Here is a 72,089-nt window from a genome sequence, read left to right as displayed (position 1 = left end):
GTGATAAGATAATATTGAGCAACATTGCCAAACTGTTGCATACATCACCACAGTACATGAGTCGGTTATTCAACTGAATTATACATTGTAAATCCAAATCTATCAAATTTCAATCGTAAAGAAAAACTAGAGTAGTCAATACAAGTTGATAGGGCATATCGTTTAGAAAATTTGCTGAAGCAAGAATTCCATCAGCAAACAACATTATAATTTGTCCCCGAAAAAGCTGATGAAAGCATTGTCTACAATGGTTATGACAACCCCTTTTCACAGTACATTGGTTTAATCTATGTGCAATATTTTCATTTCCATACAACTGCATCTTCTATTAGCATACTTTTTTCCAGAGAAAGATTATACAGGACAAGAATAGGCAGTATTGATAGATGGAGCTTATCAGACTCTATAATAGTTTCCATCTAGCACAGCAATAGTTGGTTGCTATAGTTACACGCCCACTCTACTTCTACAATTACTGACCTAATTTGGTTAACAATTACAATAAATTTACAGTACTATATTTATTTGTTGCACAATGCTATTTAGTAAGCTGTCATAAGGTTATGTGATTTAGAAAACAGAATTGTAAATACACTCGCACCCATTTTTTAATTAATTCAATTTCTATTTATTTTTTGTAAGACATTTTTTTGAAAATGCTGTCATATTATGAGTAAAGAATAATGTTGCAGACATAGTGCTGTTTCAAGTATAAGTAAACGCAATTAAGGTGTCTATACAATAATGAATGCAATGACTTAATCGTCAAGATTGATTACTGTATTATGAATTAATATAAACTGCTTAGAAAAATAGAAACCACAGAATTTAGTCTAATATGTTGCTGTTTTTTGTACTTATTCAAAAGAATATGAAATTTTGTTTGTAAATTCTTATATTTTTTGTCTAAGTGTATCTGTATTCTTATATAAAATTGTGTAAAAATAGGTACGGCCATTTTATTTTTATTCAAGGACTTATCAAAACGCAAACAAGAGATTCGAAGTAACAAAAATGAGTGGAAAATAAAAAAGTCTACGGACTATAGCAGCTTTTTATAATTTAAGATTTCTGTCAATATTTTTTTTTAACTTAACCATTATACTTTATTATCTACGAAAGATATTTGCTCAAATATAAAACGACATTCATGTCATCAATGTAGAAATGACGCATTTTCGTTTGCTTCCATGTTTACCAGATACTTCATCAAAAACAGCTTTGCTCTCAGCCGGTCAGAGTAGCGACTCGTTACTTGCAGAAGTTTTATTTTTAGAATACACTTGTTAAATATGCAAAGATCGAAAGTACAAAGAGTGTTACCTGTATTTCGTTGTTTATTGGGCTAAATAGAGTATAGAAAATACTTTTTAATTTGGTATTAAGTTAATTTGAAGTAGACTTCTCATTCCATTGCAAACTTTGAAGCTAGTTTTCGTGCCTAGTTCATGTCTGACGACGAAATTTTGTTTCTATCATTTTAGGATTAATTTCATAATTTCTGATTTGTTGTTTGGTTATATAACAAGGATACGAGTTATTATTTATGATTTGATCCTTTTATTTGGTCAATCGAGGTTTTAAATGAGAGAAATAACAAGAAACAAATCGTAAACAAAACACGACCGCTACAGTGCACCGGACAGAACCAACAATAACACTGGCATTAGCTCTTCCATAAGGAGGAGAAATCTACTAAGGGAGTAATGTTTTACCTATGATTTAATTCATTTGCTTCTCAACATCTGACATAATGTCGGTAACATCAGTTTATTTTTACTTTTGTTTCCGCCGAGTTGAAAATTATGCCACCTTTATAGAATATTGGTCTTTGATATAATGAATCACTCCCCTAACATGTAAAAAGAATAAAGCAACAATTATGTCCGTTACAGCTGTTGACAAGAAACCATGTGCGGCATATTTTTGACGCTTAGCTCACGAATATGGTTTATGAAATAAATTAGCACGCAAAGCTGTGAATTTAATTATAACTATAACCCGGTCAGCTGATGAGCTAATAGAGATGTGAAGTGCAACACGTTGGTGGTCCACAGCTGAGCAAGACGTGACGTAGCTGAATGTTTACTTGCCGTGTCAATAGGGAGTCTCAAGTGTTGACTTGCATGGGATTGCCTTCACTGACTCAAGTGGCCGATTGACTGTTCCAACAATACCAAGAAGCAAACGTCATTGTTGCAAGTCCATTTTTCACGTAAATTATCGATTCACTCACTGCCTTTAAATAGTAAACTAAAGCTATACAGTAAAACATGGCCTAATAAATACTACTAAGTAAATTACACGTACAATTTTAATATAAAATCCATTTAGTAGTATTTTACAAACTGGATACTAAAGAAGATATCCAATCAGTGTTAATAAACTGTGCATGTGTTACAGTTGAAGTTATATTTTTTCTTTGTGGTTTTCATACAATGCAAGCCTTGGTACTGCACAGACTGAGGAAATGAGAGCACCCCGATTTATAAATATTACAAATTGTTATACTATTTACAATATAAACATAAATTGCACATCAAAACCGAGTTTATTTTATATAATTTTATTTTGATTGAGTCACTTTGTAGGTTTTTTTTTAACAACGTCCTTCAAGTGACGTTCTTTTCTTAACGACATTCCTTTAGCCGCTTAAAAATTCCGTCAAACACTCGTCTCACCATTTCTTCAAGAATTGCTTAAACTTTCTGGGTAGTTCTTAGCTTCAGTTCAACAAAGTAACTGGGAAGACTTTTGAAAACCTTGAGCTATAAGTAGCTTATATGCAGAACCCTCAAAGAAAGAAAAGAGCCAACGGAATGCTTCCTAAAACGAAGGCCTTCTGGCAAACCTCTTTGGATTTCGAGTTACTGCAACTAGCACTTTTTCCACATTTTCTAGTGTACGATGAGTTTTGCACCGATTATTATTGGGGTTTAAACTGTTATTCTAAATAATTTTATCCAGTCCCCTGTGGTTTTTTTAAAATCTGGATCAGCGTCCTGACGACCAACGATAAAATGTGGTCCAAACATTCTCTGCACGTTTGCAAAAGCATCGCTGTTCTGAAAATATGTTTCTACAGTAAAGGCACAGTGTTAAAAACCGCATAGAGCCATATTAGTCAAATGGCTTCATTTAATTTATGCCACGATCACAGCTGTTCATACATTATTGCATCACTTACATGTAGCAGTAAGAAAATTGGTGTGCTCTCATTGCCTCACTCTGTATGAAACTAAAAGAACATAACAGTTGGTTTTATGGATTACAGGATGACCATAGTGTAAATCAAATAGTCGTATTGTAAAAACGGAAACTATACGGTCAAAAAGATATACACCCTTTCAGTTTAGTACGAAAAAGATGACGAAGCCTATGAGAAAAAAAATAAAAGCAGCATCCTATCTCGATGAAGATTTTTTCTAATTCTTCAACTGCTTCTACATGGGATAACTACTACACAGTTGCGCATAAAATTAATATCTAGTATAACAATTATACCTGACTATACATCATCCCTGACAGGGTATTCATTCCAACCATGGCAAATTAAAAGTAACGCCAATTTAACAAGTTAATTACCAGGGATGACGTAATCGCATCGCCTATTGGCTATTGGTCCGTGGTACGAGGGTCAGCCAATCCGCTTAGCATCAGCGATCCAATCATTACGGTTGGATTGTGTCTCCAATGATAAAGCCTGATTACAATTAACTATTCTGAACGAAAGCCTAGCAATACATGTATTTACTAGTTGATAGATTTGAAAAAGTCACTAGGTATTTTACTAAAAATGTGTGGCAAAAGTCCATAAGAAAAATAACTTATCAAACATCAATCCAATGTCCAGCGTATCATAATATCAGGGAAAATGAGTTTTTAAAACTTTTTGTGAAAAAGAAATATCTTGGATTACTTTCATGGACTTCATAGCTTAAAACCTATGAACTGGCTGATGAAATCATACAATAAAATACTTTCAGTTTTGCTAATAAAATGAACTAATTGCATTTAAATATAAAAACTAGCTGTTTGTAGGATATATATTTTTTAATACCATTAGTTTCGCGTAGCGAAGATAATGCAAATAAGGATATTAAAGTAAAAGGTCGGCAAACAATATCAGCGCTTCTAGTGTATTCTGCTCACGATCGGTGGATTTGTTTGTGTTTGCACGACTCATAATAAGTTCCAGAGCAAATGTATCTCTTTCTTTGAAAATAGATAAACGTATACTTTATATTGAATACAAAACGTATCCAATCATCTGTAGTGTATAATACATAACCGTATAGTTTTACTACAAATTTACCTCTTCATCGTCATTTTGATAATTTCAGATATAAACAAAATAATTTATTATTGTATTGGCGAAGTAATTGCTTTGATTATGATTACGATTAGTGAGATAGTAACAATAGTTATTGACTTTAATGATGTTATATAGATGAATATTAATGCCTACAACAATATCAAAAGTACAATCCAAAACAGGAACACAGCAACCAAACACTACAGCAAACCATACACAACAACTGCAAAATAATCGGATGAGCAATGGAGCAATAGTGGACGATATAGATCCACTGAAATACCCAGCCTCCTATGGTCTACATTTAAGCTAAAATGTAGTGATGGAGGGAGCTATGAAAAGAAGAATGCCGCCTTCCTAGTTGTTGCTCTATTCAGACTATCACCAACTATTACGCTTCCAACTTCACTGACAATGGAATTCTAGCTTGACAGTGCAGTACCAACTATTTGTGGTTTGATTTTATTCTGCAAAAGCAGCAGGCATATATTGATCCACTATTTCAAGTCTTTTTTAAGACTTCAAGGACACTTAATAACCTTATTGATGAAACGTAACCACAGCAGCACACAATCAACTTGGCGGGATGTACGGTTTTCATTGATATTGTTATCAGCTAGTGTGAAGAGACTGAGGAGCAAGCTGGTCTAGTGGTTAGAGCGCGGGACTTCGGTCTAAGAGGTCCCGGGTTCAAATCCTTCCAAATCACCAATGGATTTTATGTAAGTGATAATGCAGCAACCCCTAGGGCTAGCCTGAAGAAAAACGCACAAACGTATAAAACAATCCCATGCTCGTGCCTAGCGTCATAGGACCAAAAAAGTATGATGACCCTAGTTACTCAGGGGTAGGAACCAGTAGAGGTTGAATTGACGAACACAACGTTTGTATCATATTCGAACCAGGTCACGAAGGAGATCTTAATTTACGGACAGACCTCATATAACAGCCTTAGTAACTCAACGGGTTGAATATAAAGTAATCTAGTGAACCTAATATACGATGAAGCTAGTAAACCTCATATAAGATATTCAGTGATGTCTTGTGAGGTGACGACGAGTGATGGATCACTATTTGAAGCAGAGTCAATTAATCAAAGACAACTCGCTGACACTGCCTCGGCATTGGTGTCAAACAGTTTGAACCTAGTCATCTGTCAATGTCTTGGAATTCTCCGAGCGCGATATGTGTAAATAGGACGGAGTGAGTGAATTTGTTCGGTTTTATGTTTGATGGGACGTGGGTGGTCGCATCCAACTTATTAATCGTATATTAACTGTAACCATTTATGTTGGCTCTGTTGTAGCACTGTAGTTAGTAATATGCTGACTTGTTGATCTATCAATTTATGATTTCAATGTCTCGATGCGATGTTTATTTTTTCAGTAAACGAGCATTATAAAAAGGTTTTTTATATTTTTGTGGTACAGTTTCAGTGTTTGAAGCTGTTAAGACATATCAAATACTTCGGGTTACGAACGAAAACACAGATAGGATTACTTGCTAAGATATACATGGTGTTAATCCACGGTATGATCCAAATACTGTTAATCTACGGTATGATCCAAATACTGTTAATCCGCGGTATGATCCAAATACTGTTAATCTACGGTATGATCCAAATACTGTTAATCTACGGTATGATCCAAATACTGTTAATCCGCGGTATGATCCAAATACTGTTAATCCACGGTATGATCCAAATACTGTTAATCCGCGGTATGATCCAAATAATGTTAATCCACGGTATGATCCAAATAGGGTTAAGCCACGCCAAACACGGTATGACTATGAACGCTTGATGAAATGCTGCAACTAGGAAGCCTGAACGAGTTGAAACTTAATGGTGGAGTTAACATTGATTACCTAAAATGTAAAATATCTAGATGCACATGTGACAGACACTTGCGCTGTTAGAGTAGATGTAATGGCTGTTTAAAAGGATGTTAATAGTCCTTGAATGCATAATAACAACTGAAAGTTGTATACCAAATCATACCAAGTTTACTCGGCACTATTACAGCTAGAACACAGAATTGGATGGCTTGTGTAGATTTTTGTTTCTGGAACTTAAAATTCAACTATAGCTTAGCTTTGTTCCAACCGGAAGACAACAATTTGATAATAGATACACTATCCATAAAAATCACTTTTCTATGTTACAAACAATAGAAAAATAAACTCAATAAACTGTATATTCCGTTTGAGAGTCTCTTGATAACAGTTCAGTAACCTTCAGTAACCGAAAAACATCTCAGTTCAGTAACAAGTATTATTATCGGTTTTTAGCGAATTTCCCTATAGGGAAGTAGCTATTACCGTAGGTCTCATGGTAAGACCTGGGCGCGGGACCGATTTACTTTTTCATTTTGATGTCCCCAGAGGCCAAAAACACTAATCGTTCAAATTCATATATATATATATATATATATATATATATTTATATATATATTTATATATGTGTCCGTTAGCGCGATAACTCAAACAAAAATGATCCGATTTCGATTAAATTTGGTATAAACGTGTAAACCTACGTTTATTCGAACGAGTTCGCGAACCAGCATGATCGGACTATGGGAACGGGGGTTTATGGGGGGTTTTATGGGGTAAAAATGGGTTTTTCCCATTTTTGACCTTAAAAATAAAAAATTTTGCAATTTATTTTTAGACCGTTTTGTAGAGCTTAAAAAAAGAAATAATTTAGTATATTGAAGCGCTGTTGTATGCCTAACAGTCACAGAGAAAATTAAAAAATAGTGTAATTTAAAATTCCCATGTTATTCTTATGGAGAAAATGAAAATTGTTGTAGTTTACTTGTTTATGAATATATATTGATAAAATTTGGCAAATTTATTTATTTCATCCTATACTATTGACGTATACTCAAAAAACACTTTTTACCTTCCCCGTAGCAGCAAACCTAAGCACTCGTTAAATCTAATGTTATTTAAATAGGGAATAAAAATATGTCTTATTTATGGAAATATTTGAGCAAAAATGTAATAAGACGAGTTGAAATTCGCTTAGTCTGCAGGTTTGCTGCGACGGGGGTATTTCTTACTTGCCCCAATGCGCATGGATACAACCATAATATCAATATCTATAAATGCAATAAATCGTGTGTCATTGTCATAGAAGTAAGTTAATGTAACGAAGCTCTAGTTTAATAACATGAAATAAATAAAAAAGCTCTGTAAAAAAATGTGAACAGATTCAAAATAATTTCAAAACTGCATTAACTCACTTGTCATCTCTACAATGCAGATTTGCTTAAGGGCAGACTTTTGACAGTCTCTATCTCCTAACATAATTAATTTCACAGTGCTTTCAGCGTTTTGACGTCACGTTTATAAACCTTGTGTGTTAAAAGCTGTTGACGTTCTGTTACACAGAAGTATGACTATTCTTTGCGTTAGGACAGGAACGTGTCACTTGATTCTGAATATGAAACTAGTGTATCATATCATGTACTTATAAGATTTTTGCAAATGTGTTATACTTTTTGATTTTTTACTAAATTTATAACGATCATCTCTTGGAATATTTCCTATGGGTTTTGAGGCCCAATAACAACAGTAATGCAGCAACTCGAAACCTTATTATAAATGAAAATTTGTGTCCATTGGTAGTCTATGAAGTTTAAGTTTAAATTATGATAACTTAACAGTAATTAAAATTATGAATCACTGATACTCCACTCTCAAAGTAAAGTAATGCCAAATTATGAATTCTAACTAACGAACATAAATGCACCAATTAATGGAATTTTATAAGAGAACTAGATGCTGTACCCGTGCTTCGCAAAGGGAAGATGCACTATACTGTCTAATCTAAACACTTTTAAAGTAGTCCGAATTAATAAACAAAACGCCAACAAATTTATACAAAAAACTATGATGGTAGTAGTCCCACTGTTTACATTAAAATATATCGATGACATAACTTTCATACTTACGGTTATAGAACCTTTCTTTATTTTCATAATCAATGACATAGTGGAATAAATAATCTATGACAATAATAATTTTGTCTGTGATTTTATACTCGCCTACACAAAAACCCACCTGCAACCATCACAACCCACACACGCTTTTTAAAGTGCTTAAAAATGATTATATTAACAGTTTTGAAAACTAGTTAAATTTTGAAAATTAATATAATTTTAGAAAGGTTTTAACTACCTAGGTTTGAATCCGAGATTTCAATACAAAATATAAAATTAGTTTAAATCTTTTTCCGTTCATAAATAATACTTTTTTACTGAAAAACACTAACATGTTAAGCACATTACATGTATAATATCGCTTTGGAGGAAAATAAGCAACACATCCTTTCCAAGTGTTATTTAACTTGGTGAATGTTCGAAGGTGCACACATAACTTTCCTTATTTACACTACAATATTAATTTAAGCTTATTAGTACTATTAAATAAAATAGTTCCAAAGCACACGAGGGTACAATTATAAACAAGTATTAACATCGTCTTTATTTATTTATTTTTGTTTCCTCTTAGTGGTTGAAAGGGGTGAGGGTTGGAGTAAGGTTTTCCCCACCCCATCATGTCACGTTACGCAAACTACAATTTCAACCAGAGCAACATAGGCAAAACAATTCAGTAACGCAAAACCTCCTGTTCGCGTCACGTAATTTATGGATGGATTCAACAGATTATCGGGAGAGTATTAGGAAACTTGCTGAGAGATTGATAAGCGATTATCCTGGCTTCTGAATATGCAATAGTTTGATGCACATCTGCTTCATAACACAATCACCATGCTTTAGACTCCGTGTAAAAAGCTAATATGTATAACATTAAGCCCCCGTTGAAGCAAACCTACTGAACGGGTTCTACGTTAAATAAATAGCACTACGTTTTACAAATGAAACGTACTTTTAGTCTACGCATAGCGTTAAAAATATGCTCGACGGTTCAATGAATATTTGGGTTTGCTTTTGCAACAAAGGCATTTGTTTTTTGCCCAATTTTAAAACCTGTCATGAGACAAAAATTGCAAAACGTTATGAAGACTTGTCCCTAAGCTAACAACGGGCATTCATTGGTTTATTCTTGAATAAGGACAATGTAATCATATTTCACCATGAAAGGTAAAAAAAGTTAAGAAATAAAGGGATTTAGTATTATTTAATGAGTAATTATTTCAACTAAAGTAGTAAAATAAGTAGTAAAAGTCATAAACTGTCTAGAATGGACAGTTATTGTACTAAACCTTGTTTTGCGCCAAATTCCACCATAGAATAAAGAGTATACCAATTTGAGGAGTTTTTTCACTTTAACTAACCAATTTGTAACCGTAAAGAGCGTTATTTACAAACAGCTTAAGTTTTGGGTTTCATCATTATGCGGAGTAGTCATTACGGTAATCATTTCAACTATATCGCCCTAGATTTAAACCAAATTCAATTTATTTAACCAATCATCAATGGTATGTTTGAAAACATCTATAGTCCAATCAGTTCATTTGATATGTTCGAGTCCGAGGAATAGTTAAAACTATACGAGGTCAACAATTAATACATTTCATGTATCAATATAGGCCACAAATACTATTGCATGACAACGAAGAGGTGAATTTTCAAACACGATTTCTCTAACTACAGAATGAATTGTGGTGACATTTCAACATTGACTAGACAAACATGTTTGTAAATACGTACTAGCATTCTTTTGGAATAATTCAGTCAGGACCCCATCCATATCTCATTAAAGTTTCCTTGTTTTTTTTCCGATACAGTAGGAAAAATCTCTAGTATGGCGTTTAGTGGAGTGGGTTCTTAGATGAACTAAAAGGTCTCCTTGCCTAAGGGGTAGCACTATTTTATTTAGAATTATAAGGACCATAACAGACAAATTTCTTCAGAATCGTTTTTTTCTTTATTTTTCCGTTTTTTATGGGTTTATGGGAAAATAACATAAGCTACAATAACTTTTTAAAATATATTTAATGTACAAAATTTTAAATAACCGCCATTTTGGATTGGTAAAATAAATAAATCTGATACTTTGTGCAAAGATTGAACTTACTTTTTACTACTTACGTATTATGTTTCAAGTCAATCACTTAAGCAGTTCAAAAGTTATGTATTCATTACATTTGTGAAAATCACATACATACACACAGACAGAAAACCAGACATCTTAGACCCATGTTTATATGGTGTGTTGAATTGTTTAGACCTAAGGAACGAATATACAAAAGGGTTTAGAGAGTTCCGGGATAACCTGTAGAATAATAATTGTATTTAGGTTATTAATTTTTTTGTATTTGTCCACCCTAGCTCCACACCTCGTACTTTAAAATCGTGGATAAGGGTAGAAATATTGATCAATATCGAAACATGAATAAGCCTCTAGTAATCCTGTGTAAGTAGATTATTCGTGTGCAACATTTCAGCAAATGTTTTCCGGTAGAATTTTCTGGAGGAAAAACAGATACCCCGTTTTTATAACTGTGGTAAAAAGAGATACCCCAGCTTAAACCCCCCAAGCATTGATAAGTTATGCTTGATAAAGAGTGGATTACATATCATAAACAAGCATTAAGTTTCAAATGTTTAGGTGCTGTTGAAAACATATTCAATCTCTGGAAAGACACTTCTCTAGCAAAACAGTCGAGTGATTCAATTAAGTGAATATTAAAAATGTAATAACACTGTTTAAAAATTAAAATAGATTATATTTTTGCGTGTGATACCTTCTTCACATCTTGATAATTAGTTACAATAGTTATTCAGCATGACTCGATATACAAATTAGGTAAACTATTATTATTTCCATGCCATTCATCGGATGACAGTTACACACACTGCGTTATTACATTATTGCTTACTGCAGGGTATCTACAGCTCAAATTATGTCGCAAGTATGTGTTAACTAAACGCTGTTGTCAACTTTAAAATAGTTATTTTTTTAACTTTTCTTAACCCATAGTTTTATTTTAAATCGCTAAAAGGTGCCTGCCCTTAATTCATCTTTACAGTTTGTATATGAATTTCTATTTTTATACCAACCGTATTCGACAAACATTTACCTGACCTGGTATTGTGATTAATACAGCTGCACCTTCCATAAAACATATACCATTATTGCCGCGTAAAAATATTACTAAATTATTTTCTTCTAACAAAGTTATAACCTGTCTCACTTGCATCTTGCGTTTGCGTTATCAGACAAGATTGTATAAGTAAAAAAATTATCTTATACATTAAAATGCACGAATTAATTAAATACTGAATACCTGCAAGGGAAATACACCGTCCTCGTTTCAATACACTTGAAATTAAATATACTGGGTTTAATTCGACCCAATTATTCTTGTTAAATCATCCGTATTAGCAGTCGTCTGTCTCCCGGTCAGATTCATTAGGAAGGTATTCGCTAAATCCTTCAGCGCGAGCTATTGCAGCAGAATACGAAATATCGCCCCTAAGAAATCCCATTAAACTATTTTTGTTCATTTATAAAGACAGTTTATATGGATTTTTAATTGTTTTACTTCCAGTTGAGCTGGAAATTCAATAATAAATTTTCCAGCTAATTTATATTTTCAATAATGTTTAAATATATTAAATGTGATGATAAATATTACTAATGCCATAGAAATTCTACGTATAACAAATAATCAAATTATATGTATATTTTAAACTCTTGTGAATGCATATTTAAATACTACAATTCCTAAATAAAATCTAAATGTTTGTTAAATAGAATTCAAAAGTGAATTTTGCTACCAATTGTGTGTTTAATTAGTTCTAACCTAAACTCAGAATAATACTGTACTTGAAGACAAACAGTTTTTTGATGTCGTAATGCATTGGCTACATAATACTGCTTCGAGAAAAACTAAGTTGCAAACCATCTTAAGCTATGAGCTCAGCTATCTAGAAAAATAAAAGATTATTATGCTCATAGGCATGGAAAAACTGCCAATCTAGTGTATTTTTCTCCATACACTAAAATTATTATTGAAAACCAATCATGTAAATGGAAATCAAATCAAAGGTGGTAATTATACTGTAAATAGTCAGTTAAGGATTCGGTTTTCCTATTTATATCGCTCTGTTCTTTACACGATATTCAATATTACAACATCCCCATTTCATGCGAGTGAAAACATTTCACAATAGGTCTTATCAATTAAGAGCACCCAATCAACCAACCGTTTTAAGACATTTAGCTTGAAACCCGCTATAGTCATTGATTTCAGAATTTAAAAGGTTCTCAAAGAAAGTCATCCTCGCCAGAAATTTCAACTGCGATTGGCGGGATTCGGACCCGTTGCATGTTGGAAATAGGCCAAGACCTTTCATGTCCAGATTTCTAATCTAGATCATAGATAAGTAAGATACAGCGGAAACATTCAATGGTAAACCTAAATGGTGACCAGCAGTAGTCGCTGGTGTCTAGGACAAAGTCCAACACCGCCTTGCCCTTATGTAGTACAGTGGTCAAAGTGGAGGATGACCCTGAGCACTGTGTAGGGACTTTCAAACAGTGATTCATGCTCAGTTCTTCTTTGGTATATTTCCGCCACAACATACTAGAGCTGAAAGCTCGGTCGTCCCATATGCAAGTTTTCTCTGTACTAACTTCTCTGAATCTAGATGGAATATTACTAACCACAAGAATAATTGTTGGTATTGAAAACTATATCAAACGTACCATACTATGCCACAATTCAAATGTGAATTGGTTGTGTTGCTAGCCAAGTAATAAGCTTCTTGAAATTCAGTTCAGGAGAGACGGAATCGACTCCTGTGATATGCACGAACATTTAAGTGGCCTGAACTCTTTCCCTTACAATAAGCGTTTGTTATTCTACCATAAAAAATTTCCCTGGCGTAGACGATATTTGAAAAACTCGGGAACTACAAAGCTTTAAATCTTTAGACAACCAATTTGCACAATACTCAAATCCTTTCCAAAAGCATACATCACCGTCTTCACAGTGTTTTTAACAATCTGAACTACAAACTTACAATAACTCAAGAGTAACTAGTCATAAGTTTCAACGCGTCTAAAGAACACTCAGCTGTAGTCAACGAACCGTAAACTGAGCGGGCTCAAAGTCGAGAAGCAGAGATTCAATTGTAAGAAGCTTCCAAGCTGTTCCGAGCTGTTAACTGTTAGACTTGACTTATGAAAAGTTACTCGACGTTTCATACTTGCTACTTGGACGTTTGGAGGAGGGTTATAAAATATCACAATATTCTTTTCTCAGAGTTTGAAAGTGTGAATGAGGCACGGCTGGTGTTGACTTTGTTCTGATGGCACAGGTTCAAATCTGACTGATCGAAAATGATTTTTAGCAAATGTGATAATGCAGTCACCCTGTGAATAGAAGTCTACGGCTGTGGGTGTACCAATCCAGTAAAAGGATATGTCTCTTAGGCTTAAAGAGCATGTTATGTATTTAATATCCCATCCCAATATAACCCGTACTATAGCATACATCGAGGTTGTATTAGAGATTGGATGGAACATTATAATGTAGGAAACAGAACACATACACACGTATTATCTGTAGCGACTGATTATTTCCACCTATGAATCTTCCCAAAGGGTTAAATGTTCAAAAATTTGTGGCTTCGTTAATCAACAGCCATATTACATTCCATGGGAATAAAAGTTCTTCAATCGCTACCTCGAATGGAAGAGCACACACAATCATTGTTTACAGAAAACTCCCAATCTAAAAACTCAAATTTCCCCTAACGAAATAATTTATAAGAATGAGTATGTAATGAGTAAAACTGCAAGAATAAATATTGACATGATCTACACTCAAAACTGCTTTTGGCAGGGGTATTGCACAAAACAATTTGTCAAACGTTTCCGCGAAAATATGATGGAATTGACAACTTTATCTTTCCAGCTGATTGCTCCTGTATCAGGTTTGCATTCGGTTCACTTAGCACGCATTGCCAAAATTACAACAATAATTATTGATACAGCGGTGATACTAAAGAGAGATTGCAATGCTAACAATTATTACTATACAATTATTACCATTCTATACATTATAACTAAACTATACTATTGTACCAGATTTGACAAAATGCCCATGATCGACAAAAAATTACGAACATATTTAATTACGATCAATAAAATTGTTTCAATAATATAGGAGCATTTTTATTAATTTACAAATGCTAACTGTACCTATAACTATAAGTGCGGCGATCGTAAAACACGAAAGTACCATTGGCCTAAAAATTTCAGAAGGTGGTATTTTGTTAGAAAAACTTAAGTCATGAACTAATGTTTGTGTTGCCAAAGAACACGGGGTGAAAGCCTATAAACGTATTTACGAGCGGATATTTCTTGAGACGATATAAATAATTACCAATAGGCTACTAAGAAATTTTTAGTAACTGATTTGGACTTTCCAAAGCAAAATCCTTGGTTTTAAAGCAATATCTTACTCAAATCAATTTTTTAAACTGACAATAGCAAACAAATTCAGTAGCATAATAGCCACTGGTGTAATTTGTAGTTGGCATCGCAGGCTGGGCATTATTCGTAATAGTAACTAATTAACTGGGCAAAAGCCAAGTTTATAACTGAGCAGTCAGAACTACACTTTATGGACCATAATATTCTAATAGTCTCTAATTCGCTCATCCTTTAATATGCACTAGTATTATTATTTGGTAGTAAATGTATGAAGTTTCGAATTAAAATGTCTAGGCTACACAATTTTTCAATTAACAAATAGGTTAGCTTAGTTGCTTGGAAACCTAAAATAATTAAGACCCGAACCCTTGGCCAAAATGGGAATGAAACAAAATAATTTTCCGTGCATATACTATATGATTAACAAAAGTCTAACGGCGACAGTATGGTTTACGAATGTATAAAGCATATACACAGACAGTTAGACATGCATTGTATTTTACAACAGACTTTAAACAAAGAAATTATACCTCCATTATATTGTTTAATTTGAAGACCATTTTGATGAGTTTCATGTTGGTGACGATCGAAAATGCTAGGGACGGGACACGTAATATTTTGCAAATATAAACTATTCAGTTTACTTACCTTAAACACTGATTAAATACCAATAGTAGACACAAACTGACTAAAAACCATACGGAAAAATTTACTATAAACCCAACGAAAAATTGACTCCAACTGATCCTTAAATATCATAAATCCATAGAAGATGTTCAATATATTAATGTATACACAAACAGACAACAATGAAATCAATGTACGCTTTAAAAATTCACCACAAATACCGATTTATACCAAGTTAGCTGTTAACTCAAATCAAATAAAAACCTCAGTCCATATACGAGTTTTCAGCTTTATGTTTAATGCAAATCATACGCATGCAGCCTAACTCGCGGCAAGCCTCAGCTGGGGTGAAAGCAAGGTAAAGTTTGGTCCGGCACTTGAAGGGATTCTACATCAAACGACCCCGAATACACCTGTAAACTTATACAAGGGTAGCGAGTTGTGTTCAGATCCACAAGTGCAGACATTACCTCTGTTAATATCCCTTCATTTACACAACGATTCAGAAGCGTTGTGCTTCAAAGTGTGTCTACAGTTGAAACTGTTTGAAGCGATGCAAAGGTTGAAGTTTGGATGAAAGAGAAGTGAAAATGTTGTAATGTGATAGGGATATACAAATTTAAATAACTAGTATTAGTCCAGTGGTCGAAAACTCGACCAAAAATATTTAATGTACACGCATTGACTAAGAAGTAGATATCCCATCTATATGGACCAGCTGTCGCCATTTTTTATTTTTAAAAAAACATGTAGTTGTGTGAGCTAGTCACAGAATGCGTGGCTAAAATTATGTTTTCTACCTAATTTTTTGTTGCTGACAAAGTTGATGGGTCATAACAGTTGCTAATAGCTCATATTAAGTCATTGCATAAGTTTGACTTGGTAAAAAATATCGTGTATTGACAGACATTTGTCATTTAGGATTTAGATCAGCGCAATCTGTTAGTGGCTCATAACGACTACGACGAATTTAATTAAAACTGGTGACAACTTTAAGAACTGGTAACATAGGGATGGAATGTTTAGTTGCAATTCAAAGGTACAGGCCTCACTATTTTCACGCCACGCTGTAAATAAAAAATGTGATTGGAATTTCTTCAATTTGTTTAGATTTTCTGTTTATATTTTGTTATTATTTCGTCACCAGCATGGCAACCTATAAGCCAGTGTTAATTTTTTGTAAACTTCAAATTCATTTTTTGTATTTATATTTGAGCCTAATTTAATTTTTAAAGGGATTCTGCACATCTACAGGAAAATATCTTTCTAACAGTATGCGTATATTTTCCTGCGATGCACACGAACTGAGAAAAAATATATAAATAACATGCTTGCCTATTAATATAATAAATATGAATATGGTGTCATAGTAAAAAGTTTGTATACAGTGTAAGTTGTTATGCGTTGCAAAAGTTTAAGCTTGGGTGAGGGAAGATAGGGATTCCACTAACTTTCATTCGAAACATACTATTTTGATTTGTGATCGCATTGCAACAAGTAGTGCAAGATAAGATGAGATGCAATATTCGTGACTTAGATGTCAGATTTAATAACAACTATTGGTCGTCCAGTGGTCGAAAATTCTACCAGAAACATGAAATGCACATGTATTGACTATTGGACACTGAAGTAGACTTCCCATCTATATAGACAAGCTGTCGCCATTTTTTTTATTTAAAAAAACCCTAGTAGTGTGAGCCAGTTGCGAATGGCGTGTCTTAAATACTATTTTCTACATTATTTTTTGTTGCTGAGTTGCAAAGTTGATGGGTCATAACGGTTGCTATAGCTCATAATAAGTCATTCCATAAAATTGACTTAGTAGATCAGCGCAATATGTTGGTAGCTCACATCGACTACGGCGAATTTAAATAAAAAAAAGCTGGTGACGACTTTAACATGAGGATGGAATTTAAAGGTACAGGCTCCTCTATTTCACCTCACGCTGTAAATAAAACATGTGATTGTAATTCCTTCCATTTGTTTTAATTTTCTGTTTTTATTTTGTTGTTATTTCGTTACCAGCATAGCAACCCATAAAGCCTATGTTTATTTTTTTTAATTTCAAATCCATTTTTTGTTCATATATTTGAGTCTATTTCAATTTTTAAAGGGATTCTGCACTTCTACAGGAAAATATCTTTATAGTATGCGTAGATTTTCCCTGCGATGCACACGAGCTGAGAAAAACAGTTATCAAAGAAAATGCTTGACTATTAATATAAATAGTTAATATAAATAATATTAATATAAATTCATACAACTCTCGGCACGGCTGGGGATTCAGGGTGTACGTCTAGAACTACGAAGGATTACATTGGCAACAACGTCCTTAACCTCTAGATTAGTAATTGTTGTAAGTAATCTGGAAGGCCACATATCAGAAATGAAGGATGGTATTATTTAAGTAGTTGCACTTCCAGTGTTTTCCGACATGGTATTAAAGTGCTATCCCAAAGAATAAGAAAATGTACAACTCAATTTTACCGTCGTTATTATTATGTTTATGAGCCCCACCTACAAAGCCCGTGGGGACGATCTCTAAGAGAATCTCAATAGTTATCGGCAAGGTGAGTTAAGATATGGATGATAACATGGCATAAAATAGTTCCCACGACATGAATATTGCGACAACTCTTTTATAGCACATAAATAAATTTTCAAATATTTTTTTCAGTTTACTGTAATTATTTTTCCTTATTTTCTGACGCTATAAATAAATAGGGAAAACATTTCATAAATAAACAATATTATGAGACAGATACAAATAAAATCTAGCAATTTTTTTTCTTTTGAGTTTTAACCAGAATTGTTTATTCAGAATGTTGTTTCAGTTCTAAAATCAAACAATTTTCACAACATGGTTTTCAAGTTATACAAACAATTAATTATTAGAGAAAAACTTCAACGAAATAATACTTCTATTCAATGATAGAGAAAAGTAACATGCGAAATGTATATGTTTATTCACTTGAATTTGCAATACAAATATGTGTTTTAATACTCCGAAGATATTTATTAAAAATTTACATTATGAAAACCTGAAAATATCAACTTGTTTGCTTTAGAGAACATTGCACATTTGTAAATCAGCCATTGAGTTATTTGAGGGACATTTTACATCGCGATTAGTAACAATCAAGTTTACCCAAATTTAGGGATCTGAAACTTGATGCTGTTGCCAAGAAAGAAGACACCTAAAACATAACCAGAATAAAGCACTAACCTATCCAAAGCTGGAAAATCGTCTAACCTATCTTTTCATCGTTTAGACACCGGTACTTCTTACTTGAGGAAGGAAATTCAGAAACATCGTGAAACTAGATTTTTTACTCGTCTTGATGGAAAGTGTCCACAATAATATGCAAATTTAAATATTGTTTCAATCAGTTATCTTTGTTAGCAACTCTTCTAAAATCTATTTATCCACCCAATCAGAACTTAAAAGATTAACAAAAGACTCAAAGAACCACGGTTAAAAGCATCTAAAATAATATAACTGCAAAACTTCAGGGATCACCAGGGAAGTTTTAAATGACTGCCGGCCATTAGATATGCAAACACGTCTTGCTCACCACAAACACAGTAATGGGTGAGTAAACAACGCTGCCATTACCTGGTCCATTGGTGTGCGAACTTGGTATATCAACAAACACGCTTACTGTAAACAGACATTGTCATTTGTTGTATGTGTTCATAAAAAAACATTTTCTAAACTTTTTTTTTCAAAGTTTGCAAAATTACATACATCATGGTGAGACCAAACATTTTAAGTTCTTGGCCTTCACAAAATCCCAACAAACACTATTCACATTTCCACAAGCCTTGTGGTTATTTCAAAATAGAAAAGACCGGTATCCACAGTGCGAGGCTGCACGCTGCGAATGCCTCGTGCCATCTGCCTCAGTGTGAGCTCTCAGCTGGCAGCTAGTTTGTAACCACGAATGCTCACTGCGAGCACGCGAACATGGCGCGAGCCACCCGCATTCGTAGTATTTTGATTTGCAGTGAAGAATTGTGTACGGTGCGAGGCAGACAGCGCAAGTATCCACTTGACGCACAGCTCGGAGCGAGGCAGAGGCACCTTTGAGCACTGCTCTGAGACCGACAAGCATACGGCTCGCCTCACAGGTGCTCACAGCGAGCAACCACGGTATCCACAGTGCGAGGCAAAGCCGAGCATTCGAAACGAGGCATTCGCAGCGAGCTGCCTCGCACTGTGGATACCGGCCTAAATACGAATGAGAATTATGAGTATTTTACAGTGGTTTTTAATGTAACAATGATCATCCGATTATTGGTAAACCAACCTGTGGAACTCACTGTGCGATTGTTTTTTGCACCTAACTATTACATCTTTGTCGTTGACGCAAATTGCTGTCCGTAGAAGTGGTCCAAACTTACATTTACGTTGGAAACCACAAGGCAACCCCTAACCCTCCTGCTTTCCTTCACAAATTATCTGCAAAGATTGGACAAAGTTTAACAAGTTTCGTCCGCAATCAAAGGTAAGGACTTATGAAATATTCAAAGTCTCCAAGTTTTGAAAACAAATTTACCCGCTTACAAGATCATGGAACCGAAATCAGAGATGATTCTTAGTGAAATAAGTCATCTTCAGAAATGGATCGTATTTATTGCAAAACCATTTGATATTTATTGAACATAATATTGAATTAATTCCCACTGTTTATACATTCATCACTAATATTCTTTCACAAAACATTCATGTGATAAATAATATTATTCCTTTAAAATTTCAAATTTGACAGCTGGATAAGATAATAGATTGGTCCTTTTCCGTTGTGTCACTACCATTTGTTTAGAGAGCAATAGATTATTAGCAATAGAAGTGGTAGTGAATTAAACTAAGGTTAGGTTAGATTATAAAGTTTAGTATGATAGAGTCAGAAAACCCTAACCTAACCTAAGCCTAACCACATTTCACTAGTGGTACTGAATTAACGGAAAATGTTCAAAAGATTGTGTATGTCGTTCTTTATACAGTTCTTTATACATATCCATCCTATCACCATGAAATTTCACGACTCTGTACCCTCCCTCTTCGATAGTTATTTTAAGTCTGTTATTAATTGTTTTCCATAAAAGCAGTAAGGGAGTGGTATAAGTGTAAGTATTGTGGTATTACAAAAATTTTAATTCTAATAACTAAACGCATGAATATTTGTATTTTAAAGTTAAATTTTTTATTTTTTATTAATGGCGGTTATGTAATTATTTTTACTGAAGGAGACTTAAATAACTGTGTTGTCTTTCACCCTTTTGCAAAGCACGGGTACAGGGATTAGTACAATACAGGTACTTGTGTCTCGCCATTATTTTATGAATATCTTTCAATAAAAATCTGGGCAGTAATAGAGCCATTCAATTAAAATATAGCGCCGCGTTAAGTTGAAAACAAACTCCCCTGATCCGATGAGTAGCTCGTTGAATAAAACATGATAAACTAAGAAACACAAAGTCACAAGTTTCACTCTGATGCGATGTTTTATTAATGAGCAAATCCGCTCATGACTGAAAAATGTCAAAACGTCCAAGTAACAGCATATGCATGTATAATTAAACTCTGTTGCTAACAATCTGCCAATCGAGCATTTTAATTTTCAAGTAGTGTGCCTGTTGCTCGAATTCGAGCAATTGCGAAGTATTACAGGCGTTATTATAAAACGAATAACAGTCATAATTTCCGATGACTTTAAAAGAGTCGACTCAAAGATTTTGGAAATACTCAAGATGTACATAACAGTTCGATATAATCAACATTTCTTGTAAATATCTTATCATTTTTCAAATGCTGATCTTGTTTTTTAGTGTTTTCTACAAATATTTCCCACTCATAGCTGCATTAGGTTGTCCATAATAACGATTGTAAATTTTTTTACCATTATTTCTTTTTCTTCTATTTGGTGGTGTTCTATGACTTCCCTACGTTTCCATAGTTTGAAAATCGGCTCTTTCAATGATTACTCGAGTAGACTTCCGTATCTGTTGGCACAAACAACCAAATGAAATTTTCAATTATTCGATTAATTCATTCGATATATCGTTTGCTTAGTTTTGTTAGGTTAACCCTTACTAACCAAACTATATATCGAATAATCCCAATTTAATTGCTCAGGAAATGCAGCACAGAGTTGATTCGGGTTTCTTTTTAGTATATCAAATTGTCCAGTCTTTCTCGCTTTTTACATTGTAATATTTACGCCAACCCCCAAAAATCACATCACAAAAATAAACATGAACATAATCTTCAGTTTTTGTGATGTGTCTGATTCTGATTAGCATAGCTGGCGAAAGGCTCATGAAAATTTAAATTCAAAAATATTGGTGAAGTTTTTATTTTAAATTAATGTTATGGTGTTTTTAATTTTGTATAACTCTATAAACCTCTGACATCAATCTTATAATCTTATCCAAGACGAAACAGTGATGTTGCGATAGTTATTTTTTTCACCACAAGATTAATTATTCTTTGTACCGGAATCATAGATTCACCCACGATCATTTTTGTCCAAATTACATAAAGCCTTTTTGATTTGTCTAAAAAATTTCAGAGAAAACTATTTGAAAGAAGGAAGTTTAAAAATTATATAATGTGTACTATCAAGAAAATTGTGTGTCTGTCTGTCTGTCTACCAAACAAAAAGACAATAGCCAAATAAACCGAAGCCGTGTACACGGATTATCTGCGTATCCAGGATTATTACAGGTCTGTTTTACTTTCCATATCGACATAAAGCTCTCTTCAACCCTCTAGGCTTTCAAAGCTATGAGTTGGGACTTTGGAAAGTAAATATTGGCTAGTCTCTTCGGTAAAAAAGAAAATGATACAATACATTTATTTTGTTTCTCAAACATTATTAAATTTTTCACTTTTCAATACAAGATTAAAATAAATTAAATTTGTTATTTTCCTACAGTAAGTTAAGAATATTTATATATATTCTATTCAAATATATGAGAATATTCTTATAATATTTATAAGAATATTTCAAATGAATATTTATAAGAATATTTAGAGAGGAGAATTCATTAATAACAGAAACTACATTACCTTCCTAAAAATGATGGTGACACAATTATTTTCTTAAGTTCTATTTCAATTTATGGCTGAACAAGTTGGACTTTGACAAAATCTGTTACAATATATTATATTATAGGAAATAGTAAATAAAAAAATCTATATCACGTGTTGGTTAAAAATGCGAGAAAATTAAAGTTTAAAGAAGACATCAACTAGGATTGCTCTCGGTATTTTAAAAATGCCAACGCCTTAGTGAAAGTGTTTACAATGCTATTGAAAACGTGCTTGGAAATGTAAATGAAAAAGGTGTCAAGTCCAATACAAACACTGCAAGACTCGAGAATAAAACGTTTCTGCTGTCTGTTGAAGCTATTGGAAACTTGATTTAACTGTGAATTGGCTGGTCAATTACGGAGGCTTCACTGAAAACTGAACATCATTAATTAACATATAGGGAGAGAAATTAGACTTTTAACTTATTCATGTAAACATAATTTTGCTGTTAGTTATTTGTTTTAAATCAATCAAAATTATATAAGATGTGTCTAGAGCAGTTATAAATATGTTGTTAGGTAGCTGAGTGATAGTCCTGGTACATCTGCAGGAGGCCGATTTTGGAGGAAATCGTAAATTTTTAATGATTCAACACTGAAGCGGTTTTTTTTTAAACGTTCTGGCCAAATATATAGCTAATCTTAGTCAGGAATGTTAGGAAAAGTAAGAAAAGTACGGATCAAAATAGTAGTTTACGCAACGATCAGGTAAAGTTAACGACACAAGTAGAAAATTTAAGGTAGGAGCCTTGGCGAGTGCCTTAAAAACTGCTACGAGTGTCGTTAACACTATTTACGCGAGTTGCGTACACTACTGTACCCAGGACCAGTTTTTAAATAGGTACTAAAAACAACTACTCATAGCGTCTAAGGAAGGTTATGTTTTCGTTTATAACCTCTTATTTCCATTGTACCAAACACTGCACTGCTCACCAATTAAATTGGCCTGAACAGCTGATTAGTTGAAGTTCGAATACAACTTTACTTCTTTTCTCTCAATCCTTGAACCTCATTGGTCCGATACCCGTGTTGAGAAAAACTATGCTCTTATGAAGAAATTAAACAATGCTGTTGTGAGAAACTTTTCAATTCTACGAACTGAACTGAAACGGCTACTTTAAAATGTCGTAGGTAAAATATATAAATTAACGGATAATGAAATACAACCTAACAAACACATAATTAAACCAACGAGTCCCAAATGAACGTCAAACATAATCCGTACATGACAAAAGTAATCAAACACAGCCAACAACCAGCAACCAATCACCTTTGATCAGACTGTGTAAATAACATGTTATTACGTCAACACAAACGATAAGTAGCAAGTGAACTGAACGTAATATCCAGCCGCATGTAATTCACAGGGAGTGATTGGATGCTATGGAATTTCACTATAGATTTCATTGTACGAAATAGTTACTTGAAACATTGTTTAGAGTCAAAGTAAGCAATCAGTGATGTTTTTGTGTATTTACGCTATAATGATTTTAACTTTTTATTTCAACTCACGCTGGGTAGCAGAGTATTAAGTGCTCACATGACAATCAAAAGGTCACCGGTTCGATCCTGAGAAAAGTCAGTAGCTTTTTGATGGTTTAAAACCGGACCAAGTTGTTCCTGATCATTTGGCTTTAAAATGATCATGACTAATGAACCAGCTGATTTAAGTCAAGTAACAAAGCTACACAGATCATTTCACACAATTCTACACTCATCCTTCACTCATATTTGGATTAAACGTCCACATCTCAAATCATTATTAATTGATTTTTGAAGGGACCGTCCGAATCCTAGTACGGTATTGTTAATGTGAAATCAATCTTTTGTTTAGTTAGCCCTTTCACACATTGTTTTTACTTTGAATTTAGAAAGTCGTTCAAAAATCCAACTGCCATCATTTAAATTTATCATCAAATATGCGTTTTGATACTCCGAAGATGTTTCTTTAAAATTTACATGATGAAAACCTGAAAATATCAACTTGTTTGCTTGAGACAACACTGCAGATTGGCAAATCAGCCATTGAGTTATTTGAGGGACATTTTACATCGTGATTAGAAACAATCAAGTTTACACAAAATTTTGGGATCTGGAACTTGATGCTGTTGCCAAGAAAGAAGGCACCTAAAACATAACCAGAATAAAGCAGAAACCTATCCAAAGCTGGAAAATCGTCAAACTTATCCTTTAATAGTTTAGGTACCGGTACTTCTTACTTGAGGAAGGGCTCAGACCTGGAATTCAGAAATATCGTGAAACTGATTTTTTACTGGTCTTTATGGGAAGTGTCCACAACAATATGCCAAATAACATTAAATATTGTTTCAATCAGTTATCTTTAATAGCAACTCTTCTAAAATGAGCCATACTCTTTAAAAACTATTTATCCACCCAAGCAGAACTATAAAATATTAGCGAAAGACTCAAATAACTACGATTAAAAGTGTCTAGTAAAATAATATAACTGCAAAACTTCAGGGTTCAAGGGAAGTTATAAATGGCTGCCGGCCATTAGATATGCAAACACGTCTTGCTCACCACAAACACAGTAATGGGTGAGTAAACATCGCAACCATTACCTGGTCCAGTGGAACCTCTAGTGTGCGAACTTGGTATATCAACAAACACACTTACTGTAAACAAACATTGTCATTTGTATGTATCCATATAAAAATGATTCTAAACATTTTTTTTCAAAGGTCGCAAAATTACAAACATAATGGTGAGACCAAACATTTTAAGATCTTGGCCTTCACAAAATCCCAACAAACACTATACACATTTCCACAAGCCTTGTGGTTATTTCAAAATAGAAAAGGCCGGTATCCACAGTGCGAGGCTGCACGCTGCGGATGCCTCGTGCCATTTGCCTCAGGGTGAGCTCTCTAGCTGGCAGCTAGTTTGTAACCACGAATGCTCACTGCGAGCACGCGAACCACCCGCATTCGTAGTACTTTGATTTGCAGTGAAGAATTGTGTACGGTGCGAGGCAGACAGCGCAAGTATCCACTTGACGCACAGCTCGGAACGAGGCAGAGGCACCTTTGAGCACTGCTCTGAGACCGACAAGCACACTGCTCGCCTCACAGGTGCTCAAAGCGAGCAACCCCGGTATCCACAGTCCGAGGCAAAGCCGAGCATTCAAAACGAGGCATTCGCAGCGAGCTGCCTCGCACTGTGGATACCGGCCTAAATACGAATGAGAATTATGAGTATTTTACAGTGGTTTTTAATGTAACAATGATCATCCAATTATTGGTAAACCAACCTGTGGAACTCACTGTGCGATTATTTTTTGCACCTAACTATTACATCTTTGTCGTGAACGCAAATTGCTATCTGTAGAAGTGGTCCAAACTTTCATACACGTTGGAAACCACAAGGCAAACCCTAACCCTCCTATTTTCCTTCACAAATTATCTGCAAAGATTGGATAAAGTTTAACAAGTTTCGTCCGCAATCAAAGGTAAGGGCTTATGAAATATTCAAAGTCTCCAAGTTTTGAAAACAAATTTACCCGCTCCGAAATCAGAGATTATTCTTAGTGAAACAAGTCATCATCAGAAATGGATTGTATTTATTGTAAAACCATTTATAATTATTTATATTTAATATTGAACATTATATTGAATTAATTTTTACTGTTTATACATTCATCACTACTATTCAATTTATTACACTTTCACAAAAGATTCATGTACCAAATAATAGTATTCCTTTAAAATTTCAAATTTGACAGCTGGATAAGATAAAAGATTGAACCTTTTCCGTTATTTCACTACCACTTGTTTTGAGAGCAATAGACTATTAGCAATAGAAGTGGTAGTGACTTTAACTTTGGTTAGGTTAGGTTGGTATAAAGTTTAGTATAGTATAGAGTTAGAAAACCCTAACCTAACTTTACCTAACTACATTTCACTAGTGGTACTGAATTAACGGAAAAGGTCCAAAAGATTGTGTATGTCGTTAAGTTATTTATACATATCCATCCTATCACCATGAAATTTCACGACTCTGTACCCTCCCTCTTTGATAGTTATTTTAATTTTGTTATTAATTAGTTTCCATAAAAACAGTAATAAAGTGGAATAAGTGTAAGTTACGGTATTAACAATCATTTTAATTCTAACAACTAAACGCATGAATATTTGCATTCTAAAGTTAAATTTTATATTTTATTAATGGCGGTTATGTAATTATTTTTACTGAAAGAGACTTAAATAACTGTGTTGTCTTTCATCCTTTTGCAAAGCACGGGTACGGCGATTAGTACAATAAAGGTACTTGAGTCTCGCCACTATATTATGGACTAGCAGAGTACCCGTCCTTCGTAAGGGGTTGGCATATAAGTATAAATGCTTTTAGTTATGGGAGAGGACACGGTTTATTAAAATTTGGTCTTTATATAATTTATAATAAATTTATACGGTATTATATAGTATCATATAGTGTCCTATAGTATCTACCATAGCCCTAATATTCTACCACTGCACCTAAACCATGAAAAAAAGTTAAGTTCTCATTGTGTACCACAACTTTTTGTTGCTAGTTGGTTAAAATTAGCTGTGGTCATAAATGCAAAAAACATAATAGTGCTGCACCCTGTTTGTAAGCCTTATACCTTTTTAATGCTATTTAATATCATAGAACCAACTTGTAAAGTTGAAACGGCTGACAAAATTCTTTAATTTCTTTAAATATGAATACTCATAAGGTTTACATGAGAAACTCCAGAGCCAGAGCCACTGGGGCGGAGCCTGAAAGGATTTTTGAGGTAATCATTTGACAGTTTGTTAGTTCTGCTGTTTACATTTTTAAACTGTGTAGGTTTGTTCTTTGTTACCATGGATACCATCAATCAATATTTACTTTTAAATCTCTCACCTCAAATTTTTGAAAGCCCACGGGGCAGAGCCCTAGGACAATATCGAAGAGGGGATAGTTCTATATGAATCCTCGGAGCTGTAGCTTCATTTGTGTGCAATTTGAGCCCAGTCGGTACAGTAGTTTTTGAGATTACCTCATACAAACACACACACACACACAGACACCACCTCTTCTTTATAATAGTAAATAAAATATAGATAGATAGATAGATAGATAGATATCCTGCATTTATCATAGGCTTATTCTTCCACTAAAAATCTGGGCAATAATAGAGCCATTCAATTAAAATATAGCGCCGCGTTAAGTTGAAAACAAACTCCTCTGGTCCGATGAGTAGCTCGTTGAATAAAACATGATGAACTAAGAAACACAAAGTCACAAGTTTCACTCTGATGCGATGTTTTATTAATGAGCGAATCCGCTCATGACTGAAAAATGTCAAAACGTCCAAGTAACAGCATATGCATGTATAATTAAACTCTGTTGCTAACAATCTGCCAATTGAGCATTTTAATTTTCAACTAGTGTATTTTAAAACGAATAACAGTCAAAATTTCCGATGACTTTAAAATAGTCGACTCAAAGATTATGGAAATACTCACGATGTACGTAACACTTCGATTTAATCAACATTTCTTTTAAATATTTTATCATTTTTCAAAAGCTGATCTTTTTTGTTATTTCTACAAATGTTTCCCACTTATAGCCGAATTAGGTTGTCCATAATGATTGTAAATTTAAAAAAAACCCATTATTTATATTTCTTCTATTTGGTGGAGTTCTATGACTTTCCTACGTTTCCATGGTTTGTAAATCGGTTCTTTCAATGATTGCTCAAGAAATACAGCACAGTGTTAATTCAGATTTCTTTTTAGTATATCAAATTGTCCAGGCTTTCTCGCTTTTTCCATTGTAATATTTACGCCAACCCAAATTCAAAAAGTAGTAAATATTTCATTACAACCAAGTCAGTAAATGTTTGTGTAGCACTTGTAAATGTTGTAAATGTTTGTCCTTAAATTGCAAATAAAATGTTAACAACAATTAAATTATCCAGCTGATCATACTGTAAACAATAATATGTTTGTCATAAGCATAATATGGGAACTTAAAAAGCAAATTTTCAAAAATGTAGTGTCAGTTTGCAAATCTACACACCTAGACAAACATTTTGGTACATATGGTATATAATAATATGTAGGGTAGAATCTTAAACAAAATATACCCCCGCCGCAGAAAACCTGCCGTCTAAGCGAATTTCCATTTGGCCGAATTGATTTTCAATTGATCTATTTAAATAACATTAGGTTTAACGAGTACCTAGGTTTGCTGCTACAAGGAAACTAATAAAGTAGTGTGTTTTTAGTAAAATATTGATAGCTTACTATAAAATAAATAAATTTGCCAAGTTTGATCAAAATATATCCATAAACAAGCAAACTACAACATTTTACAATATTCTCAATAAGAATAACATGGGAATTTTAAATTTACCATTTTTTATAGTTTTCTCCGTAACCAATAACCGTACAAAAACACTTTGATATACTGAATTGTTTGTTTTTTTAAACTCTTTAAGAAGGTTTAGAGAAAAATTAAGAAATTTTGTGTTTTGAGGGTAAAAAGTGAGAAAAACCAATTTTTACCCCATAAAACCCCCCATAAAACCCTGTTCCCATGGTCCGATCATGCTGGATCACGAACTCATTCAAGTTTATCCCGCCTTACACCTTCAAACCAAATTTCATCAAAATCAGATAAAAATTACTCAAGTTATCGTGTTCACGGACACACATATATATATAAATCTATATATATCTATATATATATATACATATATAAAAATTTGAACGAATGGTGTTTTTGGCCTCTGGGGACATTAAAATGAAAAAGTAAATCGGTCCCGGGCCTAAGTCTTACCATGAGACCTACGGTAATAGCTACTTCCCTATAGGGAAATTCGCTAAAACCCTTTTGTTCACAAAGTTTCCTGTAGCGTATTAATAATATAGATAGATAGATGGATTAGTTTTATGCTATCTTCACCAAGAACTGGCAATATTGGGTTTTATCCAAATTTATAGATTTTTTATTTTCATGAGGCCTTTTACAAGCTATGCAGCATCATCAGACACATAACAAAAATAAACATAAACATAACCTTCAGTTTTTGTGATGTGTCTGATTAGCATAGCTGGCGAAAGGCCTCATAAACAAAATTCAAAAATATTGGTGAAGATTTTATTTTAAATTAGTTTTATGCTGTTCAAAAAAGGTTTATTGCAGACATTTTCCATCACGATGGTAAGAAACAATACACAACGTTTCGGGATCTGGAATCTGATCCCGGATCTGGAATCTGATCCCGTCCTCAGATGAAAAACTTAACTAACACATTACAACTAACAATACAAAAACGCCCAACCTAAGCTGGAATACACTAACAATCGGTAGCAAACAAATAAAAACAAAAAAGTAGTTTTATGCTGTTTTTAATTTTCATAATTCTATTAACTTCTTACATCAATCTGATAATCTTGTCCAAGACGAAACAGTGATGTTGCAAAAGTTATTTTTTCCACCCCTAAAATATCAGTTATTCTTTGTACCGGAATCATAGATTCGCCCACGACCATTCTTGTCCAAACTACATAACAAAAGCCTTTTTGATTTGTCTGAAAAATTTAAGTGAAAACTATTTGAAAGAAGGAAGTTTAAAAATGATATAATGTGTACTATCATGAAAATGGTGCGTCTGTCTGTCTTTCTACCAAACAAAAGGAAATAGCCAAATAAACCGAAGCCGTGTACACAGTACACAAATTATCTGCGAAACCAGGATTATTATAGGTCTGTTTTACTTTCCATATCGACATAAAGCTCTCTTCAACCCTCTAGGCTTTCAAAGCTATGAGGTGGGACTTTGGAAAGTAAATATTGGTCAGTCTCTTTGGCAACAAAAGAAAACGATACAATACATTTATTTTGTTTCTCAAACACTATTGAATTTTTCACTTTTCAATACAAGATTAAAATAAATTAAATTCGTTATATTTTCCTACAGTAAGTTAAGAATATTTATAAGAATATTTATATATATTCTATTCAAATATATGAGAATATTCTTATAATATTTATAAGAATGTTGATAATTAATATTTATAAGAATATTTATAATATATTCTATTCAAATATATGAGAATATTCTTATAATATTTATAAGAATGTTGATAATTAATATTTATAAGAATATTTAAAGAAGAGAATTCATTAATAACAAAAACTGCATTATTATCTTCCTAAAAATGATGGTGACACAATTATTTTCTTAAGTTCTATTACAATTTATGGCTGAACAAGTTGGACTTTGTCAAAGTCTATAACAGTAATATTGTAGCTTTGATTGTAATTGTAGGTATTAGTAAATTATCTATATAAATAAAATTAGAGTTTTGTCTGTACATTGCTCAGAATCATACATTTTTAGGTTATTTTTACGTTTTATACATTAAAGAAGCCGAAACAAGTCTCATCTAAATTTCTGTCTGTCTGTCTGTCTGTCTGTCTGTCTGACACACTCAAGATGGCATTTTACGCAATCTTCTCCAGGAAAACGAGAGTACCTATCAAGACCCAAGTCATTTTAATGTATTCACTGGATTGGCGAGAGTGTCTTTAGCCATTAAAATATGGTCTCACTACTTTGTAATTAAAATTACGGCCGTTCAAAAATGCAGTTTTGTGCGATTTTTGTCAAGTTTTCTTCCAATTTGTATCACATAATCATCTATGAAACAACGAACAGCTGTTCGGATCAAGATTTTTCTAGCTGTCACTGAAATGTTTACAAATGTTGTTTACAAACACCACAACCATTTCCGATCACGTTTTGAAGACAAATCCCATCCAAGTGAGATTAAAAACGTTTTTATTACATAAAGGATTTAATTAATCGCAAGTGGAATAATATAGTGTAACCGTAAATTAAATAACTAGGCATCATCCAGGTCAGGAACCAGAAATATGTGTATAAAATTGTTTTGGAGTTTTGATAACCAGAAAGAAGACATTGAATCAAGATTGAATCAGTGTTGTATACGGCTGGGAAACTTAAATTTACTAATGACCGTCGCCAATAGCTTAGAAACAATGTTCCACTCATTGACGGCTCTTCAATGGCGGTTGTGTAAAGTGTAAAGCAAAAAATTACAACTGCAGTGGGTGATTGTAACAGAGGTTTACGGATGATGCTGAACTCGATTTTCCAATGTGTCACTTTCTGTTCCTACCATTGACTATATAAAGTCAATAGTTCCTACTCACCGTGTGATGCAATCGCTGGACCATACAGCCAATAGGCCCATAGCCCTTCTCTTCGGTACGTGTGATACGTATGCTTACCCAATTATTTATAACAACCCTTTCGACAACGATCCTTGATACCGGTACTTTTCCATAGAATACACGGCCTACCTAGGTACTTAAGAAATAAAATTAAAAACGTCCAAAAACCCAACGTTGTGTGATTTTTGTCACATTTCCTTATAATGTTAATATATATACCAGCAACCATTGTTTAGAGAATACGTAATCTATTAAATAACAGAAAGTTATGTTGTATAAGGTTTTTTTTTTAAACTGACTCCGATAAGTTTACATTAAGAGTTGTGTACAAATAAAGCAATTAATGGGAAATAACTTTGATTGCCGATAACTTTTTACGAGAAAATCCAAAACCAAGAGATCAATAACCTTGATTAACGCATATAATTGGTCGGCTGTACTACAGTTCTTAACTGTAAACGTTGGTTTTTGGTACGGTACGGCTCTTTTCCTTTTAACCTTTAGTAGCAGCAAGAATCATTTTTACGTACCAACACATCACAGTAATTTACAAATTAGTTATCGTTGGTGTTGCACCTTATTTATTACAGGCGTAGGCCTATTCAATTTAATTGATGTCTTAACTGTATAATTTTTGCTTTTTCTGTCTGGATTCCAAAATGTTATGCTAAGAAAACTATAACGCATTTTAGTAAAACATTTATTCAGCAAACCATCATGAATTGTTCAAACACTTACTTTGAACGTTGTTTATGTATCAATAGTTCGTGGCCTATTTTGGTAATTTTTATTACAAATTACCAATCTAAATCGTCTATAGTAGGCCTACTGTACTTCATTTCATATAGCAAACCGATTCAGATAGCATTTCGACAGAATTTCGAGTCATCTCCGGTCCAAGCAAATATAAATTGTTATGATCAAATTTTATGGCATTAACAAAGATTTCAAGTACTAATTTTATATGTACCTTTTTATGCTTAAAGCGTAGCAGATTCCCTAATTAAGTTCGGTATTTTTGTGAGTATGTATGATGGTAACGCATTAATGTCCTTGTTTCTCAATGTTTCACGGAAAGGACAAGAACGCCTTGATAATGAAAATGTCAACCCGAATAAAGTGTTAAATTAAGAGGTTGAGGTAGTACCTTAAATACTTTTAACCATTATGTTATAGTCCTTTAAATTCTGAACAAAATTGTACAAATCCCATTTCCGTATATTTACTCTCACCGCTTACACATGATAAAGGTTGTTGACAAACTTATGGGAGAAAGTATGTGTCAGAATGCTGATACCGTTTATTTAGTTTAATCATTGGATATAACATATGGACCAACAAGATCCGGGTGACATTTAATTGCGAAGCATTAGTTTTGGCTTGAAACTGTCAGATACTGTATTTGCGAAGGAATAGTTTTGTCAGCATATCTGAAAGTATGCAAACCAACTGCTGTGCTTTATATAAGAAGGTTTTAACTGACTATGATAAGATCCCGTGCGTAGAACGGGCACACAGCTAGTCCAAACTAATTGTTAACTAGTACTGATTAATTTGTTTAAGTAAACAATTGTGTACGCAGTTTAATTCTTAAGCTGTCCCTTTTATGATCAGTTAAGTTATATTAGTTTATTATATCTACCTATGTAGTTTTCATTATAGATCTTTCTGGTACCGATGTGTAATTACTGTTACATACTATAAGGTGTCGAATTGGAATTCTTTTTTTGAAGACAGGTAAGCCAGGATTGTCTGATAATAATTTGATAGTAATCCTAAACCGTCGTGCTTCCCTAAACCACCTGAGCAGAAACCTTGCCAGATAATTAATTCATTCCCAATAATGTAAACAAATTAAATTTTAGGAGCCAATTGAGAACGATTGCTAATTTCTTTACCGCAAATGTTATGAAAAGAGGTCAATTGTTAGACAAAACTTGCAACTTTGCCTCTTAAATAACAAAAGGTTTCATTTAGTTCCATTTCAAATGTAAAATAACACTTACGTTGGCTTTATCGGAATGGTAAATTATAAAAATAATACAATCCACAATTACTGTATTAAAATTGGACAACTAGCCACTGAAATTTAGATTGGCATTGTCATCAACTTAATTTTGTTGTTTCTCATTCTAACTCTAATGTTAGGACTGACTAACTCAGCACTACAGGATTTACTGTATCTTTTTAATTTAATGTCTGCCACTAAATTGAATAAATTACTCAAATTATAAATAAACGTTCAACAAACAGCTTGCAAATAACCAGACAGAGACAGCCAATGAACAAAAGAGTTAAATAAACAGTTTACTTGCTGTAATGCGTTATATTCACTTGCATAGTTTCGACTAAAAGGACAACATTAAAACAAAGAGGTAAATCTCATATGTTAAACCACTCCTTTTTGCTTTGGGATACTCACTCACTAATATACCTTCAAAGATATTTCTAATATTATTCTTATTTGCATACAACTAAATTAAAAATACCTTGGTATGGTTTTTTAAATTTCTTCTCAAAAATAACTTTAACGTGTATTTTGCTCAAAATCACATTGCAAAATATTGATTTTTTTTCATTAGAGATATACAAGTAATTAAGTCTCATTAACACATTGTTTATACTACCGGCATTTCCCATATAAGGAATAAGCTGTTACCGTAGGTCTCATGGTAAGACAAAGATCCGGGACGGATTTACTTTTCCCATTTTAAGTCCCGAGAGGCCAAAAGCGCCACTTGGTTCAAACGTGTACGTTTATTCGAACAAGTTCACGGACCATCATGATCGTACTACCATAGGAACGGGGTTTTACAGGGTATAAGGTTTCCATTTTGCTCCCTAAAACGTAAAACTTTCAAATGCTTCTAAATTATTTTGTAAAACGTAAACAAACAGATGTATTACATTTTATGAAACCTCGTTGGACTGTTATGGTGACTGAGAAGATAAAAAAAAACTGTAAATCTTAAATTCCCATCTTATTTAGATAATACCTATGTAGATTGTTATGGTTTGGTTGTTTGCAGTCAGGTTTTGATCGAATTTATTCATTTCACATCAATTAATCAATATTTCACTAAACATTTTCTTCTTGAGTTTTCTATAGCAGTAAACCTAAATATTCACTAAATCTTATGTTGATTAGGCAAAAAAAATAGAATCAGGTAAATGTAAATTTTCTTAGACTGCAGGCTTCCTGCAAGACATAATTTACATTTTTCGTGAGTAAAATTAAACAAATTTTGCTTTCATAAATCAACAGTTTCTATTTATATTTATCATGACAAACATTGTTGGGAAATAGAACAATACTTAATTACGAGCTATGTAAAAACAGTCTTATTTAAGATGTTCACTTCAACATTTTTGCAACTAGTCCGTTGATGTATATATCATTCGTATACTTAAGATGATTAACAATTATATATTTAGACACTGATCAAGAGGAATGGTCTTTCTGTCATTGTAAATCACCAAAATCCTCTTTCATTGTTTAAAGTAATCTTATATAAACTTTGCCCAAACAACTCAAGTGTGTTTTTCTAGTGATTTTTGGCACACGCTTAGGAAAACTTTAACTGAACAAAAATACATATTCATGGGATAAATACAAATTTTATAAAATATACAAAAATAAATTAACCAATTTGAGTACTGTATTATAATTGGGTTGAATCAGGAAAGTTATTAAAAGCTGTTATATTATTGATTATCAGAAGAAAATTCCTAATTACCTAAAACATTTAAATGTTTAGCTAAAATAGTTAGTCTAAATGGATAAAGATTAACTAGTGCAAACTCTATCACAAGTTTACAAGTAAACTGAAATCTCAGATTTCACGTATCAAGAACAGATGCTTCGTTGTTGTTGATAACTTTTTGACATGTAACAACAGGTCCGTGAAGTTGGCGTACCCATATTAGCGTATCCACTTTTGATCATACCAATCGTTAGTTCATCGTTAGTTCTCGATAGTTCCCAAATTTTTTCGTTAGTTCTCAAAAAATAAAAAAGTTATAGCCGATTATAAGTGGGTACGCTAACTTCACACTTCCGGGTTCTAGCACGCGCCGTTTTCTGAGGAGAAATGTTTACATCTATATACCAATCGTTAGTTCTTCGTTAGTCCTCGATAGTTCCCAAATTTTTTCGTTAGTTCTCAAAAATAAAAAAGTTATGAGGCATACAAAGTGGGTACGCTAACTTCACAATTGTACAATTTCCAGCGGGAACAGTTTTTGTACTATAAATGCCTATATCTATATACCAATCGTTAGTTCTTCGTTAGTTCTCGATAGTTCTCCAAAATTAACGTTAGTTCTCAAAAATAAAAAAGTTACGAAGCATAAAAAGTGGGTACGCCAACTTCACAGTTATAGAATTTCCAGCGGGCACAGTTTTTTTTACTATAAATGACTATATCTATATACCAATCGTTAGTTCTTCGTTAGTTCTCGATAGTTCTCCAATATTTACGTTAGTTCTCAAAAAATAAAAAAGTTAAGAGGCATACAAAGTGGGTACGCCAACTTCACAATTATAGAATTTCCAGCGGGCACAGTTTTTTTACTATAAATACCTATATCTATATACCAATCGTTAGTTCTTCGTTAGTTCTCGATAGTTCTCCAATATTAACGTTAGTTCTCAAAAAATAAAAAGTGAAGAGGCATACAAAGTGGGTACGCTAACTTCACAATTGTACAATTTCCAGCGGGAACAGTTTTTTTTACTATAAATGCCTATATCTATATACCAATCGTTAGTTCTTCGTTAGTTCTCGATAGTTCTCCAAAATTAACGTTAGTTCTCAAAAAATAAAAAAGTTACGAAGCATAAAAAGTGGGTACGCCAACTTCACAGTTATAGAATTTCCAGCGGGCACAGTTTTTTTTACTATAAATGACTATATCTATATACCAATCGTTAGTTCTTCGTTAGTTCTCGATAGTTCTCCAAAATTAACGTTAGTTCTCAAAAAAATAAAAAAGTTACGAAGCATAAAAAGTGGGTACGCCAACTTCACAGTTATAGAATTTCCAGCGGGCACAGTTTTTTTACTATAAATGACTATATCTATATACCAATCGTTAGTTCTTCGTTAGTTCTCGATAGTTCTCCAATATTTACGTTAGTTCTCAAAAAATAAAAAAGTTAAGAGGCATACAAAGTGGGTACGCCAACTTCACAATTATAGAATTTCCAGCGGGCACAGTTTTTTTTACTATAAATACCTATATCTATATACCAATCGTTAGTTCTTCGTTAGTTCTCGATAGTTCTGTAATATTTACGTTAGTTCTCAAAAAAATAAAAAAGTTACGAGGCGTACAAAGTGAGTACGCTGACTTCAAATTTATAAAATTTCCTGCGGGCACCGTTTTCTGACTAAAAACGCTTATATCTATTTACCAATCTTTAGTTCTTCGTTATGTCGTGTTAGTTCCCCAATATTATTACTAGTTCTTAAAAAATAAAAAGGCAATAAGGTCTTAAACGTGGTTATGCCAACCTCAAACCAAATCATTCCTAGCGTGCACCCTTGTCTGACTAAAAGTGCCTATATCTTAATATTAATCGTAAGATGGGCTCACTCATTTATTTTGTTAGTTCTAAAAAAATTAAATAAATATACGTATAGCCAATAATCAATAGATTAACTTATTTAATGCTTCTGATTTCCAGCGCGCACCTTCATTCAACGAAAAATGCTTACAGTATACTACTATACAACTAAATAAATATTGTCTCGACCCCGCCATACCCAATACGCCATGCTAGTAATGTGTTGTACACATTTATTCCATCCACTACTCCAGTCTCCAGTTTGTTCAAGTCCGTATGACCTTCCAGTCTCGATCCGTGCAACTGTCACTCGTAACGTGTTACGTTTAATGATGTAATTTTATAATACTAATACCGAACACAAACAAATACAAACAATACAAACGATTAGTTTAATTAACCAAACAGAAGTTCTTTGATCGTACATATTTTATCTGCTTAATCCAATTCAAATAATCACTGCTTATAAATTACTTTATACCATTTTACTTAGCAGACTCTGGTTTTCATTTTGATGGATAGTTTATTTTGTTTCCATGATGGACTTTTTATAAAATGCACTTTTTCACACAACTAAGTAGGTATAAATATGATTTCATTGCTTATCTAAAACCAATTTTTGGAAGCGTTGTCTTTTTTGGATGTTCTAATTAACTGAACATATTCAACTGTTAATCATTTTGATAACGTAATCAAAATTATCACTCCTAAAAAATAATCTAACCGAGTGACACCTGCAACTACTATTGCGAATATCACAGATAAGCGCTATCCTGGAACTGATAAGCAATCCTTTCTCTTCGAGAGAATCATAATGTGATAGTTATTCTAATGTCAGTGTTACTTTGATTTTCATTGTGTGAAGATGAATCAAATTACAATGCATGGAACTAAAAATTGGTATATAGATTTAAGCGTTTTTAGTCGGAAAACGGTGCCCGCTGGAAATTTTATAATTTTGAAGTCAGCGTACTCACTTTGTATGCCTCGTAACTTTTTTATTTTTTTTTTAGAACTAACGTAAATATTGGAGAAATATCGAGAACTAACAACGAACTAACGATTGGTATATAGATGTAAGCATTTTTATTTAAAAAAACTGTGCCCGCTGGAAATTCTATAATTGTGAAGTTGGCGTACCCAATTTTTATGCTTCGTAACTTTTTCATTTTTTGAGAACTAACGCAAATATTGGAGAACTATCGAGAGCTAACGAAGAACTAACGATTGGTATATAAATATAAGCATTTTTATTTAGAAAACTGTGCCCGGGGGAAATTCTATAATTGTGAAGTTGGCGTACCCACTTTTTATGCTTCGTAACTTTTTTATTTTTTGAGAACTAACGTAAATATTGGAGAACTATCGAGAACTAACGATTGGTATATAGATATAGGCATTTATAGTAAAAAAAACTGTTCCCGCTGGAAATTGTACAATTGTGAAGTTAGCGTACCCACTTTGTATGCCTCATAACTTTTTTATTTTTTGAGAACTAACGAAAAAATTGGAGAACTATCGAGAACTAACGACAAACTAACGATTGGTATATAGATATAGGTATTTATAGTAAAGAAACTGTGCCCGCTGGAAATTCTATAATTGTGAAGTGTGCGTACCCACTTTGTATGCTTCGTAACTTTTTTATTTTTTGAGAACTAACGTTAATTTTGGAGAACTATCGAGAACTAACGAAGAACTAACGATTGGTATATAGATATAGGCATTTATAGTAAAAAAACTGTTCCCGCTGGAAATTGTACAATTGTGAAGTTAGCGTACCCACTTTGTATGCCTCTTAACTTTTTTATTTTTTGAGAACTAACGTAAATATTAGAGAACTATCGAGAACTAACGAAGAACTAACGATTGGTATATAGATATAGGTATTTATAGTAAAAAAACTGTGCCCGCTGGAAATTCTATAATTGTGAAGTTGGCGTACCCACTTTGTATGCCTCTTAACTTTTTTATTTTTTGAGAACTAACGTAAATATTGGAGAACTATCGAGAACTAACGAAGAACTAACGATTGGTATATAGACATAGGCATTTATAGTAAAAAAACTGTGCCCGCTGGAAATTCTATAACTGTGAAGTTGGCGTACCCACTTTTTATGCTTCGTAACTTTTTTATTTTTTGAGAACTAACGTTAATTTTGGAGAACTATCGAGAACTAACGAAGAACTAACGATTGGTATATAGATATAGGCATTTATAGTAAAAAAACTGTTCCCGCTGGAAATTGTACAATTGTGAAGTTAGCGTACCCACTTTGTATGCCTCATAACTTTTTTATTTTTTGAGAACTAACGAAAAAATTTGGGAACTATCGAGGACTAACGAAGAACTAACGATTGGTATATAGATGTAAACATTTCTCCTCAGAAAACGGCGCGTGCTAGAACCCGGAAGTGTGAAGTTAGCGTACCCACTTATAATCGGCTATAACTTTTTTATTTTTTGAGAACTAACGAAAAAATTTGGGAACTATCGAGAACTAACGATGAACTAACGATTGGTATGATCAAAAGTGGATACGCTAATATGGGTACGCCAACTTCACGGACCTTGTAACAACTTGCACGAAGCAAACAGACTAGTTGAATATAGAAGTTGAGACCATAAGAGTGATTTACCTCAAATAGTAAAAATAATATGAACACAAATTTCATCAACTCTATTATTTTAGAACTACACTTTGACTTTAATATACCGTATACAAATGTCATCATACAGTTTTTACACTAGCATTTAGCTTACATTATTACAACTACCTTACTCTAATGCTGTATTCATCTTGGATCAATTATATATTTTGTTCTAAATTTATTCACATTTTATTTTCTATAAATTTAATTTCACGAAAGTTAGAACAAAACTAGTGATCTGCGTGAATACAATTGTCAATAAAAGTGATGTACGGTAGTATATCATACCAAATGAAAGGTATATTGATAAATATATAAAATTCCGGCTATTTTTATTAATCGAATGCACAAGCATGAATAGTTTTAGCAAGAAATCAAAAATGTATCTCACTTTCAAAAAGCTAACGTATATGTGTTATTTAGGAATTTATTTAAATCTCGGAATGGTACGTTAAAGTAAATGCTACTCAACTATTTCATTTCTCGTCCATATACAAATAACGTGTATAATTTTGTATATTTTTAATATTCTCACCATGGACACAGTCAGATTCAACTCTGTTGGATGTAAAGAGCTTAAAGACCACGACGCAGCCAACCTCATGTTAGGGATAATCTTATTTCAAGAATCTCCTCTGGCCTCGACTCAAACGCCCCGTTTAGTTGGAACCTCTTTGATTCAAAGATATACAGTAAAACAATGTGCAAGTGAGTTGATTTGCAGTTATTTTATGTATGAAAAACATGATTTACTAAACCATTATACAAGTATATCATGGGTTTTACCACAAAAGGAGAACGCTTCATTGATAGTATAATTGATAGTCCGGTACCTGAAAGTACAATAGACATGCTAGACTAATCAATATATGAGTGTGTAAGTGCAATGAAATGTTATAAGGGAAAGTTATCTATTTAGAAATCATCATACCCTTTTAACTAAGAATGAGGTTAAATAGTAGTTGTTCTGTGTTTGAGTGGCTGTTTATTAGTATGATTCCCAAAAGAACAAAGTTAAGACTTGACTTACAAGCTAACAACAAGCGTAACGTCTTACAATTCAAAGACTTTACCAAACATAAATTTATGAAATATGTATTCCTTGGCTGAAAATGCGTATTTACTTTATTTCCTTGAGATCCAGTCGTTGTTAAGGTTTGAGTCAACGAAAACACCTCAAGGGAGACTCTTTTTGGATTGGAAGTTATTTGAATCTCAAAGTGAGATTATGTTTTTGCATCAAAACATTCTTATTTCGTATTTTTATAATGGATCTTTCAACAACGTAAATTTCTATGTTATCCTTTATTGCTATAATACAATATTACATTTTTTTATATCTTTTTAAATTATTTCTTTCTCAAAGAATGTAATTCAGAATTTTATACTACATTGCTTTTATACTACAAACGATATAATTTATGACAAAATTGGCCAGATCAAAAAAATAATCTGTATAAACTAAACTAACTAAATATTAAAATAGTTTCTAATAAATGAAAAAAATATAAATTATTTTGTGTGAACGTGATTTAAAGCAAACCTTTTACACACATATCAATTTCAACGTAACATTGTATGGCTCTGGAAGCATACCATATGCTGATAAAACTTTCTAAACTGCCGTTATTGGAAATACATCAGCGTACTTGAAATATTATCGAAATCTGCTTGTAGCCTTCATAGTAATAACAAATTTTAGTACTTTGCATTGCAAAAAATTACTAACATCATATTCAACGTATCTTCAACGTATTTCAACGTAGGGGCGTTAATCAGATTTTAAGTCAATGGCTTATTACATGGCCTCCTCTAATACAAGGCCGTGGCAACGGTGTAGACCCGGCCTACCAAAACAGCTGTTTCTTAATGGAACGTCTGGGCAATGTTTATGTTTTCACACGTTTGTTTTTATTGCTATTGCCTTTGACTATTATATCGTCAATGCTATTATCGAATGACTTACTTAACTTAATCCCGTTGACTCCTCCTGGAGCATAGGGCCTCGACTGTTTCTCTCCACCGGACCCTGTTGGTTGCTTCCCTCTTGATCCCTTCCCAGGGTTTTCCTCTCTCCTTCAACTCCTCAACCAACGTCCTTTTCCAAGTGTTTCTGGGTCTGCCCACTCTCCTGCTTCCAGGGGGGTTTTCACTCCAAAGCCTCCTTAGCCACGTCTTTATTTCCCTTCCGCAAGGTGTGCCCTACCCATCAACATTTTCTTCTTTTTATCTGTACTTCAATTGGCTTTTGGTTTGAGCGACGTTACAGCTCTTCATCAGCTATTGTTTCGGGACTTCTTATTCTCAAAAGTCTTCTCAGGCACTTGTTTACACGTGTTTGTAGCTTATTAGTTATTGCTTTGCTAAACTTCAAGTTTCGCAACCATACAGCAGCACACTTTTTACATTTAAATTGATGATTCGTAGTATGTTTTTAAGTGAAAACTGTTTGTTATCCAATAGTCAAGCCAACAGGCTGGACGGTTCGATGTTACCATACAACGCTGCAGTTCTGTATTAAGAGGAGTCTATGCTTATTAACCTAGGAATTTTAAATACACCATCGACGTCATTCATACAGAAAAAAGTAGTTTCTCGTAGACAGGCAGAGATCACAGTACTGAATTACATTCCATTGTTTATACGTTTTTCGTCGGTAAGTACCGTACTTCAAAAATACTGTATTTCAAGAATATACCCATATAGACACAATGTGCTATACGAGTAAGACATTAGTTAATATTTATTCCGGCTTAAGAAAATCAGACAGCACAAATAGACGGTTCAGAAATTGGATATTTTGTAATTTAATAGCAAAGTACGTAACAATCAAGCTCAGGACGACGCGTCATTACATAAGTGTTGAATGACAACAAATTTCATTAAGTTCGTAAATTGTTTTGCAAAAAGCAATTCCGTTGTAGCTACGATGCCACGTGTAGTATATGTTGTATAACCCAGGGATTTCTTTAAGAGGATTTGACATGCAACAGCGGACATAAATAGCCAACATTGTTTCAAAATACTCGCATTTCTACTAATTGTAAAAGTGTCAATTTCATTACTTAATCTAATTTATAGCTTAGAGGTATTTTCAACAGTACATTAAGGTGTTTTTATAAGTGAAGACAGAATACAAAATACATTGACCATTGTATTACAAGAACAATAGCAAAGTAATATTAAAGTATTAGTATGGTAAGGTTTACCTTATGCCTTGGTGTGCTTTGACAACTTCCTTTCAATCCTTTCTTTAAATTGTTATTTAAACAAAATTTCATTGGATATATAATAGAGCGGAGGCTGGCGTTTACCCCCCTCCCCCCCCCGTTGGGAATTTTCGACATATACATTTTTTGGTTTGTATTGACATGTACTTTAAGGTTTTAGGTGTTTGCCACTTGTAAATTACAGCATGTTCCGGAAAACACGAAAATATCATGAATATATATATTTAAAAAAATGGTTTTTCTTTAGCGAGTTCGTTTGGCTCTACAACCCGACCGATTTTCATGATTGAGGTCTCAAATTGAAGGTATTAACGCACAGATTTCACATCAAGCATCGGCATATAGTTGCCTACAGTCCCACTCAGCTTATACGTAAACAACCTTTTTTCCCATGTATTTCTTATGGGAGTTAAATTTGGTTTTTCTTTTCCGAGTTAGTTTGGCGCTTCTACCACCCGATTTTCATTATTGAGGTCTCAAATTGAAGGTATGCACGCACAGATTTCACATCAAGCATCAGTATATATTTATCGACAGTCCCACTCGGCTTATACGTAAATTAAATTTACCCCCCATGTATTTCTAAAGGGAGTTAAATTCGTTTTTTTTTCTTTTCCGAGTTTCTTTGGCTCTTCTACACGTCCGATCTTCATGATTGAAGTCTTAAATTGGTAGTATGCACATATATATTTCACATCAAGCATCATCGTATATTTATCTACTTTATTACTCGACCGAAAAACATAGGTTTGATATATTTTTTAATTCGTATTTAAATTTAAATTGTACAGTATTTTACCATTTGTAATTATATAACCCTATATATTTTGGTCTAAGAACCTTCAGTGAAATACCGGCTTGCATTTAAGATATTAGCTATTCAAATCGGACGGTTTTCAAGCAAACGCAAGGTGAACATCCAACATAAAAAAAAAATTATAAGGTTTTTCTATGATTGAATATCAATAGCTCCAGTATTGTTTACGTTTTTTTTTATATGTTTTAGACTCAAAATAACCAGTCAATTATAGGCTTGCATTTAAGATATTAGTTATTCAAATCGGACGGTTTTCAAGCAAACGCAAGGTGAACATCCAACATAAAAAAAAATTAAAAGGTTTTTATATGATTGAATATCAATAGCTCCAGTATTGTTTACGTTTTTTTATATGTTTTAGACTCAAAATAATCAGTCAATTATAGGCTTTAATTTGAGCTATTGATCGTTTGAATCAGTTAAGTTTAAGATACTGTATTACACAATCAAAAATAATCAATTTGATTATTTCTCAGATATGATATTTATTTTAACGCTGCAGCGCAGCATGGGCTCTTTAGTATAGATTTTTTAGTTTGATTTGATTTGATTAGTTGATTCCTGAAGTAGGACGGGCCCACAGCTAGTTAGAATTTGAAAATGCAAGTATGGTGAAGTCATCAGATTGTTCTCACAGTGACATGCAAGCAAATAAAATGAATGAAGTGAGCAAAGTATTTTGCAAGTACTGTACTTGATGCTTTTGAACAATGCATTATTCTGCTTGAAGTTGAAAACCGTGATCAGAATTCCTAGATGGTCTGTTTATCAGCTGGAAGACCTGTACCCGAATCGGTGGAAGACAATTTATTTAATGTAGATAATCTAGGGAAAGCTGCATGCAAACAGATTAGTTGAGATATGAGCTAAAAGAAATATTTTTCTGGAGTTTTACTGCTGTCCCAGGAACGTGATATTAACCTTGAGAAGCTGATGACATACCCATTAGATCCAGGACCATGGGCATTAGCCACTACCAATGGATGCCCAACAAAAACAGAAAAGGCCAAACTGATCCATGCTTTGGAGAACAAGGGTATATAGTAGACGAACCTTCCAAGATTGAAGAATGTATGTATGTAATTGACGGTATGGCTTACTTTTAGGTTCTTACTATTATTCCAGAAACCTCTGGTGAACTAGCACACATTGCCTTCAGCCGTTTTCCGAAATTCAGAAGGATATACTTTATTACGGATACCTATTTAGGTGTATCTATTAAAAACATTGAAAGGGAGAAGGGGATTTGGAGACACGTTTTTAATGAGAGGTCCAAAATCAAGATCCCACGGGATTGGAAAAAAATCCTAGCTAATGGTAAAAATAAGGAACAACGGGTTAACCTGCTAAATAATGAATGGTCTCAGCACAAATAAGCTGAATAAATTCAGGTTTATTGTTGAATAAATTCAAACAAGCTTCAATACACGTTTCTAGGGTAATGTAAGGTTCTTTTTGGTGATATTTTGAAATTCACCCCCCACCTACAAACAGGGTTGCTAAGAGTAACTTAAATGTTTGTAAAGGCAACCCATATCAATCAGCACATTATTTTAAAGAAATTTAAAAAGAAAATTACTGTCGCAAATCCGATTTTGATACGAGGAAAACGAAGTTTTATACGTTAATTTTACTGGAACCTTACATTCCAGTAAAATTTACGTAAACAATTTCTCAATAAAATTTATTTAATTTAAATAGAATCTCTTAAAATCTCTTTCCTAGAGGTACTCGTTAAATCTAATGTTATTTAAATAGATTTAATTGAAAATCAATTCAGGCCAATTTGAAATCCGCATTGCTTGCAGGTTTGCTGCAGCGGGGGTATTTTATTAACTTTTTTTATTTTCATTTGAAGCCTTTGAATACATACTGAAGAAGTCAATAAAAAAATATTTCACCAGTAATTAACGCAGGCTACCCTTATGTAATTTAAATAAAACAGATTTTAAATTTGAAAGTTTTTCTTTATTTTCCGGAATACGCTGTAATTTAAAAGAGGCAAACAACTGAATTCTTAATCTGGTAGGTAATACCAACAAAAAAAAGTATAAGTCATAAATTCCCACGGGGGGGGGGAGGGTTTCATATTGGTGGCTCATGGTCTATAAAGTCTGCTTCCAACTTCTGCCCACGACAATGTAAATGCGTGAAATTGATAGATAGTTTTGTAATCGTTTTATCTATCTTACCTACTAATCTTATACAACCTTACCCCTTATATAGTATGTAACTTATATTATTTTATGCTTAACTTGTTATTGTTACTACAATTAAAAGGTCCCACTGCTACCTTCCTAAACAAGAACATCCTTTAAACATGATTTACACTTTAAATTGATCATTCTAGGCTACAATGTATATACTATACCAATTACTAAATTAACTTATTTTTTACCTCTCGGTTATAAACACACAAACCACCGGATTTACGGAATGGAGAGCAGCTCCAAGTACCATAACTTCGTCGCAAGAAGTACTTCTAAAGTTATTGTCTCCATAAAGATTTCAATTTACCTCTATCACCTTTCTGCCTGTATTTCCATATTCAAGAGAGCGCTGTCTCTATTATTATAAATATTCTTGACGTTATAGATTAACCATAAATGTAGATTATAGACCTATGTTATGCATTTCACCACCGTAAAGCCTGTTAAATGTATAATTTCAATAAAGCTTCAATCGTTATGGCCACTGTATCACTGATTATACTTACTGTAGGAAACCCTACTCAGACGAATTGTTTACCGAGTTCTCAATGGAATACCATTGAGAACTCAGTAAACAATTCGTTATAACAATAATAACAATTATAACAATAACAATTCGTTAGTGTAATAACAGTACTTTCGTGTTTCGTTGTATGTATGTATTGATATTTAAAATTTTTAAGCCAACAAATTGATCTGTGACGTTTTTGAGTTTAAAATAAAAATAATCATAGATACATTAGATCTTCATCCGGTGAGTCAAATACTCGAGAGACATACACTTTACAAATACGAGACGAAAACATGTTGACAGAACAGGCACGCGCCTTAATTCAACATAAATTATTTCTAAACGTATTGTTTATGATGTACAGATTTCTTTCTTATATCTATATAATTACTACATGTTGTTAGGTTCACTTTAAATTAATTGGTAAGATTGCTAATTCTCTAATATTGTTTTTAATTATTACCTTTGCGTACATATTTGTTTTAGTTAATGTTAACTGAGCGCGGAGCTTCTTTCACTCTCTATGACATTATTATTAGGATATGTTTCACACATTTACTTGCCATATAGTGTAACTTTGCGCTATGTAACCTAACCACTTATTTTCAGAGCAAAATTATAAAACCTAATGCAACTTTATAAAATATACATTACAACAGTATAAAAATGCAAATGTACATATTATAAAAAATAAGTACCACAGATCAAAAAGGCACTGTGCACAGAATTCCTTGAAACATCGTGACAAAATTTCGGGCTTGTAGGAAAATAGTAACACAGACTGTTGGGTTGAGTGGGTCATAACTTTTTGTTACGTCAGGTGAAATCATTTTCTTCAAACCTCACAGTTTATTTTATATGTTGGTGGGATAATTTAGTCTAAAATTATAACAAATTTAATCAAAAAACTGTTGATTTTAACACACTTTTATTATGATTTTGTAATCTGCAAAATGGTATGGAATGTATCCATAAGCAGATATTAAGTTTTATCACGTTTGTAACACACCTTTTAGTCGACGCTCCGTCAGACGGTGAGGCTTTTAACGGTCGCAAAGAATATTCGTTCCAATTACAATTGTTAACCTATACGGTAGCTCTGAGTTTGGTTGTAGATGATCCTCAATTAAATTGAGAAGTAACTCTTAGAGGATTCAAACACCTACCCATCCATCGACAAGTCTGTCTGAAACGTCATGTTGTAAATAGCACGTTACACTCAATAACAATGTAAATACCTTCAACCTAGTCAGCCTATCCAGTACCGTAAATACTGTAAGAAAAGGCACCGCACATTGTGGAGATAAGTTTCTGTCTGTTCTAACATCCTCACTTTGTACTTACCCATAGCCTTCTCTGGTACACAGGTAAGTACGAGTAGATATGTGTATTGGAGGTGGCTATGACTTACCACAACAATGATTTAATGTTCTTTTAACAATGAGGACAATAACGTATGGTTTTGGATTGTAAATACATGAAGCAACCGTTGCTATGCTAAAGTTCGGCCGCTTAGAAAACGACCTGCGCGCTAATGCTAAACCAATGCTGGAGGAGGTCGCTTTCTAAGCGGCCGCACTATAGCGTAATATGTGCAGTATTTACTGATTATTAAACACAAAAACCTGCAATTAATATTTTATGAATATAATAATGGGTTTAAATTCATGATAGATTTTATGAGTCTAATATTGTCTACGAAAAAGAAAGAAAACAGTGCCTAAATAAATATTCCAGCTACAATACTGACACTAGACCATACTCTTTAACAATTCATTTTTCCAACAAATATTCCCATTATGGCCTTAAAACACGTGTCAACAGTAACACAATAACAAATATTATTTGCTTGACTAAAAGCAATGCGTAAAAATGACGTTAGTATTCAAAACAATTTATTTTGCTCAAATACAATGTAAATAAATATTTTTTAGAAAACTAGTCCAGTTCATTAAACATTGTATGAGAGGTATACACAGCACATTAAAAAGCTTAATAGCTTAAGTGTAACATGGTTCAGCAATGATAACGAATGTGTGATAAGCTTTACGCTACTTGGTGATTGTGAAACGTTTGAATTCAGCACAAGTCCGTTGAATAGTCGGGACTTATTTACTATTCCATTGTTTTTAAGAGTTGGATCAATTTATACTAATACACGATGTTTTTTTTTTTATAAAACTCAACTTAAATTACCAAATTACCAAGACAAGCCACTGATAAGAATATACACCATCAAGTGGCCACCCTGTTTTCTTTACTGGTCAGTTGATATGAATTTTTGCATTGCTGTCTACGAGATCTACTATTATTGTAATTTGTTGTAAATAAGGTGTACTACAACACGATTGTTCCCTTTTTCCTATAGCAACCCATTGTTAAGATTAATTATTATTGCTTTGATTATGATATAACAGTTGTTGCATTATTCATCTTTACATTTAATTTCTTAAGGATTGTTGATTTATTACGAGCGGAAATCTTACCAGGAAACTTAACTGCAAACCTTTCTTGACAACAAACGATTGATTTTCTTATAACGTATTCTTCTACAGTACATATTATTTGAGTTAGAAAAACAAACACAATGTACAAACACAATGTTTTTTTTTACAAGAAATTCCTAAAAACACTAAACCCATAACCATAATGCGGGCTAATGAAAAAATGCATAGGCCTATCAACTAAACGGTAAGGAGGTAAACGAAGCATGGCTGCCAACTTATGAACTCGTGTCGACCCTAAACAGTGATCTTCTGTCCTTTTGATTTGGATTGTTTTATACAAAACTAGCTGTAACCCGCGGGCTTTGCCCCGTTTAACTTCTTAATTTTCAAGACGATCTCGTTTGCATGGCTCAATCACGTCCTGGTTGAAGTTTGTTCGCTACGCTCACTCACCTTTAGGTTGGAGCTCGTTCGCTGCGCTCACTTTCCTTCAGGTTAGCTCGTTCGCTACGCTCACTTGCCTTCGGGTTAGCTCGTTCGCTACGCTCACTCGCCTCCAGGTTGAAGTTCGTTCGCTACGCTCACTCACCTTTTGGTTGCAAATTAGCTGTTGTCATAAATGTAAAAGAAATAATAGTGCTAGTGCTGCACCCTGTTGGTAATCCTTGTAACTTTAATGCTATTGAACATCATAGAACAGAACCAACTTGTTTAATTGAAACAGCTGTTAAGATTCATTAATTCCATTTCTCATAAGGTTAACATGGGAAACTCCAGAGCCACTGGGGCGGAGCCCGGAAGGATTTTTGGGATAAAAATATGCCTATATGTTAATCGGGAATATGAGCTATCATCATGCCGAATTTCAGCCCGATCCGACCAGTAGTTTTCGCGCCTATTAGTAATACGCATACAGACACCATTAGATTTTTATATAATAGTATAGATTAAATTAAAATACCTCTATATGAAGCAGTGCATGATGTTACGATTACAATAAGCCCTCAAGTTGCTAATGTGCGTTCTGATTTAGATAGAAGGATGACAAGGGAATGTGATGAAATTATGTCAAACTGTCCCTACCTTTGACCTGTGACTTCTTAGTACATCTACAAGCCGTATAACTTGCACATGAACCTTTGTTATATTTAGAGGAATACAATATTTTTTTCACACATTCGTTTTTTAAATTGGGTCATAAATGTTCTGGTTGGGGAATCAATTTTCCTGTTCTATGTTTTATGTTAAATGTGATGACAATGTTTTTAAATTATAAAGAAACATTTTCTATACAAAAATCGCCGTCTATCTCTTAAAATGTAAAATTTTTCAAGTATCGAGTGTAAATAAATCTAAAATGTATTCTATGTTTTCCGAACATTTATTCAGTCGTACGATCTGCACTTATCTCTGTCACTTCACTGAACGGAGCCAAACACAGAATATGACAATATTCAATGTTCAGCTCAGACAATCCATTGTATTTTGTATTCACCACGTACGTGTCAGTTAGTTTACGTACTGGAAATAAATAAAACTATAACTTTATTACACTATTGACTTAACTTTCACTGTCTAAACCACATAAATAGTTTTAAGTTATTACTAGTAGTTGTTGTACACGTGCTTCTCATAGGGGTGAAAATACATTAGAGAATAAGTTAATGGGCTCTTTAAATCTACTGTAAAAATGGTTACACGCCTGCTAATGACTGTAGAGGCACAAATCTATTGTACAGCTTATTTGAAAGAACATCTCTTTCGTTTATCTGTTAGGACTTAGCTAGCTGTCGACAGATTCAAAACAATTTTTCTTTATTGAAATGTAAGTTAAACATATAATATGTTCCCTATTATAAGAATCAAAGAAGAGATACAAGTAAACAAACAACTATAAATAAAAAAAACATTGTTATAAAAAAACAATTATAAATAAGTCTATCGAAAAGATGATATTTACTCTCTAGTTTCTCTTAAAGACCTATTATTCAAGGTAAAGAAACCCGTGTGGCCTTACGGGTTTCTCAAAAGTTCGTGATCCATGTTAGCTCTATATATATAAATATTGTTCTTTTACTTGTATCCATCAAATTCTTCACATTTTTTATTTTACCCATTCAGGGTCTATTCACTCAGAGGTCCTAGACACTAATGGAATATACAAGTAGCCCTTAAACATTTTACATAATAATTATTTATTTGGCTGTTATTATTTTTATTTTTATAAATATATAATTTAAAAAAATATATATTCATATATATTTATATCTTTATAAATATATTACTTATATATTTATTAGTTTATTATTTGGTTTGTCAGTGAATTTTGATACTACGGTGGAGAAAATCTCTTGGTGAAAATACATTTTCTACTTTTATAAACACAGTTTGAAAAGCATCGCGGCGAATGAATGGTGACGAGGCTAATGAATAACTAAAGAGGCTATATCGGGACCGACCGTGATGAAAGGTTTCCTAAAAACAAGTTATTTCTTTTATTAAATCCTGATGTTCCGTGTTTGTGTCACTATTCATTGTTATTCGCTTTGCTGTTATTTCACGTTCCTTTTTTTACTAGTTATCTTTTTAAATTACATTTTAAGGGTTAGTCGAACCCAGTGCTTATAGTAGGACGGACCACAGTCTCACCAGGACTAATTTCTTTTATTTTTAGCATATTTGCCATACGGAGAATAAGATATTACCCAAAGTCTTACAGTATCCTAGACCCGAAACGATTTAACTGTTTGTTTGAGGTCCCCACAGGCCGATTAAAAAAAAGATCAAGTACAATTCCTTTGGATAGTTTGGTTATGGGAGTGTTGAGAAGAAATTATGTTCTCTGAGCTAATATAACAGGAATAACAAATAACCTTTTTATAATTCCTCCTAAAACAATATTTTTCTATTAAATAATTTCCCTTCACTAAACAAACTATGTCTTTAGCCCAGTTTCAGAGTAATTATTTAACTTTTCATTAAGAGGGTGTTTCGTAGAACACAACTTTGAACGAATTGTAGACCATTTAAATTATATACATGGCTATGATGTTATATCAAATTCTCTAAGTGTTTTCCAATTTTGAGGTTTACATTGCATTCATATTATAAATTGTACAGTCCCAATAGAAAACTGTCTTGTAAGTTACACGGTCAAACTAAAAAGTTATAAATGTGAAAAGATATACTGTCTTTTTTAACCATCAAGTAGGATATTTCCTATGTAAAATAATTGATAACTAGAATTACCTATCAGAGATAATTGTATGGTATTAGTTATTGTTATTACGTAATTAAACACCAAACTGGACGCCTATGTATCTGTATGTATACATCAGATGTACAAACTCGGACACTATAAAACAACAAACTGACCTATTGATAGTGCCATATATGCCACAACTGATGTATTCATTGCTAGTTACCATCGGGTGAATCAATAAAATGATTTATAGCGTCGGAACTTCATTACAGTATGGTACATAGTCATGTGTATGATTATAAAATACACATAATTGATTATGTGTATTTAATAAAAATAGAGCTTTTGTTTACATTTTTAACAGATTTATAGATTTTAATTAACAGATTTTCTTCAAATTACCCGTTTAGAAATCGATTAACATGGAAAATCCAGTTTTTAATCTATAAATCGTGGTTTTCCATAATCACCTAACTTTTCCTTAATGTCACTATGAATTCAATGTTTTATGTGATAGTAATAAACTTTTATTACTGACAGAACTTTTATTACTGACGCCGTGAACGGAAAAGTTTATCAATGCCATACGGAACAACATTTAAAAGCTATTCATTCAAAAGTACACGTTAGGCAAATCCCAATGTAAGCAATCTTCATTTCCTAGCTTTTTGAAACAGTACCTTGACTGCTAGTGATAATTTACAGCTTGGAAAATTACTCAAATGCTTTAAAATTCTGACAGTTTTATCAACTTTCTGCAAAATAATACTGATCAACAATTTGTTCTAAAGCTATTACCACTGCAAATATATTATGTAAAGTTTGAATATTAAAGGCTTTAAAATACGCGTAAAATACTTAATTATTGGGATGAAAGGATCCACTAAGCCACCCTCAATAAAAGGGATAATCTGATTTCAGGAAGTATTTCCCCGGACTCGGCTCTAAGGCTCCGTTTAGTGGCGATCTCTCTTAAGAGATAAATTGTATCAGAGATTGATTTAGCATTTTTATAATGATTGCTTCTTGTCAATCCAAAAGTAAGAAAACAGTTTATTTCATTTACTATTGAGACCATCGATCTATATATACTAAAATATACATCATCATATGTCATACATACATATTCTACAATAAAACTGTAATAAAATCTAACTAGAGTACAAAATATAATAACTAGAGGAACTAGAGGATAAATAATAAAATTTGTGATTTTTTTTAGTAAATCAGTATCTTGAGCTTACTGATTTAAACTATTAATGGCTAAAATTAAAGCCTATAATTTAGACCATTTTAAGTCGAAAACATATAAAACCCTGAACAATACTGAAAATATTGATTTGTAATCATAGAAAATCCTTATGAAAAAAATGTTATGATGGTTGTTCACCTTGCGATAGCTTGAAAACCGTCCGATTTGAATAACTAATAGATTAAAAGAAAGCCGGTATTTCAATGAAGGTTCTTAGACCGAAATATAATAGGATTATATAATTATAACAGGTGAAATACATCTTAAATTGAAGTAATCTTAAATTCAAAAATGAATCAAACTATGCCGATGTTTGATGTGAAATCTTTACGTGCATACCTACAATTTGAGACCTCAATCATGAATATCGGTCGGGTAGAAGAGCTAAACGAACTCGGCGAAGAGAAACCAAATTCAACTCCCATAAGAAATACATGGGGAGCAAATTTCGTTTACGTATTAGCCGAGTGGGATTACAAATACATTTATGCCGATGCTTGATGGCAAAGTTGTACGTGCATTCCTTCAATACGAGACGGCAATCATGAAAATCGGTCGGGTAGAAGAGCCAAACGAACTCGGAAAAGAAAAACCAAATTTAACTCCCATAAGGAATACATGGGGAGCAAATTCCGTTTTATAGGTACATTTATGATGTTGTTTGATGGCAAATCTGTGCGTGCTTACCTTCACTTTGAGACCTCAATCATGAAAATCGGTCGCGTAGAAGAGCCAAACGAACTCGTAAAAGAAAACCAACTATTTTAAATATATAAGATAGAGTCTTTCCTTTTATTTAATATTTAAATGAGATTCCTTAATGGCACAGTATAGTTAAAGGTTAACTATCATTAGATTCTTCAAACAGTCTTCTAATGGAGTTACTTAAATAAAATAGACAATAACGGTGATTGTATCAGCAGTATTGGTATCAATATTATATATTAAAAAAGAGAGGTAATCTTTATTCCTGTTTTGTTCAACAGAGATTACTGAATTTATTAATTTTCAGTAATAAAGAAAAGCATTTCTGTAAAAATAATTTTCAATTGATAATTTAAACTTAGGAATGCTTAAAACTACTAACTCCATTTAATTGCCAAAATAGAACGTTGGATATACATTTTTACTTAATTATCTTTGAAAAATATTGATTTCCTTGAATATAGGATAATTATATAGGTTGATAGCTATAGTAATTTTTTTTTAAATCTCTATTTCTTCTACTTGGTGGCGCTCTATGATTTTGCTTTTTTCCATGGTTAACAAATCGGTTCTTTCAATGATTTCTCAAGATATACAGTACCATGTCAACTCATTTTTCTTATTTGGTAAAATATATAAAATTGTCCAGGCTTTCTCGATTTTTTACATTGTAATATGTACGATTGTAAATTAAAATAGTAAATATTTAATTTCAACAAAATCAGTAAATGTACCCAATGTGTAAAATGTAAACAATTAAGTTCTCCATAAGGATAACATGGGAACTTTTAAAGCCACTGGGGCAGAGCCCAAGGGACTTAAAAAAATGTAATGCCAGTTTGCAAATTTACGCGACACGCTCCTTCCAATGAGACGTCAATGGATAAAATCGGTAAAGAAATGGCGGAGGAGTTCAACCGACAAAGTTTCGTGTAGCGTATTAATTATATAGATACGAACATACTTTTTAATACTGCTAATTACTTCATCTACAAAGATATAAACTTAAAAGGCTCATAAAAATAAAAATTAATAAAAATACGGAATATTTAATTGATTATCATGAACTCAACGCGTCCCACTTTATTTAATCAATACTTTTTTATACTATGTGACATTTTTAATCATCGTTAGGTAAACACAGAAAACCCTCAAAGAAGAAACTATACACTTTTATTCACACAAAACATTCTTACATTTGGCATACAGTATATTAAAACAAAAAACAAATAACTCGTTTAACAACTTTCATAGTTAAATATACATTACAAAACAATTATACATTTTTTGTCCCGATTTTACACATTTAATTTTTTCACCAAATTGTATAAAAATATTCTAACATAGCCTAGCTAATCTTATTGTTATACATGATTTGGGTATTTCAAATCTTATGAGTAGCGTAAGGTAGCTGTTATTTATAGTACATCTTGTTGGGTACTTTGGTAATTATTATACCAATCACACCAATAAATCGACTTCCAATTAAGATTTTAATTAGTTTAAATATAAAAAAAATCTTCCCAACCCAACTTAACCACCTGTTAGGTTAGGTAAGATTAGGTTATAGTTATTAGGTGTGGTCGGTATAAAACGTAAGTACCGATTGGTGTTTTGCTTAAATAAAGACGGAATTTTGTACTGAGGTACTAAGCTCATCGTTTTACATTCATTGCGATTGATGCATTTAAAAATATTCAATACTAAAAAATATTTATTGTTCAGAAACTGTATTCAAAACATGCCCAATAAAGAAATTAATTTTAACTGATTTCTTTCCCTGTGGTGTAGCTTATTTAAGTTATTGTTGTGAAACTCCCCAGCCAGTTTCTGTATGAAACTTAAGTAGAAAGAAACAACCACATGAAGCCAGATAAAATGACGATTAGGAATAATAGCAATCAAGAAATAATCTTCTTTGATGTACGATTTAATTTATGTTCCAATTTAAAAATTACTAAGATTGAGTAGGCCTACATATCAAGATGGCACTGTAGATGTCAGACAAACGCCTCCATCAGACGACTGGGGACAACCATTTTTCAGACAACCTCTCTTGTCTGCGTGGCCATTGTCAGGTTTTCGTGAGCCGCATTTCTTCTGTTTAGTCTTCGAAGAACCGCCTTGAAGGCGCTGTGGACGTCAACGTTGGCGAAGCAGAACAGCACAGACACACAAAACCCCTGCAAGAGGAATTTTAGTTATTTATTCCAAAATGTTAATATATACCAAGGATATAATTTTAAATGTTTTGGGAAGAAATGGTTCTACAGCCTCTGAACCAAATCAAGTTTGATATAGGGTTTTAGTAGAATTTGTAAATGTGTATAAACACTGGATCACTGTTTATAAGACTTGGGAGTGGTTTAAATGGTTTACAACTTAAAGTATTCTTTGCTCAATGCAATTGGTTATTTGCATGATAACATTTAAAGGTTGAAAGTACAACGAGCAAAAAACGAAGAGGAAAATAGATTTGAAATGTAAAATGGAAACAAACTCAATTTGTCATGGAAATTTATTCATCATCAAGTCGCTGAAGTCATTTATCAATGTATATTGTCCCATTTATGTATACTGTATCACCCTTTCATAAGTTTTGTGGATTTAACCGTTTTTACCGACTTGTGCCAAACCTTGTGACATAATTTGAAATAAAATAAGTACCGATTTCTTATTAGCACTAAAAGTAAAACCTTCTAAATAACTATGTAGGTGAATATGTAATCTTGATTACATAATCACTTTAATGGTTCCACTGTACTATTAAACGAATTACTCTTAAACTTATTCCTCATCCAAACACATAATGGACTTATTTTAATCAAATATCAAGAAGTACCTGTGATGACACCATGACGGCGGAGAATATCTGGTACACCTTCTCCCACGAGGAGTGTGGCTCTGGACGGAAGGGGATGAGGATGTGGTGGATGCCGAAGAGTGGAACAAGGATGAGCGCTGCCCGGACCGCCTTGCGTAGACCAATAGGAGCGGGATTGGCAGAGTTGCAGTGAAGTTTGGTGAGCAATACTCTGACAACGTTGATAAGAAACGCTAGACTCGCGAGCATCGACAGACACACAGGAACTGTCAGGATCCACTGAGTGTAGCTGTCGTTCATCCAGCATCTAGACAGACATAGTTTGGTGAGAAACACTCTGACTACATTGATAAAAAACGCTAGACTCGCGAGCATCGACAGACACACAGGAACTGTCAGGATCCACTGAGTGTAGCTGTCGTTCATCCAGCATCTAGACGGACACAGTTTGGTGAGCAACACTCTGACTACATTGATGAGGAACGCTAGACTCGCGAGCATCGACAGACACACAGGAACTGTCAGGATCCACTGAGTGTAGCTGTCGTTCATCCAGCATCTAGACGGACACAGTTTGGTGAGCAACACTCTGACTACATTGATGAGCTACATTGATGAGGAACGCTAGACTCGCGAGCATCGACAGACACACAGGAACTGTCAGGATCCACTGAGTGTAGCTGTCGTTCATCCAGCATCTAGACGGACACAGTTTGGTGAGCAACACTCTGACTACATTGATGAGGAACACTAGACTCGCGAGCATCGACAGACACACAGGAACTGTCAGGATCCACTGAGTGTAGCTGTCGTTCATCCAGCATCTAGACGGACACAGTTTGGTTAGCAACACTCTGACTACATTGATGAGGAACACTAGACTCGCGAGCATCGACAGACACGCAGGAACTGTCAGGATCCACTGAGTGTAGCTGTCGTTCATCCAGCATCTAGACAGACACAGTTTAGTGAGCAACACTCTGACTACATTGATGAGCTACATTGATGAGGAACGCTAGACTCGCGAGCATCGACAGACACACAGGAACTGTCAGGATCCACTGAGTGTAGCTGTCGTTCATCCAGCATCTAGACGGACACAGTTTGGTGAGCAACACTCTGACTACATTGATGAGGAACACTAGACTCGCGAGCATCGACAGACACACTGGAACCGTCAGGATCCACTGAGTGTAGCTGTCGTTCATCCAGCATCTAGACAGACACAGTTTAGTGAGCAACACTCTGACTACATTGATGAGGAACACTAGACTCGCGAGCATCGACAGACACACAGGAACTGTCAGGATCCACTGAGTGCAGCTGTCGTTCATCCAGCATCTAGACAGACACAGTTTAGTGAGCAACACTCTGACTACATTGATGAGGAACACTAGACTTGCGAGCATCGACAGACACACTGGAACCGTCAGGATCCACTGAGTGTAGCTGTCGTTCATCCAGCATCTAGACAGACACAGTTTAGTGAGCAACACTCTGACTACATTGATGAGGAACACTAGACTTGCGAGCATCGACAGACACACTGGAACCGTCAGGATCCACTGAGTGTAGCTGTCGTTCATCCAGCATCTAGACAGACACAGTTTAGTGAGCAACACTCTGACTACATTGATGAGGAACGCTAGACTCGCGAGCATCGACAGACACACAGGAACTGTCAGGATCCACTGAGTGCAGCTGTCGTTCATCCAGCATCTAGACAGACACAGTTTAGTGAGCAACATTCTGACTACATTGATGAGGAACACTAGACTCGCGAGCATCGACAGACACACAGGAACTGTCAGGATCCACTGAGTGCAGCTGTCGTTCATCCAGCATCTAGACAGACACAGTTTAGTGAGCAACACTCTGACTACATTGATGAGGAACGCTAGACTCGCGAGCATCGACAGACACACAGGAACTGTCAGGATCCACTGAGTGTAGCTGTCGTTCATCCAGCATCTAGACGGACACAGTTTGGTGAGCAACACTCTGACTACATTGATGAGCTACATTGATGAGGAACGCTAGACTCGCGAGCATCGACAGACACACTGGAACCGTCAGGATCCACTGAGTGTAGCTGTCGTTCATCCAGCATCTAGACAGACACAGTTTAGTGAGCAACACTCTGACTACATTGATGAGGAACACTAGACTCGCGAGCATCGACAGACACGCAGGAACTGTCAGGATCCACTGAGTGCAGCTGTCGTTCATCCAGCATCTAGACAGACACAGTTTAGTGAGCAACACTCTGACTACATTGATGAGGAACACTAGACTTGCGAGCATCGACAGACACACTGGAACCGTCAGGATCCACTGAGTGTAGCTGTCGTTCATCCAGCATCTAGACGGACACAGTTTGGTGAGCAACACTCTGACTACATTGATGAGCTACATTGATGAAGAACGCTAGACTCGCGAGCATCGACAGACACACTGGAACCGTCAGGATCCACTGAGTGTAGCTGTCGTTCATCCAGCATCTAGACAGACACAGTTTAGTGAGCAACACTCTGACTACATTGATGAGGAACACTAGACTCGCGAGCATCGACAGACACGCAGGAACTGTCAGGATCCACTGAGTGCAGCTGTCGTTCATCCAGCATCTAGACAGACACAGTTTAGTGAGCAACACTCTGACTACATTGATGAGGAACACTAGACTCGCGAGCATCGACAGACACGCAGGAACTGTCAGGAACCACTAAGTCGTTCATCCAACATATCAGAGAGATACAGTGTTTGAGTGGCAACGGTGATTTCCCGAGTAAATAAGTTACAAAACTAACACGTGTGATCCTTGTCTGGCTGGTTGGTTTGTAACTTCTCATTTAAACCCTATGCAAGTGATATTTTCAGAGATCTAGTAATTTAAAACCAGATAACAGATTTTAACTAAATTTACTTCCAGAAATACTTGATCAATATCTTACTGGTAGGTATCTTCGGGCGTCTGATATCTGACGCTGGCGTAGAGAGCAGTGATGAGCGCGGGAACGCCCCATCCCAGGAAGTAGAACCACCTCATCGCCCAGTTGTCCTTGACGAAGACGACGACCAAGGCGAGGTGAAGGTGGAGACCCTCGCAGAACATCCAGAAGTAGTTGGCCACCATCAGGTACTGTATGACGACATGCAGCACTTGACAGAAGCTCTGTGAATGGAGGAGGAAACGTGGGATAAGTGGAATATACTGTAAGTGGAAAACAATCTTGACAATGGTAAAATCTGTGAGCGAACGTTGTTTGTAGTACGAGTTCAGTAAGGAAGCAATTACGAAGTTTGATTGAGATTATGAAACTCTTAATACTTATAACGTTTTGAAACTTTGGAAATCGTTTAAACAATTTTTAAGGTCTTTAAAAACAGTAGGTTACAAGTATATTTAGTGTTGAACAATAAAAAATATAAACTGACATGGTTGTTTAGTTAATCACACTTTTTATTTGCTGTAAATATATAGTACAATTTCAGTTTTTAACATTACCCTATATTTGAAATTTTATAACAAAAATAAAGATTTAAAATGTTACTTCAAATTGGTTATTTGTACAAGCGTTGGCATAAGTATTACTAGGTTACGTCCGTAGGTGTAATGATGAGTTTGTACAAAGATTACATCGTATACCCAATTAAATCTTTCTAGTTGGTGAGGAAAATCACTATACTCAAATTTAAATCAAAATAATTCAAGCATAATTTTAATACTACTTCCTCAAGCATTTTCTACTTACTAAATTCTGACTGATCACTGAAGGGTTTCCAACCACTTTGTGGTACCAGACCAACCACGCGAGATCATTACCAGCGAAACTGAGGAACAGATGAACGTGGATAGCGATCCTGGTACATCGTAGACTTCTGTAACAGAGATTAATATGAGGTTATTATTAATTGAGGATGATTAACTTATAATATTTTGTATTGAGTATTTATTCTGTCGTTACAATTAGTATAATATGATGTCTCTTGTAATGTTAGTCTGCAACTATTTATTCTACTTGTTCATGCATGTTTTATTTTGTAATGAGTCGGATCATTCTATACAATCTGTCTAGTCTCTTGAATGTATTGTTCCATGTATATTTGCTATTCTTGTATTTATTTTTGCAGACCATCTTGTTTTGATATGTATTGTTTAATGGCATTTGCCGTAGAAATGAATAAATGAATGAATGAAATGAGTAGAGGTTACAACTGATCACTGAAGGGTTTCCAACCACTTAGTGTAGACTTCTGTAACAGAAAGTAAAAGTTTTACTTACAAAATTTGGAGTAATTGCTACCATACAACCTACCTACCTACAACGTTAGGACACACCACTTTTTTCTTATCCCTTAGTATATATTCTAAACATGTTCTGTCCTGTTTTTCGAATCTGCAATTTTAATAGATATTTACTAGGATTGTCTAAGACTGGGTAACAAATGTGTGGGACGATGTAGATATGTGACGATCAATCACTACTGAGAGACTTATGTAGATCCCAACATTAGCATTGTAAAGCGCAAGGGTTTGTAGTTTGTCACTCAATCTGTAAATGTAGCACTACATTTGTCTACATAATATCGTCATTGTATATTGTTGTGTCTTTAATTAATTTCACACTTAAAATTTTGATAAATTTGGAAATCTATATACAGTATTTAATTACGTAAGGCGATTCTTTGTGTCCGAATTGTGAGAGACTGGGAAGTTGTAGAACGATTGGAGAGGGTCCAAATTAAAGTTAACTATCCCTTAACAGCGGGAAAATGTGGAAATTCTCTAAATAAAAACAAAATCAGATGTAACGTAAAATGTTCTCCTATAAGGCATTTAAAGTTGATTTTTTGTTTACTTAAATTACAGACTATATTCTGTGCTTCAATACAGTTGATCGTGATTTATCATTAATCCAGTACGCAATAGCCTAGTATAACATTTGGATTACTTATTTGCCAGTCAATTCTGTGTTGCACCGTATCGGTATACTATATGAAACTAGGGATAACGTTACATATATTTGAGAGTTTTTCATCATGAATTAGAATGTTGAAACCAATCTTACATAGTTTGCAAATTTGTGTAAATACTAAATAAACACACCCTATTATACATTTTATAATTTTTGGCCCTTGATATTTTTACCTGCACAATTAAATTAAATCATGTCGTGTCAAACGCAAAATAGAACCCGTAATGAGTAGATGTCCACCTCTTTGATGTCCACATAATTTAACATTGACACGAATTACAAAACGGTTTATCCTTGGGCTTTATATCAAAACCGAAATAAATGTAGATTAATATATGCACCATGATGGACTTTAATCAGTTTTAGGACGATCACAAATTATTAACACCAGATTAATTATTGGGGAACCAGACCGAAATTATTTTTATTTACACAAATTTTGTTTTCTGCTGATTGTTATTCTTCTTTTAATTCCCTTTAAAATGATATAACATTCACATGTTTAATTCAGATGTAAGCCTTTGGAAAAAATAAAACAAAACATCGCAACAGCTAGTTTTCAGTCAGCGTAGCTTCAAAAGTGGAGGTAGTATACTCATAACATTTAAAAAAGAAAATGTTGAGGAAAAGGTACAAAGCTGCTGAAAGTATCATGAAGTAGGCTAGAGAAGCTATAAGAAAAAGAAGGCTCATGAGATAGTCGATGAAGAAGAAGCATTATGATCCTCAATATGGACAGACCTATTTTAAGATAAATATTGCTTGCAGGATGCTACATGGTTGTACCCTGTTTTCACCGCGTTTTCCGATAGTTCAACTTTTTCATAACAAAGGTACACGTAACTGTGGAACTAATTGACCTAGAGACTTGAAATTGTTTATATATAATTGTTGTGTTATAAGTAACATTTAGACCCATTTTTATTACTGTCACATTGCTGGTTTTGAAGAAAAAAATTTATGTCTTGTAAAATTTTTAAACTTTTTGTGTCTTACAAAAAAGAAAATTTAATGTAATACTTAATTGAAAAATTCTTAAACTTGTCCCGACATAAAGGGATGATAATTATAGCCTAAAACTTTGAAAGCCATAGCTTTACACCTTTTGAAGGAAAAAGTACATAAAGATGGCAAATTTATCATTGGCGAGATAGGCCGTTCCCGCTTCCCTAAGATACTACTTGGTTACATAATGAGTAGCCATTTATTAGAATTGTAGTAAGTTTTAAAAGTTACATTAATTTCTACTTTCATACATTTTAGAGGCAAGTGAAAATAAATATAAAAACTATCTGCAGTTCCTAATGTAGTAGCTATTTCAAAACAAAGTGTGTAGAGAATGTTGGTACTACTGTTGTGAACTGTTATTACTCCTTTGTGGTGTTTATTTGCTGAAATAACACATTGTTTGCCAACACTGACTGTTAATTACCACAGTAATGACATCGTTCAAAGGATCTATTAAAGGTTGTAATTCAATTGAGTATGATTTGAAATGCCACTGTATCATTAGAAGATTATTTTACATTTATTTTTAAATAACCATTTCAATATTACATTTTACTATGGTAGGATTTATTCCAAACTCATTTAGTGGATTGGGGAATTGTTAAAAAATGGTAGATGACAATTGGAACTTCTCCCGATACCGATCATTTGAGCGAGTAAATTTTCCTGTGTACATTTTTTCCTCGTGTTGTTCTTAGAACAAAGTTGTAAGTATTATAATTTCTAAATTTGATTTTGTCTCACTCTTTACAACTTATTTTATAAAAGCTAGTTACCACATACATTTAAATGGTAAATATATTAATATTGCTATTAAATACTAAATTTTTAGTAAACTAATTCAATTTACCTGAATGTAAAGAAAATGATGAGAGATATGAGCAGAGCAGCGAAGGAGATTGAGTATCCAGTGATGTAGAGATTATTGACAATCTCCCTGAACTAGAAACAAAGAAATTTTACATACTTGTGTGTAGTTTATCTACATAAAAAAATTGAGATCGTATGAGAATGACTATGAAAAGTGTCTAATCCCGTGATAAAAACGTTTTTTTTTTCTAAAATAGGTTCTGAAAAGTTTATTTCTCAAACAGTTTGTTTACAAAAGTCCCAATATTTAACTGGGCCTCCGTTAAAAACTAAAAATATTACTGCAGAATTATTTCTTAGAAAGAAATGAACCTAGCTCATCAAGAAGAAATAGATAACTACATAGTGTCTACTAGCAGAAAGCTATGTTTTTTCTGTAGCCTACAAATTTACAGAAACATTTAAGGCTATAATCCTTACCATTTTAACAACATGAACTAGTCATTATGTTTAGGTTAGGTTAGGTATATAACTATATAATGTTGAACTGAAACAGGACCAAGCTTTGTCACATATCTGTTGAGTAAGTTAGAAGTGGAGGGACAATTTCAATCTCTATGAGTTTGGAACATGTAAAGTTATACTTAAACTAGCTCCAAACTGAAAAAATGTATTATTACAATCAATATAAATATTTGAAACGTTTATATTTTAAATTTACTAGCTCACTGTGCGAAGCATTCTCACTGAATCCTTATCAAATCCCACTTACAGTTAGTACACTGCGCAGTAAGTGCATCATTGATTTAAGAAAATAAACTAACTTCAGGAATAGATATGGGTTTATATTTTAGACGGTTTACCTTTTTAAAATAGGCCTATAATGTTAAGATATTTACGTTTTTACATGTTTACAGGACCTCTTTCAACACTATGTTTAAAGTAATAATGTGGCTATATACGGTTTTTGTGTTGATTGCTTTGTTTTTACACAGACACTGTTTTTACTGAAAAGTGCGCCACAAAAACAAACAAGCCACAAAAACACAAAGCCACAAAAACAATATAAATATTTAAACCATTAATATTTTTACCTACGACCGTTTTTTAAAGTAGCCGTTTCAGTTTCACTTCTTAGAATTGAAAAGTTTCTCATAACAGCATTGTTTATTTCCATAACAGCATAGTTTTACTCATAACAACACGGGTAACGGACCAATGAGGTTCAAGGAAGAAGTAAAATTCTAATGATTCGAACTTCAACTAATCAGCTGTCCACGCCAATTTTAATTGTTGAGTGGTGAATTTAGTGTTTGATACAATGTTTCGATGCATCACTGTCATTGGCAATGAGAGGTTATAAACGAAAACATAACCTCTCTTAGAAGTTATGGGTAGTAATTTTTAGTAATTAAAACACTGTCATAAGTAAAGTTGTGTACGCAACTCGCGTAAATAGTGTTAACGACACTCGTAGAAGTTTTTAAGGCACGAGCCTTCTACTCGTGTCGTTAACACTAACTTTATGCAATCGTTGCGTAAACTACTATTACCATTGACTATATAACACTACCTATTACCTACGACCGCTTTTTTAAGTAGCCGTTTCAGTACAGTTCTTAGAATTGAAAAGTATCTCATAACAGCATTGTCTACTTTTATAACAGCATATTTTTACTCATAACAACACGGGTAACGGACCAATGAGGTTTAAGGATTGAGAGAGGAGAAGCAAAATTGTAATGATTCGAAATTCGACCAATCAGCTGTTCAGGCCAATTTAATTGTTGATTGGTGCAATTAGTGTTTGGTACAATTTTTCGTTGCATCACTGTCAGCGGCAATGAGAGGTTATAAGCGAAAACATAACCTCTCTTAGAAGTTGTGAGTAGTGATTTTAGTAATTAAAACACTGTCGTAGGTAAAGTAGTGTACGCAACTTGCGTAAATAGTGTTAACGACACTCGTAGAAGTTTTTAAGGCACTCGCCAAGGCTCGTACCTTAAATTTTCTACTCGTGTCGTTAACACTATCTTTACGCAATCTTTGAGTAAACTACTATAAATGCATTGTATCACCAGTGCAAAATATAATACGAGTAGCTTGGAATTATGTTAATACGAATTATCTTACCACAGAAAGTAATTTAACTGACAATGAACTTTCATAAAGTTTAGGAACAGTTTGAATAATTAAATTGTGACATATTTCATAAAGATTAAATTGATTTTTAAGGTCAATTACTGAATAGTTTTGACATAGGTATAACCTGACGTATTATAGTATTTTGAGATATCAAAACCTTAGACATTGTTAAATTTTTTTGTAGACGATTGTAAATTGTCATTTTTGTTGGTTCACATAATATTGGAAACAGTTAGCCTGGCCTACAAGAATTAGATTATAAATACATTTGTGGAATTGGAAAAATATATGTTCAGCAAAAATATTTTTGAAAAAGGATTTTTATCATTTTCCCCAAATTTGGTCTGAGGATGATTGGAGTTTCACTCGAAATCAATCAATATTTCACATTTTTGTAGTCATTTTCACAGATGGGAACATATCTGGGTGTATTTGAACCCTGAACCTAAAAATGAGTGAAGGATGGGTATAAAATTGAGGGAGATGCCTTGAGTAGTTTGCTACTAAGACTAGCTTGTTTTAGAACCATGTAGGCTAGGGTCCAATGATCTAGGACAGATATATGCAACTCAAACCACAAAAAAGTTCCTCAAAATCGAATTAGCAACCTGATGACCAGGCAAATACTTCAACCACCCAGATACACTTAATTGAGTTTGATTTACGAGGTTATTAGCAAAATTTAATATTTACAACTCATAATTAAAAAAAAAAAACTCGCATAGTACAGTTGTAGTATTTACCGCCAGATCATGGAGGTCCACACAGGTAGTGTAGTTAGACCAAGGACGTCCTGTAGAAGGATGTCTGAACCAGGTCCCGTTCTGTAGACAGCTGCGATACGCCGTCCCTGAACAGATTAGAGCCATACAATTATACAGTTATCAAAACACTTACATTGATACAGCAACAATATACGCTCATCCTATTACAATTATTTTTATACCTATACAGTATTTTAATACTTTGTTGTACCTCCGACCAACGGATTACCAAGTAACATGTGACATTATTTTCAAAATTCCCTGACAGTGAAACCTCCGTATTGAGCCATTTCAACCGTTTATAATACATTTTTGGATTGAATAACGAAAAATGGCATATAAAAAGTGTGGTTTAGGTTTTATGAGTTATACATTTACCAGAATCAGTGGTTTCATGCTTTTTTGCGCAAAACACAGACCAGGAATGATGTAATAATTACTTGTAATAATATAATATTACGGATAACGGATATTAGCAGTGTTATAGCCATATTTTAGTCATGTTTGGGAAATATCCAAATATTTACTACACATCAAACATCTTTAAGAGTAAGTAACTAATCAAACATTTTAAGACTAAGTACCCTTGATTATTTTGTAGTCATGTTCTTATCTTACTATATCATGATTAACGGTTGCAACCAAATTACCAACTATGACTAGAACGTATCCAATTGGTATTGTAAATGACTATTCATTGAAAGGTTTTTGGAAGTTAGAAAGTCTTTATTTCCAGACCAGACGCTTTAACATTAAACCTAATAATAATTCTAAACATTAAACATTCTTAGTGTAGTTGGGAACCTATTGAATCCTGGAACTATGTAATAAACATTTATCAAGGAACGGCCATTTCCAGTCGAGCGATTGTTATAACTTGTACACAAAGGTAATTGAATTTTTCGTCTTTTGTATTGATCAGGAATTTTGTCCAATACAGGCTATTGTCAAGTTTTGCCTGCAGCGGACATGAATTGCGGTTCAACAACGCAGAAGGTATTTCACACAAGTTATTTTTTTAACAATCAATATTTGGAATGTCTAAATCGGCATGCTCTTTTAAAAGAGTGTACTTAATACAGTTTGCTGTATTAAGACATCAATAAGCATTCAAAGACAGATTTTAGCAAACAATTAAATTATAATTTGCAGAAATTTAAATAAATATACATATAAGAATTAATTTTGAAAAATTTTTTTGTTATCAAGTGGTTATTACTTTACAACTCCTTTCTGGGAAAGATTTTCTCAGAAGCTGAAAAACATCATACTTAACAAATAATTCACCTACTTAGCAGTGCCAATCTAGAAACCAATTGAAAGAACACAGTCCGACGTGAATGAATGAATGGATGAATGAATGCATTATCTCTTTATTCCAACAAATTATTTACAAAATATGTACACAAATATTTAAAGGAAGGAAAAAACGTGTGGTTTTTTACGTTGCTTAAAACATATGAAGAACGTGTTAGAAGCTCATTCGGAGTTCATTGTTCAGTGCCAGACCTAGATACGCAACCCTTTCTACCAAACTGAAGATCTACCTATCATTGGCAAATAAAGAAGCCCTTCCCAAGAACTCTTCAAAACACGTTCTGCCAAACCGAGAGTTTGTTACACAGGAATTGAGGCCATTCATAAATAAGAGCTTTGAGGGCCAGGCAGCAGTTTAGTAATATAACATGCAGCTTCTATATAGGAATGGAGTTCCGAAATTTTCTGAACGGTTTACTTTTAACACATAATGGACCAGAAAGAAAATAAATTGAAGACTACTGGAACAATGGTTTTATGGGTCGAAATTGGGTTTTCCAACTTTCACCCTATAAACATAGCATTTTGCAATTTCTTTCTGAACCATTTTGAGAGGCTAAAATACAAATAATTTTGTAAAATAAAACATTGTTGTATGTATCAACATTACGGAAAATTCACAAAGGTGTAAACTCAAAATTACCATGTTTTAAGGGAATACTTTAATTAATTATTTAATCTGAAATAATTTAGAGTAATTCCAGCCAGGTAGATGGGAATTCACTTAGTCTGCGTGTTTGCTGCGGTGGGGATTTTTGTATCCTATACATACTCCATTTTAAGATACTGTTACCGTATATGGGATAACTATAGATGACATCTTGTAGACCTAGTAACTAAAAAAGTTTAACTTGGATACAATCAACCAAAATAATAGGTACATTACTAATTTTATATATGCATTATGTTTATGTAAGTTTGCAGTTGAGTATATTTGTAGACATATCAACTCACGTGCTGGATCAAATCCTGTGACGAATTTAGGACAAGGTACCGTGGCACGAGTACCAGGGGGCGTTGCATCCCAACAGGCCCAACCGTCAAACACTGTGGGGCACCATGGTTCTGCAACAAAATATACGTCAAACACTATTGGGCATCATGGTTCTGCGACAAAATACACGTCAAACACTATCGGGAACCGTGGTTCTGCAACAAAATATAGTCAAACACTGTGGGATACTATGGTTCTGCAACAAAATATGCGTCAAACACTGTTGGACACCATTGTTCTGCAACAAAATGTAGGACAAACACTGTGGGACACTAAGGTTATGCAACAAAATATACCTCAAACCCTATGGGATACAATAGCTCTACAACAAAATATCCGTCAAACACTGTTGGACACCATGGTTCTGTAACAAAATGTAGGACAAACACTGTGGGACACTATGGCTATGCAACAAAATATACTTCAAACACTATGGGGTACAATGGTTCTGCAACAAAATATACGTCAAACCGTAATGGGTATCATGGTTCTGCAACAAAATATACGTCAAACACTGTTGGACACCATGGTTCTGCAACAAAATGTAGGACAAACACTGTGGGACACTATGGTTATGCAACAAAATATACTTCAAACACTATGGGGTACAATGGTTCTGCAACAAAATATACGTCAAACCGTAATGGGTATCATGGTTCTGCAACAAAATATACGTCAAAAACTGTGGGTCACTATGATTCTGCAACTAAACATATCTCAAATAAACTCAGCAAAATAATTTATGATGAATTCTGTATTCTTAAATTTATATTCGTGGATGTTTTCATATTAAATTTCCCGTAAAATAGATAAACTGTGTTTCCGTGTCCTGTGTGCTGTAAACCAAAACAAAGTCTGTGGTGTTTGTTTAATCATGATGGGAGAGGACGCAGCGTTACAAATTGTTTAAGCGAACGTTTCTCGTTTCTTCAAAGATTAATTACACTTCACTTCCACCCACTCTGACTTATCTGTGGAAGTGTTTTTTGTAAGTTTTGATTGAAAATGATTAGTCATATAAAAACCTCATTTTAGTTATAGAATTTTATTTTTTACAAATAAACACATTTCTTTGGAAAATATTGTAATTTACAAGATGAAATAAGTAATAAATATATTAGTATACAAAACAGTCAAGGATTCCTTTAATTTAAATTTAATCCTATAACGAAATTCAATATCTTATATTCCAATTGACAGTCCTACCATAGATTGTTTAATCTATGGTCCTACTCAAGCCGGTACCAAAAACACAGCAGAAGACTTTCATATTTTATTAAATAAACTAAATTCAAGTGGAATTCCAAGACCACATTAAACTTTCCAATAAGATACAATGTTGAGGTTTCTTAATTGTCCAACTTGATTGGTATCTAACTTGGGAGGATTTGGTAGTATGAACAGATTTCTCGCTCCTTACATCTTCAAGTTCTATCCCCTACTAACAGTACACTTGTTAGTATGGGCTGATCATACTCTACAAATTTATGAAGATTATATAAAATCCAAACAGTCTGCATTTTGTTGTTAAACTATAATTAGTTGTCCACCTGTCGTACAATGTAGTTTTTGATAGATTTTATTTGCCAAAAACGAAACACGCATGTAAATATAGAATAAATATAGGTATATATGTTTTTTAACTTGCAAAAGTATTTTTTCATAAGTTTATTCATCCATTAAGTTTTGGGGACTGCTCGTACTCTACAAATTTATGAAGATTATAGTAGACATCCACCAACAATGAAACACGCATGCAAATATAAAACAATTTTTTTTTACTAGCAAAAGTTTTTTTTTCATAACAAAGTTTACTTGTCTAGGAACATGAATTTTACAAATCAGTACTCATAGAAACAATCTATAAAACTAGCAGGGGATTTGGTATTCATAAGTTAGAGGTATATGGCTGTAAGGTTTAGATGTATATTTATTGATTCAAACCTAAATGGTTTTAAACCTTTGTGAATTGTGGTACTCGGGAGAAGACCTCGTCAATGACTTAGCGAAAATAGTAGTTTTTCGAATGATTGCAGCAGTTTTTTCTTTGGGACAATCTACGAGAACACCAAGAAGGATTGAAATGTAGTTCAATCTTTATTCAGTATTTTCAGGAGTTTCACGATACATCGTTTATTCAAAAGGCAAAGATATGATTAGTTATGTGATTGATTTGCATTACTTACAAGCATACACTGTAGGATTACCAGTTATATTTAAATTACCTCCAGCATTCTACAATGGATTTAAAATTCACAAAAACAAACTCACCATCAACAGTATAAAACACAAGTTGTTGTCGCTGTTGTCTCCGTCTGTCGTCACAGTCTTGCTTAAGTCTCAACAGAAACTCCACATTTGGGTCTATCGTGGCGTTCACATTCTCCGTTCTTTCTTCTTCCGCCATCTTGAACTAGCTGAAAACATATTTTTCCTAACTTGTTGACAGTAGAATAGAATATTGCTTGAATGCAATAAAGTAAAACCCCTATTTGGGGTTACAACTATTTCTACACAACTCACACTACTTTTTAGATTGAAGTTTCTCAAATGGTACAAGTTTCAAACATTCAGTAGCTGTGTGGTTATTGTAGGATGGGAGGACTAGGGCTTTCAACAGCTGACGCAACAGTTTGTATTGGAGAGTTTAAATGTTATCTGAGGGCAAGTTTGTGGTTGTGATCCGCAGAAAACTAAAGGCCACCAGTGTTATATTACTTTTATCGTACAATCTACAATTTGTACATTATCATCTGATCACACATCCTTTGATCAACAATTCAATGTTGTCTTCATAGTTCCAAGGAGGCTCTTGAATAATGTTTTCATTATTCAAATTACAATATTACCCCTACAAATTGTAAGTCAGTGACCTGGAATTTAGGTAGTAATGTTTCAAAAATCGTTTATTACACTAATTTTTGAAGCACTCCTGTATTCCACCTAAACAACATAAAAAAGTT

At 33.6% G+C, this 72,089-nt stretch overlaps 1 protein-coding gene across 1 annotated transcript; it reads right to left on the bottom strand.

Moving 5' to 3' along the window:
• Positions 1–56,259: 56,259 nt before the first annotated feature.
• Positions 56,260–71,533, bottom strand: LOC128982493 (calcitonin gene-related peptide type 1 receptor-like). The gene is made up of 8 exons (XM_054401455.1): positions 71,398–71,533; positions 69,087–69,197; positions 66,795–66,901; positions 63,947–64,038; positions 60,865–60,991; positions 60,064–60,284; positions 57,128–57,416; positions 56,260–56,468 (listed from the first exon to the last, which is right to left on the bottom strand). The coding sequence occupies exons 1-8, from the start codon at positions 71,531–71,533 to the stop codon at positions 56,328–56,330; spliced, it is 1,224 nt and encodes a 407-aa protein (XP_054257430.1). The 3' UTR covers positions 56,260–56,327.
• Positions 71,534–72,089: the final 556 nt, after the last annotated feature.

The sequence above is a fragment of the Macrosteles quadrilineatus genome, unplaced genomic scaffold (genome assembly GCF_028750875.1).
Source record: "Macrosteles quadrilineatus isolate MER2022 unplaced genomic scaffold, UCM_ALF_1.0 Scaffold_391__1_contigs__length_79704, whole genome shotgun sequence".
In the NCBI taxonomy this organism is placed as follows: Eukaryota; Metazoa; Arthropoda; class Insecta; order Hemiptera; family Cicadellidae; genus Macrosteles; species Macrosteles quadrilineatus.
Note: the sequence above shows the minus strand (reverse complement) of the source record. Positions and strands in the feature narration are given on the sequence as shown.

Coding starts and splice junctions, on each gene's coding strand:
- LOC128982493 (XM_054401455.1), bottom strand. CDS start 71,533: ATGGCGGAAGAAGAAAGAACGGAGAATGTGAACGCCACGATAGACCCA. Junction 69,198..71,397: donor TGTGTTTTATACTGTTGATG/GTGAGTTTGTTT, acceptor ATTTTGTTGCAG/AACCATGGTGCCCCACAGTG. Junction 60,992..63,946: donor ATCATTTTCTTTACATTCAG/GTAAATTGAATT, acceptor TCTCTGTTACAG/AAGTCTACGATGTACCAGGA.